The 72,089-nt window shown below is 43.6% G+C and overlaps 1 protein-coding gene and 1 long non-coding RNA gene across 6 annotated transcripts; both read left to right on the top strand.

Annotated features, from left to right (window-relative positions):
• The first annotated feature begins 26,048 nt into the window (after positions 1-26,048).
• Positions 26,049-56,315, top strand: LOC118388127 (soluble lamin-associated protein of 75 kDa-like). 5 transcript variants are annotated; one of them, XM_052525910.1, is made up of 14 exons: positions 26,049-26,441; positions 39,318-39,454; positions 39,585-39,684; positions 39,967-40,052; positions 47,332-47,503; positions 48,669-48,848; positions 50,932-51,054; positions 51,439-51,536; positions 51,753-51,795; positions 51,946-52,057; positions 52,365-52,536; positions 52,824-52,997; positions 53,234-53,428; positions 53,541-56,315. In XM_052525910.1, exons 2-14 carry the CDS (start codon positions 39,320-39,322, stop codon positions 54,237-54,239), a joined length of 2,289 nt encoding a protein of 762 aa, XP_052381870.1. In that variant the 5' UTR covers positions 26,049-26,441; positions 39,318-39,319; the 3' UTR covers positions 54,240-56,315. The 5 variants fall into 5 exon arrangements, with proteins under 5 accessions (XP_052381870.1, XP_052381868.1, XP_052381871.1 ...); XM_052525908.1 differs by having other exon boundaries at positions 26,050-26,441; positions 53,234-53,443; XM_052525911.1 differs by having other exon boundaries at positions 26,051-26,441; positions 52,845-52,997; positions 53,234-53,443.
• A 10,571-nt stretch (positions 56,316-66,886) lies between these two features.
• Positions 66,887-71,037, top strand: LOC118387845 (uncharacterized). The gene is made up of 3 exons (XR_004826460.2): positions 66,887-67,436; positions 67,552-67,639; positions 69,134-71,037. It is a non-coding gene; the product is annotated as an uncharacterized LOC118387845 (long non-coding RNA).
• The last annotated feature ends 1,052 nt before the right edge of the window (positions 71,038-72,089 follow it).

Genomic DNA, 72,089 nt, shown 5'->3' with positions numbered 1-72,089 from the left:
GATGATACTATATTTATAAGGCATATAAGTCATTTCAAGCCTCATTCATCGGGATTTATGACAGTTGAGATTTGAACCTTGGAGTGTGCAGCATTCCTTGTTACTGTGTAGGGTTAGGGTTAGGGTTAGGGTTAGCCCTAACCCTAACCCTAGACCTAACCCTAACCCTAGCCCTAACCCTCATGATAAATAATTACTTTTGGGGATCACTTGTTCGATTGCATTTAGTTTAAATGGGGGAAAAACACTCGTCTTTTTTTATAAGTTCATTAAACCAAAAAAGCTAATTTGCTGTAACAGTTTTCTTCTGGTGAAGGAGAGGCAGACCAAAATGCAGTGTGGTTATAATTCATGGTTCTTTAATAATGAAACCATACATGAATAAACTACAAAAACAAGAACCGCGAAAACCCGAAACAGTCCCGTGTGGTACAAACACTGACACAGGAGACAACCACCCACAAAACCCAACACAAACCAGGCTACCTAAATATGGTTCCCAATCAGAGACAATGACTAACACCTGCCTCTGATTGAGAACCATATCAGGCCAAACATAGAAATAGACAAACTAGGCATGTAACATAGAATGCCCACTCAGATCACACCCTGACCAAACAAAACATAGAAACATACAAAGCAAACTATGGTCAGGGTGTGACATTTGCCAACATTTCTGAAAATGGATATACTATATAGAGTTTTGGAATTTAACTGTTCATATGTCATGTATAGGCTACAATCAGAAAATACAAAAAGCAACTGTCAGAGAGTATTATCTATATCATTAGGCGGTAGGTAGCCTAGCAGTTAGAGTGTTGGGCCAGTAACTGGTAATGGCTCCAGGGTTGCTGTTGATAATGTCTGACCCTGGGCATGACCCCACTCTCTGAGGATGTCTCAGAGGGAGTTGGGATATGCAAAAAAACATTCCCATACACACACGTGTATATGTGTGAAACAGTACAAATATAAGCACCCACCAAATTACTATTATAATATCCACTGCCTCGACTCGACATGGATGAACCTACTTTTCCATACTCTTACCTGGACAAGCTACAGTACATATTCTGGGGTAGAAACAAACAGGTCTACAGTACATACTCTGTGGTAGAAACAAACAGGTCTACAGTACATACTCTGAGGTAGAAACAAACAGCTCTACAGTACATATTCTGGGGTAGAAACAAACAGGTCTACAGTACATACTCTGTGGTAGAAACAAACAGGTCTACAGTACATACTCTGTGGTAGAAACAAACAGGACGACAGTACATACTCTGTGGTAGAAACAAACAGGACGACAGTACATACTCTGTGGTAGAAACAAACAGGACGACAGTACATACTCTGAGGTAGAAACAAACAGGTCTACAGTACATACTCTGGGTAGAAACAAACAGGACGACAGTACATACTCTGAGGTAGAAACAAACAGGTCTACAGTACATACTCTGGGGTAGAAACAAACAGGTCTACAGTACATACTCTGGGGTAGAAACAAACAGGTCTACAGTACATACTCTGAGGTAGAAACAAACAGGTCTACAGTACATACTCTGGGGTAGAAACAAACAGGTCTACAGTACATACTCTGGGGTAGAAACAAACAGGTCTACAGTACATACTCTGAGGTAGAAACAAACAGGTCTACAGTACATACTCTGAGGTAGAAACAAACAGGTCTACAGTACATACTCTGAGGTAGAAACAAACAGGTCTACAGTACATACTCTGGGGTAGAAACAAACAGGTCTACAGTACATACTCTGAGGTAGAAACAAACAGGTCTACAGTACATACTCTGAGGTAGAAACAAACAGGTCTACAGTACATACTCTGGGGTAGAAACAAACAGGTCTACAGTACATACTCTGAGGTAGAAACAAACAGGTCTACAGTACATACTCTGAGGTAGAAACAAACAGGTCTACAGTACATACTCTGAGGTAGAAACAAACAGGTCTACAGTACATACTCTGGGGTAGAAACAAACAGGTCTACAGTACATACTCTGAGGTAGAAACAAACAGGTCTACAGTACATACTCTGAGGTAGAAACAAACAGGTCTACAGTACATACTCTGGGGTAGAAACAAACAGGTCTACAGTACATACTCTGAGGTAGAAACAAACAGGTCTACAGTACATACTCTGAGGTAGAAACAAACAGGTCTACAGTGCATACTCTGTGGTTGAAACAAACAGGTCTGCAGTGCATACTCTGTGGTAGAAACAAACAGGTCTACAGTACATACTCTGAGGTAGAAAGAAACAGGTCTACAGTACATAATCTGAGGTAGAAACAAACAGGTCTAAAGTACATACTCTGGGGTAGAAACAAACAGGTCTACAGTACATACTCTGAGGTAGAAACAAACAGGTCTACAGTACATACTCTGAGGTAGAAACAAACAGCTCTACAGTACATATTCTGGGGTAGAAACAAACAGGTCTACAGTACATACTCTGTGGTAGAAACAAACAGGTCTACAGTACATACTCTGTGGTAGAAACAAACAGGACGACAGTACATACTCTGGGTAGAAACAAACAGGACGACAGTACATACTCTGAGGTAGAAACAAACAGGTCTACAGTACATGCTCTGAGGTAGAAACAAACAGGTCACAGGATATAACTAGGCCATAACAAACAGGTCTACAGGATATAACTAGGCGATAACAAACAGGTCTACAGGATATAACTAGGCCATAACAAACAGGTCTACAGGATATAACTAGGCCATAACAAACAGGTCTACAGGATATAACTAGACCATAACAAACAGGTCTACAGGATATAACTAGGCCATAACAAACAGGTCTACAGGATATAATTAGACCATAACAAACAGGTCTACAGGATATAACTAGACCATAACAAACAGGTCTACAGGATATAACTAGACCATAACAAACAGGTCTACAGGATATAACTAGACCATAACAAACAGGTCTACAGGATATAACTAGGCCATAACAAACAGGTCTACAGGATATAACTAGGCCATAACAAACAGGTCTACAGGATATAACTAGACCATAACAAACAGGTCTACAGGATATAACTAGACCATAACAAACAGGTCTACAGGATATAACTAGGCCATAACAAACAGGTCTACAGGATATAACTAGGCTATAACAAACAGGTATACAGGATATGACTAGACCATAACAAACACGTCTACAGGATATAACTAGACCATAACAAACACGTCTACAGGATATAACTAGACCATAACAAACAGGTCTACGGGATATAACTAGGCCATAACAAACAGGTCTACAGGATATAACTAGGCTATAACAAACAGGTCTACAGGATATAACTAGACCATAACAAACAGGTCTACAGGATATAACTAGACCATAACAAACAGGTCTACAGGATATAACTAGACCATAACAAACAGGTCTACAGGATATAACTAGGCCATAACAAGCAGGTCTACAGGATATAACTAGGCCATAACAAACAGGTCTACAGGATATAACTAGACCATAACAAACAGGTCGACAGGATATAACTAGACCATAACAAACAGGTCTACAGGATATAACTAGACCATAACAAACAGGTCTACAGGATATAACTAGACCATAACAAACAGGTCTACAGGATATAACTAGACCATAACAAACAGGTCTACAGGATATAACTAGGCCATAACAAACAGGTCTACAGGATATAACTAGACCATAACAAACAGGTCTACAGGATATAACTAGACCATAACAAACAGGTCTACAGGATATAACTAGACAATAACAATGTGAGACAGCTAACTGTGAATGTGAGAGACAAAGACATGCTATTGCTCAATATATGTAACCTAGAGCAAGTTCAACCAATATGGCTTTGGTAAATAAAGAGGTGTGTAAATCCATAACCTGGTCCTTGAATAGCATTTGGTCTGGCAGGCTAGACAAATATGTAAATTATAGTTTTGTTCCTGTGTTCATGTTCCATTTTCATCTGATACGCTATAGATGACACCCGTTCCAGCAGAGGGAAACAGATACTATCTGACCAGGGTTCTCCTGCATTAAACTTCAACCGGGGACTTTATCTTATGACACATGTTGCATTTGTATCTTTATAGTCAGTAATTATACACACAGGCAGGCAAGCAGTCAGGCAGGCAGGCAGGCAGGCAGGCAGGCAGGCAGGCAGGCAGGCAGGCAGGCAGGCAGGCAGGCACAGACATACGCACATGCTCTCTTTCACACACACACACGCACTCACACACACACACACACACACACACACACACACACACACACACACACACACACACACACACACACACACACACACACACACACACACACACACACACACACACACACACACACACACACACACACACACATATGAGTTCCATGCCACAGGGGAAAATATGACAAATAGCATGTCCAGCAATGGTTGGATCAACTGGTGTGTGTGTGTGTGTGTGTGTGTGTGTGTGTGTGTGTGTGTGTGTGTGTGTGTGTGTGTGTGTGTGTGTGAGTGAGTGAGTGAGTGAGTGAGTGAGTGAGTGAGTGAGTGAGTGAGTGAGTGAGTGAGTGAGTGAGTGTGTGAGTGAGTGAGTGAGTGAGTGAGTGAGTGAGTGAGAGTAAATAGATAGAGAGTCAGTGTGGTTATAATATACATCTCTCAGATAGAAAACCACTTAGACACCCCAGCTAGGAAACAAGCACTCACTAAGATCAGGCATGGCCAATTAGTAGGCCAACATACATGAACACACTTGATAGAGAACAGAATATATGTTTCTAAATAACATTTTTGGAACATTCTATCTTGTGTGTTTTTTATGGATAGTTTTCTTAATGTTCTCGGAACAATTCGAGAACATGACTTGAAGTAGAACCATGATGAAATCTGTAGGAAATGTTATGCTGTAATACTGACATTCCCACAGAAGAATGTTGTTTCTTAACTTTCTCTGAACTATTAGAGAACATTCCCAATATCAAAGCAATTGCAGAACATTCCTAAAACATTACCAAAATTGAAATGAAATGTCACCATGTTTGAACGTTTAGGAAACCTTCTGTTAAAGTAATGAAATAACGTTGTTTTTTTGTCAAGTTCCGTAAATGTGCTGAGAATGTTCCAAAGCCAATGAACTCCCCTGCACCATTCCCACAAAGTTGACAGAGAAAGGTTGTATGCAAAATAACCATAGGACAACCACACTCTCACCAACCTCTAAGAAACATATGGTTCTCAGAATGTTATGTGCTACTGTAGCTGGGACATGAGGTTCTTCAACACAGTTTTTAAGAAGGTGGTTCTTTACAGACACTGTGATGGTTCAACAAGAGAGTGTTTGGTCAGAAAAACACCATGATTTTGGGGGATTTTCACAAAATGTAATCCATAGAATGGTCCTTTGGAAGAAGGATTGTCGACATACACTGTATATAATATTTGACTAAAACAATCATTTCAAACCATGCTTTGTATGCGGTCACATATATCAATCAATCAAATGTATTCATAAAGCCCTTTTCACATCAGCAGATGTCACAAAGTGCTGTACAGAAACCCAGCCTAAAACCCCAAACAGCCAGCAAGGCAGATATAGAAGCACGGTGGATGGGAAAAACTCCCTAGGAAGGCAGGAACCTATGAAGAAACCTAGAGAGGAACCAGGCTCTGAGGGGTGGCCAGTTCTCTTCTGGCTGTGCCGGGTGGAGAGGAACCAGGCTCTGAGGGGTGACCAGTCCTCTTCTGGCTGTGCCGGGTGGAGAGTACATGGCCATTAAATTGGGAAAAACACTGATCTTTTTTTATAAGTTCTTTAATAAACCAAAAAAGCTAATTTGCTGTCACACCTTGGTCTTAGTATTTTGTGTTTTCTTTAATTATTTGATCAGGCCAGGGTGTGACATGGGTTTATGTTATATTGTATGTTCGTATTGGGGTTTGTAGTATTTGGGATCGCGGCTGATTAGGGGTGTTGTATAGGCTTGGCTGCCTGAGGCGGTTCTCAGTCAGAGTCAGGTGATTCTCGTTGTCTCTGATTGGGAACCGTATTTAGGTAGCCTGGTTTCGCTTTGTATTTCGTGGGTGATTGTTCCTGTCTCTGTGTAGTTTCACCAGATAGGCTGTAATTAGGTTTCACGTTCCGTTTGTTGTTTTGTATTTTTATCGTTATTTCATGTGTCACTTTTTTTATTAAAGTCATGAGTAACCACTACGCTGCATTTCGGTCCGACTCTCTTTCCACAAACGAAGAACGCCGTTACAGAATCACCCACCACACACGGACCGAGTGGCGTGGTTACAGGCAGCGACAGCAGGAGCAGAAAAAGGAGGACGTTATGGACAGCAATGGCATGGAGTATACGACGTGGGAAGAAATAGACAGGTGGGCGGCCGACCCAGAGAGAGTGCAGGAGCCCGCCTGGGATTCGCTGGAGCAGTGCGAAGAGGGCTATAGGCGAATGGAGTTGAAAAAAAAGACACGGCGGCGCAGAGCAAAAACCGAAAGTAACCCCCAAATATTTATTGGGGGAGGGCTCAGAGGGAGAGTGGCTGAGTCAGGAGTCAGACCTGAGCCAACTCTCCCTGTTAATCGTGAAGAGCAGTTGCAATGGGAGAGGCTGCACCACTTGGAGAATTGGACATGGGAGGAGGAATTAGACGGAAATGGACCCTGGGCTCAGCCTGGAGAATATCGCCGTCCCAAGGAAGAAATAGAGGCGGCTAAAGCGGAGAGGCGCTGGTATGAGGAGGCAGCACGGCGACGCGGTTGGAAGCCCGAAAAGCAGCCCAAAAAAATTATTGGGGGGGGCTTAATGGGAGTATGGCTATGCCATGTAGGAGACCTGCGCAAACTCCCTGTGCTTACCGGTGGGCTAGAGAGACCGGGCAGACACCGTGTTATGCTATGGAGCCCACGGTGTTTCCAGTGCGTGTGCATAGCCCGGTGCGGCACATACCAGCCCTTTGTATTGGCCGGGCTAGAGTGGGCATCGAGCCAGGTAAGCTTGGGCAGGCTCGGTGCTCAAGAGCTCCAGTGCGCCTGCACGGTCCGGTCTATCCAGAGCCACCTCCACACACCAGTCCTCCGGTAGGAGCTCCCCGCACCAGGCTTCCTGTGCGTGTCCTCAATCCTGTAGCACCAGTTCCAGCACCACGCACCAGGCCTTCTGTGCGCCTCGCCTGTTCAACACAGCCAGAGCCTTCCTTCCCTCCTGCGCTGTCGGAGTCTCTCGCCTGTTCAGCACAGCCAGAGCCTTCCTTCCCTCCTGCGCTGTCGGAGTCTCTCGCCTGTTCAGCACAGCCAGAGCCTTCCTTCCCTCCTGCGCTGTCGGAGTCTTCCGCCTGTTCAGCGCTATCAGAGCCTTCCTCCTCTACAGCACTGCCGGAGCCTCCTGCCTGTTCAGAGCAGCCTGAGCAGCCAGTCTGCAGGGAGCTGTCAGTCTGCAAGGTGCTGTCAGTCTGCATGAAGCAGCCAGAGCTGTCAGTCTGCAAAGAGCTGCCAGTCTGCAGGGTGCTGTCAGCCTGCATGGAGCAGTCAGAGCTGTCAGTCTGCATGACGTAGCCAGAGCTGTCAGTCTGCAAAGAGCTGCCAGTCTGCAAGGAGCTGCCAGTCTGCAGGGAGCTGTCAGTCTGCAAGGAGCTACCAGTCTGCAGGGTGCTGTCAGCCTGCATGGAGCAGTCAGAGCTGTCAGTCTGCATAAAGCAGCCAGAGCTGTCAGCCTGCATGGAGCAGTTGATTAAGGGTGTTGTATAGGCTTGGCTGCCTGAGGCGGTTCTCAATCAGAGTCAGGTGATTCTCGTTGTCTCTGATTGGGAACCGTATTTAGGTAGCCTGGTTTCGCTTTGTATTTCGTGGGTGATTGTTCCTGTCTCTGTGTAGTTTCACCAGATAGGCTGTAATTAGGTTTCACGTTCCGTTTGTTGTTTTGTATTTTTATCGTTATTTCATGTGTCACTTTTTCTATTAAAGTCATGAGTAACCACCACGCTGCATTTTGGTCCGACTCTCTTTCCACAAACGAAGAACGCCGTTACATTTGCCAACATTTCTGAAAATGGGTATACTATATAGAGTTTTGGAATTTAACTGTTCATATGTCATGTATAGGCTCCAATCAGAAAATACAAAAAGCAACTGTCAGAGAGTATTATCTATATCATTTGGCGGTAGGTAGCCTAGCAGTTAGAGTGTTGGGCGAGTAACTGGTAATGGCTCCAGGGTTGCTGTTGATAATGTCTGACCCTGGGCATGACCCCACTCTCTGAGGATGTCTCAGAGGGAGTTGGGATATGCAAAAAAAACATTCCCATACACACACGTGTATATGTGTGAAACAGTACAAATATAAGCACCCACCAAATTACTATTATAATATCCACTGCCTCGACTCGACATGGATGAACCTACTTTTCCATACTCTTACCTGGACAAGCTACAGTACATATTCTGGGGTAGAAACAAACAGGTCTACAGTACATACTCTGGGGTAGAAACAAACAGGTCTACAGTACATACTCTGGGGTAGAAACAAACAGGTCTACAGTACATACTCTGTGGTAGAAACAAACAGGTCTACAGTACATATTCTGGGGTAGAAACAAACAGGTCTACAGTACATACTCTGGGGTAGAAACAAACAGGTCTACAGTACATACTCTGGGGTAGAAACAAACAGGTCTACAGTACATACTCTGGGGTAGAAACAAACAGGTCTACAGTACATACTCTGGGGTAGAAACAAACAGGTCTACAGTACATACTCTGGGGTAGAAACAAACAGGTCTACAGTACATACTCTGGGGTAGAAACAAACAGGTCTACAGTACATACTCTGGGGTAGAAACAAACAGGTCTACAGTACATACTCTGGGGTAGAAACAAACAGGTATACAGTACATACTCTGGGGTAGAAACAAACAGGTCTACAGTACACACTCTGGGGTAGAAACAAACAGGTCTATAGTACATACTCTGGAGTAGAAACAAACAGGTATACAGTACATACTCTGAGGTAGAAACAAACAGGTCTACAGGATATAACTAGGCCATAACAAACAGGTCTACAGGATATAACTAGGCCATAACAAACAGATCTACAGGAGATAACTAGGCCATAACAAACAGATCTACAGGATATAACTAGACCATAACAAACAGGTCTACAGGATATAACTAGACCATAACAAACAGGTCTACAGGATATAACTAGACCATAACAAACAGGTCTACAGGATATAACTAGACCATAACAAACAGGTCTACAGGATATAACTAGGCCATAACAAACAGGTCTACAGGATATAACTAGACCATAACAAACAGGTCTACAGGATATAACTAGACCATAACAAACAGGTCTACAGGATATAACTAGACCATAACAAACAGGTCTACAGGATATAACTAGACCATAACAAACAGGTCTACAGGATATAACTAGACCATAACAAACAGGTCTACAGGATATAACTAGACCATAACAAACAGGTCTACAGGATATAACTAGGCCATAACAAACAGGTCTACAGGATATAACTAGACCATAACAAACAGGTCGACAGGATATAACTAGACCATAACAAACAGGTCTACAGGATATAACTAGACCATAACAAACAGGTCTACAGGATATAACTAGGCCATAACAAGCAGGTCTACAGGATATAACTAGGCCATAACAAACAGGTCTACAGGATATAACTAGACCATAACAAACAGGTCTACAGGATATAACTAGACCATAACAAACAGGTCTACAGGATATAACTAGACCATAACAAACAGGTCTACAGGATATAACTAGACCATACCAATCAGGTCTACAGGATATAACTAGATCATAACAAACAGGTCTACAGGATATAACTAGACCATAACAAACAGGTCTACAGGATATAACTAGGCCATAACAAACAGGTCTACAGGATATAACTAGACCATAACAAACAGGTCTACAGGATATAACTAGGCCATAACAAACAGGTCTACAGGATATAACTAGACCATAACAAACAGGTCTACAGGATATAACTAGACCATAACAAACAGGTCTACAGGATATAACTAGGCCATAACAAGCAGGTCTACAGGATATAACTAGGCCATAACAAACAGGTCTACAGGATATAACTAGACCATAACAAACAGGTCGACAGGATATAACTAGACCATAACAAACAGGTCTACAGGATATAACTAGACCATACCAATCAGGTCTACAGGATATAACTAGATCATAACAAACAGGTCTACAGGCTATAACTAGACCATAACAAACAGGTCTACAGGATATAACTAGGCCATAACAAACAGGTCTACAGGATATAACTAGACCATAACAAACAGGTCTACAGGATATAACTAGGCCATAACAAACAGGTCTACAGGATATAACTAGACCATAACAAACAGGTCTACAGGATATAACTAGGCCATAACAAACAGGTCTACAGGATATAACTAGACCATAACAAACAGGTCTACAGGATATAACTAGGCCATAACAAACAGTTCTATAGGATATAACTAGACCATAACAAACAGGTCTACAGGATATAACTAGACCATAACAAACAGGTCTACAGGATATAACTAGACAATAACAATTTGAGACAGCTAACTGTTAATGTGAGAGACAAAGACATGCTATTGCTCAATATATGTAACCTAGAGCAAGTTCAACCAATATGGCTTTGGTAAATAAAGAGGTGTGTAAATCCATAACCTGGTCCTTGAATAGCATTTGGTCTGGCAGGCTAGACAAATATGCAAATTATAGTTTTGTTCCTGTGTTCATGTTCCATTTTCATCTGATACGCTATAGATGACACCCGTTCCAGCAGAGGGAAACAGATACTATCTGACCAGGGTTCTCCTGCATTAAACTTCAACCGGGGACTTTATCTTATGACACATGTTGCATTTGTATCTTTATAGTCAGTAATTATACACACAGCCAGGCAAGCAGGCAGGCAGGCGCAGACATACGCACATGCTCTCTTTCACATTACACACACGCACGCACGCACGCACGCACGCACTCACACACACACACACACACACACACACACACACACACACACACACACACACACACACACACACACACACACACACACACACACACACACACACACACACACACACACACACACACACACACACACACACACACACACACACACACACGAGTTCCATGCCACAGGGGAAAATATGACAAATAGCATGTCCAGCAATGGTTGGATCAACTGGTGTGTGTGTTTGTGTGTGTGTGTGTGTGTGTGTGTGTGTGTGTGTGTGTGTGTGTGTGTGTGTGTGTGTGTGTGTGTGTGTGTGTGTGTGTGTGTGTGTGTGTGTGTGTGTGTGTGTGTGTGTGTGTGTGTGTGTGTGAGAGAGAGAGAGAGAGAGAGATAAATAGATAGAGAGTCAGTGTGGTTATAATATGCATCTCTCAGATAGAAACCCACTTAGACACCCCAGCTAGGAAACAAGCACTCACTAAGATCAGGCATGGCCAATTAGTAGGCCAACATACATGAACACACTTGATAGAGAACAGAATATATGTTTCTAGATAACATTCTTGGAACGTTCTATTTTGTGTGTTTTTATGGATAGTTTTCTTAATTCGAGAACATGACTTGAAGTAGAACCATGATGAAATCTGCAGGAAATGTTATGCTGTAATACTGACATTTCCACAGAAGAATATTGTTTCTTAACTTTCTCTGAACTATTAGAGAACATTCCCAATATCAAAGCAATTGCAGAACATTGTCACGACTTCTGCCGAAATCGGTCCCTCTCCTTGTTCGGTCGACGTCACCGGTCTTCAAGCCATCGCCGCTCCACCTTTAATTTTCCATTTGTTTTGTCTTGTTCTCCTGGTTTATGTCTCCTCATAATTACTATGTGTATTTAGCCCTCTGTTTCCTCCATGTCTGTGTGGGGTATTGTTTATTGTTGAGGTTGGCACCCTTCCGGCTGGTTCACGCCGGGGTTTATGTTTACCCGTGTTTTGTGGCAACCGATACTTTGTACTTTGTTTGTGGTACTTTGTGCTACCTTACTTGTTTTGGGCATTTGTTTTTTTGTGATGCTGTTGCGTTCTTTTATTACAATTTGCCTCAGTAATGTGCTTCGTGTTCACTCATCTCTGCTCTCCTGCGCCTGACTTCTATGCACCAGCTACACCCACCGTTGACAAACATTCCTAGACCAAAATTTAAATTAAATGTAACCATGTTGAAACTTTTAGGACACAAATTTGTCAACATTTCTGAAAATGGATATATATATAGAGTTCAGGAATTAAACTGTTAAAATGTCATGTATAGGCTACAATCAGAAAAGACAGAAAGTAACTAACTGTCAGAGAGTATTATCTACAGTTGAAGTCGGAAGTTTTACATACACCTTAGTCAAATACATGTAATCTCTGTTTTTCACAATTCCTGTCATTTAATCCTAGTAAAAATTCCCTGTATTCGGTCAGTTAGGATCACCACTTTATTTTAAAAATGTGAAATGTTAGAATAATAGTAGAGAGAATCATTTTTTCAGCTTTAAATTCTTTCATCACATTCTCAGTGGGTCAGAAGTTTACATACACTTAATTAGTATTTGGTAGCATTGCCTTTAAATTGTTTAACTTGGGTGAAACGTTTCGGGTAGCCTTCCACAAGCTTCCCACAAAAGTTGGGTGACTTTTGGCCCATTCCGCTGACAGAGCTGGTGTAACTGAGTCAGGTTTGTAGGCCTCCTTGCTCATGCACGCTTTTTCAGGGCTTTGTGATAGCCACTCCAATACCTTGACTTTGTGGTCCTTAAGCCATTTTGCAACAACTTTGGTAGTATGCTTAGGGTCATTGTTCATTTGGAAGACTCAAGGACATCCGAAAACACACCCATTCACATCGACAGGGCGGGGTGAGCGTTTCAAGTTCCTTGGTGTCCACATCACAAACAAACTATCATGGTCCAAACACACCAAGACAGTCGTGAAGAGGGCACGACAACACCTTTTCCCCCACAGGAAACTGAAAAGATTTGTATGTGTCTCCAGATCCTCAAAAAGTTCAACAGCTGCACCATCGAGAGCATCCTCTGGTTTGGCAACTGCTCGGTATCCGACCATAAGGCACTATAGAGGGTAGTGTGTACTGCCCAGTACATCACTGCAGCCAAGCTTCCTGACATCCAGGACCTACTGTATATACTAGGCAGTGTCAGAGGAAGGCCCCAAAAATTGTCAACAGATAGACTGTTCTCTCTGCTACTGCTTGGCAAGCTGTACCAGAGCGCCAAGTCTCGGTCCAAAAGGCTCCTACCCCCAAGCCATAAGACTGCCGAACAATTAATAAAATGGCCAACGAGACTATTTATAGTGGGGCAAAAAAGTATTTAGTCAGCCATCAATTGTGCAAGTTCTCCCACTTAAAAGGATGAGAGAGGCCTGCAATTTTCATCATAGGTACACTTCAACTATGAGAGACAAAATGAGAAAAAAAAATCCAGAAAATCACACTGTAGGATTTTTAATTAATTAATTTGCAAATTATGGTGGAAAATAAGTATTTGGTCACCTACAAACAAGCAAGATTTCTGGCTCTCACAGACCTGTAACTTCTTCTTTAAGAGGCTCCTCTGTCCTCCACTCGTTACCTGTGTTAATGGCACCTGTTTGAACTTGATGCTCGACTATGCATATAATTGGCAGCTTTGGAAAAAAACACTCTGACGTTTTCAAAACTGCAAAGATATTATCTGTGAGTGCCACAGAACTCATGCTACAGGCGAAACCAAGATGAAACCTCAAACAGGAAATGAGCAGAATTTTTGAGGCTCTGTTTTTCTATCGTCTCCTTATATGGCTGTGAATGTGCCATGAAAGAGCTTATGCTCTCTGCCGTTCGTCCAAGATGTCTGCAGCATTGTGACGTATTTGTAGGCATATCATTGGAAGATTGGCCATAAGAGACTACATTTGCCAGGGGTCCGCCCGGTGTCCTTTGTCTAAATTGGTGCGGAATTCTCAGCTGCATGCATTTTCACATGGGATATAGAGGTGAAAGCACACTTCCACGAACGATATATCTTTGAAGAGATATGTAGAAAAACACCTTGAGGATTGATTCTAAACAACGTTTGCCATGTTTCAGTCGATATTATAGAGTTATTTTGGAAAAAGTTTGGCGTTTTTATAACTGAATTTTCAGGGTTTTTTGGTAGCCAAACATGACGCAGAAAACGGACCGATTTCTCCTGCACAAATAATCTTTCAGGAAAAACTGAACATTTGCTATCTAACTGAGAGTATCCTCATTGAAAACATCCGAAGTTCTTCAAAGGTAAATTATTTATTTGAATGTTTTTCTGGTTTTTGTGAAAATGTTGCCTGCTGATGCTAACGCTAAATGCTAATGCTAAATGCTAACGCTAAATGCTAAATGCTAGTTTTGCTATGGTTGAGAAGCATATTTTTGAAAATCTGAGATGACAGTGTTGTTAACAAAAGGCTAAGCTTGAGAGCTAGCATATTTATTTAATTTCATTTGCGATTTTCATGAATAGTTAACGTTACGTTATGGTAATGAGCTTGAGGCTGTATTCACGATCCCGGATCCGGGATGGCTCGACGCATTTATTATTTTCTTAAAACTGCATTGCTGGTTAAGGGCTTGTAAGCAAGCATTTCAATACAACCTGTTGTATTCGGCGCATGTGACAAATAAAAATTGATTTGAAAGGACCTAAGAAACAAACTTTCAAAAGAAAGGGAACTTATTGGCAAGGAAAAAACAGATTTGAATAAATGTGGGCTTTGACACTCTTTAGGTGTCATAACCAGCCATAAAATAACGCAATACATGTCACAACAGGTGTACATTTATGGGTCATGGCAGTGTTATCACCATATTATGCCATGGTTATGACCATGTCCGTGTCAAGTAAAGTGTCACCATTAAGTCAACATGCAAGGACATACTTTTTCCACACGTCACAAATGGCTTTCTCGTACTGGATATCTGTGCACTAATAATTACTGAGAACTAAACCCACAACAAACCTCTGACCCAGTGTATTTAGGATGGGTCACACTGCATCTGTGTTACTTAACTTGGCTTTTTACATCTTCTCCGGAATTCACGGTCATGGTACAGGCAACATGATGCTTTACATCTTTGACTACTTTGTGGATTGTTACATTTTTATCAACAGTGGACGACACATATTAGATAAACAAATGAACAAAGTCTGAAATACACAAATGAGGTATTTGACACTTTATAAACCACAGGTGGGTCATTCCACCAATTGAGTGCCTTCTGGATAGTGTAATTTGGTTCAAAGAAACTTAGAATTTAGCTAACTTCACATAGTCCCTGTGCCCAAGAACACCAAGGTAACCTGTCAAAATGACTATCGCCACATAAGCACTCACATCTGCAACCACTCTACCTCCACGTCAGCAAGACAAAGGAATTGATCGTAGATTACAGGAAACGGAGGGCCGGGACACGCCCCATTCACATCGATGGGGCTGTAGTGGAGCAGGTCGAGGGCTTCAAGTTCTTCTGTGTCAACATCACTAAGGATCTATCATGTTCCAAACACACCAACACAGTCGTGAAGAGGGCACGACAATTCCTCTTCCCCGCCAGGAGGCTGAAAAGATTTGGCATAGGCCCTCAGATCCTCAAACCGTTCTATAGTAGCGCCATTGAAGGCATCTTGACTGGCAGTATCACCGCTTGGTATGGCAACTGCGTGTCATCTGACCGAAAGGCGCTGTGGAGGGTAGTGCTTACGGCCCATGACATCACTGGGGCCGAGCTCCCTGCCATCCAGGACCTCTATACTAGACAGTGTCAGAGGAAGGCCCACAAAATGGTCAACTACTCCATCCACCCAAATCATAGACTGTTCTCCATGCTACTGCATGGCAAGCATTACCAATGCACGAATTCTGGAACCAACAAGACCCTGAACACCTTCTACCCCAAAAGCCATAAGACTGCTAAATAGTTATTAAATAGTTATTAAATAGTTATTCAAATAGCTACCTGGACTTTTTGCACAAACTTTATTGACTCATCACATATACTGCTACCGTTTACTATTTGTCACTTTATTCCTAGTTGTATGTACATATTTACCTCAATTACCTTGTACCTCTACACATCCACTCGGTACTGGTATATAGCCAAGTTATCATTACTCATTTGTGTATCCATTATTACTTTTCTGTTATTTATCTATTTTCTTTCTACCTGTATTGTTGGGAAGGGTTTGTAAGCAAGCATTTCATTGTTAGTCCACGCCTGTTTTTTATGTTATTTGACAAAATATTTTCATTCTGTCATAAAGGGCACATCATTTTCAACTCCATTAAAAAAAACATGTTTTCTCATCTCAAGAGGTTAAATGACAAAAAAGGAATATATTAAGTGGCAATTAAGTGGCAATTAAAGTAACATGGTTGAAGATTATCTTAAATCAGCCATAACTCTTAACCAATTGTGTTATGTTGTGATTTTTTTTTTACATTGTTTGTAACTTCTTTTGTACTTGGCCTCCGCGACCGGGAGACCCAGGAGACGGCGCAAAATTGGCGCAGCGTTGTCCGGGTTTGGGGAAGGTTTGGCTGGTTGGGATGTCCTTGTCCCATTGTGCTCTAGCGACTCCTTGTGGCAGCCGGGCGCATGGACGCTGACTTCAGTCACCAGTTGTATGGTGTTTTCTCTGACTCAACGGTGCGGCTGGTTAAATGAGCAGTGTTTCAAGAAGCAGTGTAGCTTGGTGGGGTTGTGTTTCGGAGGACGCATGGCTCTCCGCCTCTACCGAGTCCACACAAGAGTTGCAGCGATGGGACAAGACTGTAACTACCAATTGGATATCATGAAAAAGTGGTAAAAAAAACATATTTTGTACATAATGTTGATGCTGCCGTCTCTTAAATAGCTTCTGGATATCAGAACAGCGCTTACTCACCTCGAACTGGACAAAGTTTTTTCTTTAATGAGTCTGACCTGAAAGACACAATGTTGCTCCCAGACAAGGCCCAAATCCCTGTCTTTTGCATGATGAAAATAAGGAAATACAGTGGGCGGAGATCAGGGTGCCTTGTGAGAATTTGTCAGCCTTGTGAGAATCGCACATCTACAATCCGTTCTATTGACCAATGTGCAATCATTGGAAAATAAACTGGATGAGCTCCGTTCATGACTATCCTACCAACGGGACACTAAAAACTGTAACATCTTATGTTTCACCGAGTTGTGGCTGAACGACGACATGGATAATATATAGTTGGCTGGGTTTTCTGTGCATCGTCAGGATAGAACAGATACATCCGGTAAGAAGAGGTGTGTGTGTGTGTGTCTATTTGTCAATAACAGCTGGTGTGCACGGTCTAATATTAAAGTAGTCCTGAGGTATTGCTCACCTGAGGTAGAGTACCTCATGATAAGCTGTAGACCACACTATCGACCAAGAGAGTTTTCCTCTATATTTATCGTAGCCATCTATTTACCACCACAAACTGACGCTGGCACGAAGACCACACTCAATGAGCTGTATAAGGCCATAAGCAAACAAGAAAATGCTCATCCATAAGCGATGCTCCTAGTGGCCGGGGACTTTAATGCGGGCTCTGGGTCTTCCTTTCCTGTTGCGATCCTCATGAGAGCCAGTTTCATCATGGTTTTTGCGACTGCACTTGAAGAAACTTTGAAAGTTCATGAAATATTCCGAATTGACTGAACTTCGTGTCTCAAAGTAATGATGGACTGTCATTCCTCTTTGCATATTTGAGCTGTTCTTGCCATAATATGGACTTGGTCTTTTATCAAATAGGGTCTTCTGTATTCTGTATACTTCTGTATACTACCATACCTTGTCAAAACACAATGGATAGGCTCAAACGCATTAAGAAGGTAAGAAATTCCACATATTAAATGAACAGGGAACACATACACGTACGTGCTTAGCAGATGTTGTTGCGGGTGTAGCGAAATGCTTATGATGTAGAATGTAGAATGTAAAAAATAGTAAAAATAAAGAAAAACCATTGAATGCATGTTCAAACTTTTGACTGGTACTGTATATAAAAAAGGTCAACCTTATTTACATAAGTATTCAGACCCTTTGTATGAGACTCGAAATTGAGCTCAGGTGCATCCTGTTTCCATTGATCACTCTTGAGATGTTTTTACAACTTGATTGGAGTCCACCTGTGGTAAATTCCATTGATTGGAGATGATTTGGAAAGACACACGCCTGTCTATATAAAGTCCAACAGTTGACAGTGCATGTCAGAACAAAAACCAAGCCATGAGGTCAAAGGAAGTGTCCTTAGAGCTTCGAGACAGGATTATCTCGAGGCACAGATCGGAGGACGGGAACCCCAAAACAATTGGACAGCATTGAAGGTTTGAGTTTGACTTTGAGTCGATTTTTACAGGGACAGTGCACATTAATCAACATTTCTGTAAAAGTGTCGGCTCATTTTCAACTGCAGTCCCTGGGCAGGTTATTAAAAACAATTACAATATAGACAATCATTGAGCAGTGAGCACACGCAGAGCAACGTGGGACAAGCAAGACGTAGCATACAGACAGAGCAACATAGGACAAGCAAGACGTAGCATACAGACAGAGCAACATAGAACAAAAAGCAGCAAGACTCTTTGTAGTTTTTAAGAAAGGTAGAGTCCAGCAAACACATCTTTGGCTTTAGAGTTCTTTAGTGAGCTAATCACCATGTTCACCTTTGACTCAGAAACCTCCCTTATGATGAAGACAGGTTGAGCGTCATTCACTAGCACTGAGCCCAAGAAACCAGTGGAGGGGTTCTGTGTCAGTACCCTGACAGAGTCAATAAAGTAGGAATTGAAGGCTATTGCTATTTCGACTGCATCCTGTGTTAGATTGTTATTCACCATGATTTCTAGTCTTTTTGCAGTGTTACTATGGTCTTTCCCTGTTAACTTTTTTAGATTCTCCCAAATCAATTTAGAATTTCCCTTTGCTTTACCAATTAAAAAAAGTTTGCCTTGGCCTGTCTGATTTCTTTCATCACCTTATTTCTCAACATGTTAAACCTACGTCTGTCATGCTTCAATTTGGATCTTAGGGCTATTTTTAGAGCATCATCTGGTTCTTTCATCAATTTCCAGATTTCTCCATTTAGCCAAGGAAGAGTGAGTGCTCTTTTGGCCAGGTTTGGATTTGATTTTCTTTCGGAAACCATTTATTGTAGTCTGGATTGTGGATAGAAAAACCTGACTATCAGCTTCCACGTCTGTATAGGACAAGATATCATTCCAGTTAATTCCCTTAATTGCGTTTTCAAAATTGTTTAATTCTCAAAGAACACAGTAGCCACCATCATTCTTAAATGGAAGAAGTTTGGAACCACCAACATTCTTCCTAGAGCTGGCTGCCCAGCCAAACTGAGAAAGCGGGGGAGAAGGGCCTTGGTTAGGGAGGTGACCAAGAACCCAATGGGTGTTGGTCACCTCCCTGAGTTTGCCAAAAGGCACCTAAAGGACTCTCAGACCATGAGAAACAAGAGTCTCTGGTCTGACGAAACCAAGGTTGAACTCTTTGGCCTGAATGCCAAGCGTCACATCTGTAGGAATCCTGCCACCATCCCTATAGTGAAGCATGGTGGTGGCAGCATTTTTCTGCAGGGATGTTTTTCAGCTGCAGGGACTGGGAGACTAGTCAGGATCGAGGGAAAGATGAAGAGAGATCATTGATGAAACCCTGCTCCAGAGCGCCCAGGACACCAGACTGGGGCAAAGGTTCGCCTTCCAACAGGACAACGACCATAAGCACACAGCCAAGACAATGCAGGACTGGCATTGGGACAATGTCCTTGAGTGGCCCAACCAGAGCCCAGACTTGAACCCGATCGAACATCTCTGGAGAGACCTGAAAATAGCTGTGCAGTGATGCTCCCCATCCAACCTGACAGAGTTTGAGAGGATCTGTAGAGAAGAATGGAATAATCTCCCCAAATACAGGTGTGCTAAGCTTTTAGCGTCATACCCAAGAAGACTCGAGACTGTAATCGTTGCCAAAGGTGCTTCAACTGAGTAAAGGGTCTGAATACTTATGTAAATGTGATATTGTTATTTTCTATTTTTTATACATTTGCGAAATAATTAAACAAATATTTTTTGCTTTGTAATTATGGGTTATTGTGTTAAGATTGATGAGAGTAAAAAATATTTAATCTATTTTAGAATAAGGCTGTAACGTAAAACAAATGTGGAAAAAGTCAAGGGTTCTGAATACTTTCCCGAAAGCCCTGTGCATGTTGATATTGGACTCCCTTAGGTTTCTCCTTGCTCTTATCACTTAATTAAATTCCTTCCAGTAAATGCAGTGAAGGTGGAGTGTCTCCTCTGGAATCTGCAGAGTAATTCAGATAGATTTACCCTGGCTGAGAGTTAGGAGGCCCCAGCCCGAAAAACACTACGATAATACCATTGTACACTAGACATGCCGGCCACCTTGCAACAGAACCCTGTCAGTCCACCTCTCTGTCCTGTCTTTGGCCTACACACTAGGGTGTTTGTGAGCACCTCCGTATCATATCAGCACTGTTATTATTAAGTCCTGGCCTCTGTCGCTGCTCCTCACTCCTGGAAGAGATTTAAGTAATTAAGGAAGACCGAACACAACACTCTTGATTGTCTGGCTGGCTGGGTAATGTGACGATGTGGTGGAGTGTGGGGTTAGGGTAGCAGTTCATTCTTTATTTTGTGGTTGGGAGAAGGTATAGGTTGGGGTGTGTGTATTTGGGGGGGAGGGGGGGTGTGTGTGTGTGTGTCTTTCAGAACCACTTTTATTGGGCTTTTACAGTTGCATGTACCAGTGGCCTCATTTATAAACGTTGTGTAAGTACAAAATATCTGCTAAAACATGCGTGCGCCAGTATTCACAAAGTTGGCATTAATAAAAACTGAACTTGACATGAGAATGTGCTTAGCTTTTCACAAACTTTAGACCTTGTGATTTCTAGTTTCGAGTGGTTAAAGTTCTGCATTTCAATTAGGGAAGTAGCCTAGTATTGTGTTTGTGCAAATGGGGGATATGATGACACACTTATTCATAAAAAAAGATTCAACATAAATATAATAACCAGATATAATCATTTTACTTGGTTTCAGGTATCAACCAGATGCAGACAGTGTCGAAGAAACAAATGTTTATTTCTAATACAAGGGCAGACAAACAACAGGTCAAAGGCAGGCAAGGGTCAGGAATCCAAAGAGGATGCAAAGGGTCCAAAACGGCAGGCAGGCTCAGGGTCAGGGCAGGCAGGGGTCAATAATCCAGTGAGGTGGGGCAAGGTTTAGAACGGCAGGCAGGCTCAGGATCAGGGCAGGCAGGGGTCAATAATCCAGTGAGGTGGGGCAAGGTTTAGAACGGCAGGCAGGCTCAGGATCAGGGCAGGCAGGGGTCAATAATCCAGTGAGGTGGGGCAAGGTTTAGAACGGCAGGCAGGCTCAGGATCAGGGCAGGCAGGGGTCAATAATCCAGTGAGGTGGGGCAAGGTTTAGAACGGCAGGCAGGCTCAGGATCAGGGCAGGCAGGGGTCAATAATCGAGTGAGGTGGGGCAAGGTTTAGAACGGCAGGCAGGCTCAGGATCAGGGCAGGCAGGGGTCAATAATCCAGTGAGGTGGGGCAAGGTTTAGAACGGCAGGCAGGCTCAGGGTCAGGGCAGGCAGGGGTCAATAATCCAGTGAGGTGGGGCAAGGTATAGAACGGCAGGCAGGCTCAGGATCAGGGCAGGCAGGGGTCAATAATCCAGTGAGGTGGGGCAAGGTTTAGAACGGCAGGCAGGCTCAGGGTCAGGGCAGGCAGGGGTCAATAATCCAGTGAGGTGGGGCAAGGTTTAGAACGGCAGGCAGGCTCAGGATCAGGGCAGGCAGGGGTCAATAATCCAGTGAGGTGGGGCAAGGTTTAGAACGGCAGGCTCAGGATCAGGGAAGGCAGGGGTCAATAATCCAGTGAGGTGGGGCAAGGTTTAGAACGGCAGGCTCAGGATCAGGGCAGGCAGGGGTCAATAATCCAGTGAGGTGGGGCAAGGTTTAGAACGGCAGGCAGGCTCAGGATCAGGGCAGGCAGGGGTCAATAATCCAGTGAGGTGGGGCAAGGTTTAGAACGGCAGGCAGGCTCAGGATCAGGGCAGGCAGGGGTCAATAATCCAGTGAGGTGGGGCAAGGTTTAGAACGGCAGGCAGGCTCAGGATCAGGGCAGGCAGGGGTCAATAATCCAGTGAGGTGGGGCAAGGTTTAGAACGGCAGGCAGGCTCAGGGTCAGGGCAGGCAGGGGTCAATAATCCAGTGAGGTGGGGCAAGGTATAGAACGGCAGGCAGGCTCAGGATCAGGGCAGGCAGGGGTCAATAATCCAGTGAGGTGGGGCAAGGTTTAGAACGGCAGGCAGGCTCAGGATCAGGGCAGGCAGGGGTCAATAATCCAGTGAGGTGGGGCAAGGTTTAGAACGGCAGGCAGGCTCAGGGTCAGGGCAGGCAGGGGTCAATAATCCAGTGAGGTGGGGCAAGGTTTAGAACGGCAGGCAGGCTCAGGGATGGCAGGCAGAATGGTCAAAACTGGAAAGGACTAGAAAACAGGAGCAAGAACAGACAGGAACAGGGGAACAAACACTGGTAGGTTTCACAAAACAAAACAAACTGTCAACAGACAAACAGAGAACACAGGTATAAATACACAGGGGATAATGGGGAAGATGGGTGACGTCTGGAGGGGGGTGGAGAGGAGCCCAAAGACAGTTGAAAAGATCAAGGTGTGACACATTTGCTGTTGGTGAGAAGAGTGAGGTTAAAAAAGTTTTGCATCTTTGCATTTGAAATAGTTAGAACAGGGATGGGCAACTTTGATGGGGGTGGGGGCAACATAAAAACTGAATCTCAAGTGGTGCCTGTAGTGGCTCATGAGCAAAATATTTTAGCGGCACCCCTTGTGTCAGCAAAGTTTAAAAGTTTCCTGCAATTCTGCACATTGTGCCATTGGGCGTAGAGAGAATGTTGCAGTTTTTAAGTAAGTTTGCTGCAATTCTTAACATTTTGCCATGGGGCGGAGAGAGGATTTTGCCATTTCATAACACATTTCATGCAATTCTACTCATTTTGCCATGGGGCGTAGAGAAAAATGGTGCAGTTTTACCACAAATGTTCTGCAATTATACTCATTCTGCCATAGCGTTTTATTGAACTCCAAGCACAGATAGTACACATGGAAATGCATTTCCTTAGGCATTAATCATGCAAACATATTGATTTATTTATTGCGACAGCATCAGTGACATTCAACCCTATAATCGTCTGTTCTCTATCCACGGAATTAGTCCACCGTGCCACCATGTTCTTGGATTCATTTGAGAACATTGATATAAATAGAACCATGAGGACACCTGTAAGAATTGTTACACTGAAGTACTGAAATGCTGTAAGGGGTGCGAACTGGCGGCAGAGAAGTCAGACGCAGGAGAGAAATAACTGTGTTTCCAACGGCGCAGTTTATTTAACAAAACCCACCAGAAAACAGAATGACAAAACAAATGGGTATATAACCCACCGCACACTAGGACAGCCGAGCACAAGCATTTACAATATACAATCACCGACAAGGACATGAGAGGAAACAGAGGGTTAAATACACAACATATCATGATGGGATTGGAACCAGGTGTGATGGAAGAAGAGCCAAAACCAAAGGAAAATGAAAAGAGGATCAGCGATGGCGAGAAAGTCGGTGACTTCGCCCGCCGAACGCCGCCCGAACAAAGAGAGGGACCAACTTCGGCAGAAGTCGCGACAAAATTCCCACAGAAGAATGTTGTTTCTTAGCGTTCTCTGAACTATTTGAGAACATTCCCAATGTCAAATCAGTTGGAGAATGTTCCTAGAAAATGACCAACATTGAAATGAAATGTAACCATGTTTGAACTCTTACGAAACATTCTGCTAAAGTAATTAAATATATTTTAATACTAATATATATATTTTTTTTGTCAAGTTCCTTAAATGTGCTGAGAATGTTCCAAAGCCAAGCATCTATCCTGCACCATTCCCAGAATGTTGTGGGAAGGTTGTATGCAAAACAACCATGGGACAATCATGCTCTCACAAAACTCACGGTCCTTAGAATGTTATGCGCTAGTTGGGCTATTTCCTAATTCATTTCCATTATAATTTCAGAATAAATTCCTCACCTTGTCTGACTGTGATGGTTTCATGCTCACAAAGTAGCCTATAGGCCTACAACATCCCATCTCTCATTTATTTGGACCCACTTTACAACAGTAAATAGATAAACTATTTAAAGTATTTTGCTCTGTGGGTCAGATCCATTTACGTTTTTTTGTTGCTATTGTGTATATATGCGCCTGAATAGCTTCCTGTAATTGTAATTGTCGCACGTAAACAATATATAGTATAAATATATATCGTTTCTGGTCATGATGGGCTCATATTCCCGAAGAATATTTAGCCTTCAACAAATTACAATTTCTCATTAAATTGTGCCTATTAGAATGGCTATTATTTGAAATATTTAGCTCTATGCATAAGGAAAGCGAGTGAGGTTTATAACATACAGTATAATTTAACAGATGAAGAGGCAGTTTATATTTTGCTTTGAAGTTTTTAGGCAAGCAACCACTGTAGTTTATAATGTTTTAATAGACATACTATATACGTTTTCAAAATTCGTGGGCAATGCAGCATATTTAGGTTCGGGGAAAAAGTTAATAAAAAACGCTTTTGAATTCAAACTATCTGTTTACAGTTCTACAACAATTTGCAATATTTTGTTTCTCCAGAAATGGTCAGATAAGATACAGCAAATGTCACTTTAAAAGTTAAAAACATTCTGCCAACACCTCCAGAGACATTTGATCAAGTTCGCAATGGCTATTTCCTTTAGAAACCGTCTTGCCCTAATTTCAATACTTCCAAAGTATACAGCAAATATGGGCTTTATTGTCAAAATGCTGAACAAAAATGCAAACGCAACATGCAACAATTTTAAAGATTGTACTGAGTTGCATTTCATAGAAGGAAATCAGTCAATTGAAATAAATTCATTGGGCCCTAATCTATAGATTTCACATGACAGGGCAGGGGCGCAGCCATGGGTGGGCCTGGGAGGGCTAGGCCCACCCACTGGGGTGGATTCTCTGGCAACAGCTCTGTTGGACATCCCTGCTGTCAGCATGCCAATTGCACATTCCCTCAGAACTTGAGACATCAGTGACATTGAGTTGTGTGACAAAATGGCACATATTAGTGTCCTTTTATTTTCACCAGCACAAGGTGCACCTGTGTAATGCTGTTTAATCAGCTTCTTGATATGCCACACTTGTCAGGTGGATGGATTGTCTTGGAAAGGAGAAATGCTCACTAACAGGGTTGTAAACAAATTTGTGCACAGAATATGAGAGAGAAAAACGTATTTCTGTGATCTTTTATTTCAGTTCATGAAAAATGGGACCAACATTTTAAATGTTGCGTTTATATTTTTGTTCAGTATAAAGGGTGAATAATGGGCGTTTTTCAGGCACAGTTTCAGGATGGGTCTGATTTATAACAGAAAACATGCTTATGTGTGGTGTGCCCCAAGTAGATAAATCTCAATATTTTAGAATTTGCACAGTTTTATTCAGAAATGGCACACACAGATATTTAGTGTGGTTATAAAAGAGGCCCCTGGTTTACACAGGCAGCCAATTCGGATATTTTGTCACTAATTGGTCTTTCGACCAATCAGATCAGCTCTGAAAAAGAGTTTTGACGTGACAAGGTCTGATGTGATCTGTCTGGCTGTGTAAATGCAGCCTACTATTCCCATGCTTGTTGCTGGGCTGAAAAGAGAATCATCTCTCAATGATTTGACTCCATCTACTGTTCAAAGGCTGCGTCTACACAGGCAGCCCAATTCTGATCTTTTTTGTTCCACTAATTGGTATTTCGACCACCTCGATCACCTCAGATCTTTTCACATCATCTCTGTGTAATTGTAAAGCACCAGTATCACACACGTTGTGAATATATTGATATGTCGCCTAGTCTAGGATTACTTCAAATAAATGCTTTTATGATAGAGAAACAGTGAAAATCAAGTTCTAACTTGGAAAGAATTTAGAGGATATAGGCCACTATAAAAAACAATCTTGCACTTTGCTCTTATAATGTTTTAAATACATATTTGAGACATCAGTCCCAGCAGCCAAAGAACGGAACGCGCGCATCATGGGGAGCGTACGCACTGTGGCGCAGGCTACAAGCTATTAGCACCCGAGGCGTTCGAGGGTTTAAAAAACATTCAAGGAATAAACCGTGTAGTTGGTGCAATAGAAGTAAAAGAAACTGCATACGTGTCATCAGCAGGATAAAGGTGGGTTTCCGATTATTTCACGAACAACACAATGTATTTTAAATTGGAGACATTTGTAGATTGTTGCGGGAGTGTTTGGAGTCCTGAAACGCGCTGGGATGAGATGGTTGGTGTGGCCGCTGTTTCGGCCCTGCTGATGAGGGGAAGCATCACTTTAGACAGTATTACAGAATGGCTCACTGAGAACAGCTACCGTTTTCGAATTTTAAATGTACGTGTGGGGTGATTTTGAATTTAGGACTGTGCTGGATGGATACGTTTGGATAGGGCCGGTGTTTTCTCAAGTGGCGGCATCCAAGAACAATGTAAGGAATTTGGAAATGGAATCTGAAGTATCAGGTGACGTGCTGTGGGAAATCAGGATTCGCAGAAGATTAGGTCCGAAGTTATTGTTCGTTCACCTGGGTTACTCGATCTAATTGCATTTCGCATAGTGTTTGATGAACTTCGATAGGTCTACATAGTGGCTCGTTTTTGCTGAATCGGCCCTAACACAGCCAGGCCTCTCCTATAACCTACGAGAGATCGTAAAGTTGATGTGCGTGTGTGTATTGTACTCTTCTCGTTCACCAAGGCTAAATTATAGTATAGGAGAGAGGTCCCTCTTCTGACGTTTCACATTATTGCCACCAGATAGGGCTAGGCTACTTAGAAACGTGAACACAGAGTGAAGGTCTGGTTAAGGAATGTTATGTAACTTCAGAGAGGTGTGTTTTTATATATCAATCTCCCAGAGAGAGGGGATGTGTGAGGGTATGTAAGGAAAGCAATCCATTATGTTACTGCGAGCAAAACAATGTTTCTATAACGTGTGTGTGTGTGTTAAAAAAAGCAAAACTGCTCAAGATCTTCCACTTCGACATTGGTATTTGTCTGAGTGCACACACTATTAACTTTGTGGTGGCTACATCTGCTGTGTGACATCCTATATGTACCTATGAGCAAGCTCTGAAGCCCCGACTGGGTGTCTGTTTCCTGCTCTGCCCCTATAGACCAGTGTTATGTAACATATGCTACACACAAGTGCACAGCAGGGCATGTGCAGTCGAGAGTTGACAACATCAGGTATTTACTGTATGTGCAGTGGGTAGGTGTAGGTTGTGCTTTTGTTTCTATTTGGTTGTTTGATGGTCAGTTTGGATTAGATGTTTTTAGTGCAATTAGTGTGGAGCTCTTTTTGGCCTTTGTCAAATAAAATAGTATTTGTAACATGCTCCGAATACAATAGGTGTAGACCTTACAGTGAACTGCTTACTTACAAGCCCTTAATGAAATAATGCAGTTAAGACAAATACGTGATAAGAAATAAAAGTAACAATTAAATAGCAGCAGTAAAATAACAATAGCGAGGCTATATACAGGGGGTACAGAGTCACAGGTTAGTCGAGGTAAAATACTCATGTAGATAAAGTGACTGTGCATAAATAAACAGATTAGCATAAGGGAGGGAGGGGTAGGCAGGCAATGTAAATAGTCTGGGGAGTCATTTGATTAGATGTTCAGGAGTCTTATGGCTTGGGGGTAGAAACTGTAGAGAACTGCCTTTTGGACCTAGACTTGGTGCTCCAGTACCGTTGGTCGTGCAGTAGAGAACAGTCTGACTAGGGTGGCTGGAGTCTTGGACAATTGTTTTGGGCATTTCTCTGACACCACCTGGTATAGAGGTCCAGGATGGCAGGAAGCTTGGCCCCATAGATGTACTGGGTCGTACACACTAACCTCTGTAGTGCCTTGCGGTCGGAGGCTGAGCAGTTGTCATACCGGGCAGTGATGCAACCAGTCAGGATGTTTTTTTATGGTGCAGCTGTTGAACCTTTTGAGGATCTGGGGACCCATGCCAAATCTGTTCAGTCTCCTGAAGGGGAAAAGGTTTTGTTGTGCCCTCTTCACGACTGTCTTGGTGTGCTTGGACCATGATAGTTTGTTGGTGATGTGGACACCCAATGAACTTGAAGCTCTCAACCTGCTCCACTACAGCCCCATCGATGAGAATGGGGGCGTGCTCGGTCCTCCTTTTCCTGTAGTCCACAATCGTCTCCTTTGTCTTGCTCACATTGAGGGAGAGGTTGTTGTCCTGGCACCACACTGCCAGGTCTCTGACCTCCTCCCTATAGGCTGCCTCATTGTTTTTGGTGATCAGGCCTACCACTGTTGTCATCAATGAACTTAATGATGGTGTTGGATATGTGCCTGGCCATGCAGTCATGAGTGATCAGGGAGTACAGGAAGATACTGAGCACGCACCCCTGAGGGGCACCTGTGTTGAGGATCAGCATGGCGGATGTGTTACCCTTTTTTTATATTCAGAGGTGGAAACTTTCTGTGGGAATATATGGGAATTAATATTAACACCATTTAAATGTAATGTTGTTTTTTTTGCATTGAATATATTCACCATATCATATGGAGACAGAAACCAACCTTTTACATTATCATAATTAGACATAATAGCAAATGATGAAATCCTTCCAAAATAAGTAATAAAAAAACGATTTTAGTTACAGATTGAACTTTAATTAAATGAGTTGACTCTTCACATGGAATGATTTCACTGAACAACAAAAGGGAAAATTGAATGATCCCCCAATGATCTGTCACATCTCCCCAAATGTTTTCAACATGCATCTGTAAAATGACAATCTAGAAACTAAAGCTTTGGTTGTCTTCCTCAGGCTTCCATGTCTTCTCCCTGGACCTCCTCAATGTCCACCTCTTGACCATCAGACTCTGAGGCCTCATCTTTACTGTCACTTTCCAACCTTGTTGAGGATGGCTTGTTGTCAGGCTCAAAAAGCCTCAAATTTGCCCGGATGGCAATTTTTCAACCCTTGTATTGGTCAGCCTGTTGCGTGCTTTGGTGTGTGTGTGTGTGTGTTCCTAAACAAGGACCAGTTGCGCTCTGAGGTGGCTGATGTTGGTGGGATTTGGAGGATGATGGAGGCCACAGGGGAAAGAGCCTCAGATCCACAAAGTACCTTCCACCAGGTGGTTGATGAGATATGTTGGCACGACTGCCATATTGCATCTCCATCCCAAAGCCCTTGCTTGGAAGTGGACTTCACCAGACTGCCAAGAACCTTGCCCTCATCCAGGCCAACGTGGCGAGACACGGTAGTGATGACACCATAGGCCTTGTTGATTTTTTATTATTTAAAAAAAAAAAAAAAAAAATTCAACCACTCCACAAATGTCTTGTTAGTTTTGGAAAGTCGATTAGGACATCTACTTTGTGCAAAGCACAAGTCATTTTTACAATAATTGTTTACAGACAGATTATTTCACTTAAAATTCACTATCACAATTCCAGTGGGTCAGAAGTTTACACACACTAAGATGACTGTGACTTTAAATAGCTTGGAAAATTCCAGAAAATTATTTCATGGCTTTAGAAGCTTCTGATAGGCTAATTGACATCATTTGAGTCAATTTTATTTATTTCAAGGCCTACCTTCAAACTCAGTGCCTCTGCTTAACATCATGGGAAAATCAAAAGAAATCAGCCAAGACCTCATGGAAAACAATGTAGCCCTCCACAAGTCTGGTTCATCCTTGGGAGCAATTTCCAAACTCCTGAAGATACCACGTTCATCTGTACAAACAATAGTACGCAAGTATAATCACCATGGGACCACGCAGCCGTGAAACCGCTCAGGAAGGAGACGTGTTTTGTCTCCTAGAGATGAACGTACTTTGGTAAGAAAAGTGCAAATCAATCCCAGAACAACAGCAAAGGACCTTGTGAAGATGCTGGAGGAAACGGGTACAAAAGTATTTTTATATCCACAGTAAAATGAGTCCTATATGGACATAACCTGAAAGGCCGGTCCGCAAGGAAGAAGCCACTGCTCCAAAATCGCCATTACAAAAGCCAGACTACGGTTTGCAACTGCACTTGGGGACAATGATTGTACTTTTTGGAGAAATGTCCTCTGGTCTGATGAAACAAAAACAGAACTGTTTGGCCATAATAACCATCGTTACATTTGGTGGAAAAAGGGGGAGGCTTGCAAGCCGAATAACACCATCCCATCTGTGAAGCTAGGGGGTGGCAGCATCATGTTGTGGGGGTGCTTTGCTGCAGGAGGGACTGGTGCACTTCACAAAATAGATGGCAACATGAGGCAGGAAAATTATGTGGACATATTGAAGCAACATCTCAAGACATCAGTCAGGAAGTTAAAGCTTGGTTGCAAATGGGTCTTCCAAATGGACAATGACCCCAAGCATACTTCCAAAGTTGTGGCAAAATGGCATGAGGACAACCAAGTCAAGGTATTGGAGTCGCCATCACAACGCCCTGACCTCAAGCCTATAGAACATTTGTGGGCAGAACTGGAAAAGCGTGTGGGAGCAAGGAGGCCTACAAACCTGACTCCGTTACACCAGCTCTGTCAAGAGGAAAGGGTCAAAATTCACCCTACTTATTGTGGGAAGCTTGTGGAAGGCAACCTGAAACATGTGACCCAAGTTAAACAATGTAAGGGCAATGCTACCAAATACTAATTACATATACTCAAACTTCTGACCTACTGGGAATGTGATGAAAGAAAATAAAGGTGAAATCTCATTCTCTCTACAATTATTCTGACATTTCACATTAAAATAAAGTGGTGATCCTACCTGACCTAAGACCGGGAATTTTTACTAGGATTAAAATGTCAAGAATTGTGAAACTGAGTTTAAATGTATTTGGCTAAGGTGTATGTAGGCTTTCGACTTCAACTGTAGCTTCTGTGGTCCATGGTCATTGACTGCCTTCAGCTCATCTGCAATGTGTGTCTGTTTTCCCTCGTCTGTGCTCTTGTAGAATACTGGTTGAGGGGTGGAGATGTAGTTAATTATTCCTTGCCCACGAACATTCGACCACCCATCAGAGATGATTGCAATAGTCTGCTTTCTCTATGATTTGCTTGACTTTCACATGAACTCTGTTGAACTCTGCATCCAGCAAATTAGTAGATAAAGCATGTCTGGTTGAAGGGGTATATGCTGGGCAAAGAACGCTCAGAAATCTTTTCCAATACTCATTGCCTGTGGGCATCAGAGGTGAACCAGTTGCATTCACAGCTCGAGCAAGACATTCATCAGCATTTCTGACTACGTTCCTCCATTGAGTAAAAAACGTATGATTCCAGGAGGACCATGAGCTGTTGCTATCGATAAGGTGTCTGCTTCATCAGTTTCACCTCGAATAGAAGTAGAGGGACTTTTGTCAGAGGTTGCTTGTGAGCGCTTAGGGAACTTTATGCACTTGGCCAGATGATACTGCATCTTTGTTGCATTCTTCACACATGATTTGGCATAGTATTTGCAAATGGATTTTCCTTCTACATTAGCTGTAGTTAAATGTCTCCACACATCAGATAGTGCCTGTGGCATTTTCCTGTAAAGATTAGAAGAGTAAAAACAAATACAGTTCCATGTACAGAAATAGTTAAGCAGTTAGATTAAACAACTTTTGTAAGAAATGTTTTTAAATGAAACGTGTATGGAAACAGGTGAATTAACACTGCTCAGTTAGCAGGCTCAAGCAAGCTAAAAACTCACATGGTAGGAAAAACTAGCATAAATTGTTAGAAATTATTTTAAACAGACTTTGCTGTAGGCTACTATTTACTAGTTAACAAGAAATCATGTCATATAAAACATATTCACCCCACCCAATATTGTAATCAAAACTTACCAGAAAGCATGTATCCTTGGCTCAGACAGTGTGGACTCCATAGTATCTCATTAGTGTGCAAGATCTTGAGATTCAGCTGCACATGTCATGGAAGAATGCACTGTGCATGCAGAGGGTTGCAAATCCATTGAATTGGGGATAGTTTAACCAAAATACCCCACAAGACCTAGAATTGCTTTGTCTCACAAAAAAAGGTGTACGCTAACCTTTTTTTTAATGAATTTAAGCAAAATTCCCGGTCTTAACTTCCCATGGAAAATTTCTGGGAAAATTCAGTCAGTTGTTACCTACCACATGGGGGTGGCCCGTCAGGATGTCCAGGATCCAGTTGCAGAGAGAGGTTTAGTGGAGATGAAAGTTTAACGTGAATTCACATCTCCACTGCACATACACACTACATAAGATCACTTACACAAAGACTTCTCCATTTCCAAGCAATAACAGCAGTAGGTTTTCCTCAAACTATTCAGAAATTAATAACCTACTATAGTTACGCTGATATTATATCCCCCTGCTTATTAACTCTCATTTCCCCAGTGTGACAGTAGTGTGTAACATGTGAGCAACCATATATTGTTCACAGGAGCAGCACAAAATGTCAGCAGGGAACAGGGTAGAATTTTTAACACCACACCCCCACCCTGGCCTAATGGAGCACACAGCAAAGCTCTGGAATGCCATGGTAAAGTTATGCGGGTGGGGGGCTATTCAGAGAGTGTGGGTTTCTGATGTTGGGGAGAGGGTTGATGTGTGTGTCTGTGCGAAAGACCTACCCGAAACCTGGATCATATTTTTATTTTACCTTTTATTTAACTAGGCAAGTCGGTTAAGAACAAATTCTTAGTTACAATGATGGGCTACCAGGGGAACAGTGGGTTAACGGGCTTGTTTAGGGGCAGAACGACAGATTTGTACCTTGTCAGCTCGGGGATTTGATCCAGCAAACTTTCGGTTCCTGGCCCAGTGCTCTAACCACTAGGCTACCTGCTGCCCCATGTTGGCGGGGCGCTGAGCCCCTGAGGTTATAGGTGTAGTGACCCAAGTCAGTGCAACCCCAACATGTTCGGCTGAAACCAGTTGGAACCAAATCATTCTGGTCAAGAAAAGGGCTAACATGCTGACCAGACTGCACGCAAGTTGATTTTGTCCACCCAAGTTGATTTTGTCCACCCACATCAGGACACGCAAGTTGATTTTGTCCACCCACATCAGGACACGCAAGTTGATTTTGTCCACCCACATCAGGACACGCAAGTTGATTTTTGTCCACCCACATCAGGACACGCAGGTTGAAGTATCAAAACAAACTCTGAACCAATTGTATTAATTTGGTGACAGGTTGAAAAGCATTAAACATATATGGCTATTTAGCCAGCTAGCTTGCTGTTGCTAGCTCACTTGTCCTATTTAGCTAGCTTACTGTTACTAGCTCACTTGTCCTATTTAGCTAGCTTACTGTTACTAGCTCACTTGTCCTATTTAGCTAGCTTACTGTTACTAGCTCACTTGTCCTATTTAGCTAGCTTACTGTTACTAGCTCACTTGTCCTGGGATATAAACATTGGGTTGTTATTTTACCTGAAATGCACAAGGTCCGGAAATGCACAATTAACATTAAACCAAATTTGTTTCTAGTCGTCTCTCCTCTGTCCTTCAGGCCTCTTATTTTGGACTTTTATATGGCGGTTGGCAACCAACTTTAGGTACCACAACCGACTGGAGTGTGGACCTCAGTTTCTTTCAATCACACACGTGGGTATATGCTCCTAACAACCAATGAGGAGATTGGAGAGGCTGGACTTGCAGGGCGTGGAACGTCACAAATGGAACCAAGTTCTATTTTAGCGCCTGTCCACACCGACGTTGGCTGCACAATGATTAAATAACATGTATTTTGCAACGCGAGTGTTGTGGTCAGCATGTGAAGGGGAGCACAGTTGTAACGCTAGCTGCAAGAAAGGCAGTAGGGGGCTGTTGAGAGATGCCTGTAGGGAAACTCACTCACCCAAAGTAACGAACAATGTCATAAGGGCTGTAAATTACATGAGGACCCCAAGGTCTGGACCTCTGTCCTTTTTTTTCCAAATTTGAGAAGAAAAGGATAAATGTGGACACACAATCAATTACAGGTCAACATCTAAAAATATTACACCCAGAGTGGATCAAAACTCAGAAAGCTTATATTCTTGATCGGACTGAGTTTTTTTTATTTTTTTAAATCGTGTCTGCCTCTTTGCTTAATGAGTAGAATCATGAACAGGGGTTTGCTCACCTGCTCACCAAACTAGCTGTTTGGGAGAATGGTGAATGTGCTGCTAACTCTGCTCTCTCGTGGCACAGGCCTAGTGCCTGAGACATGAAACGAACTAACCCAGCTCGGGATGGCTCAATTGGGCCAGCTGACAGTCTGTTGGCGAGATGCCAGACAAAAGGCCATTTTAAAACCGTCCCACGACTCCTGCAGTGTCTACAGCAGTGGGATGCATGCCAGCAAAGCCACAACACTAAACAATACATTAATTGCACTATAACGGTGACGAGCGGTGCCCACAAACTGCCTACATAAAGCTGTCCCAACATATTAACACTGCTACACCTGGCTATCAGCAGAGCCTTGTCTGGCAGCGAAACGGTTCATTCAGCCTCATTTACTAACTTAATTTTTTTTGATAGTAAACAGCTGATATGGATGACTTGCTTAAACAAATGTGGTTTCTAATGGCAATTGAGATGTACAAACTATTGCATAAGGGGACAGCAAGCAGATAAGAGGCAATCTGTAATTTTGATTAAGACATGAATGAGCGAACTAGGATGGACATAGGTGACTATTTTAGACCTTTTGAAATGTACACCAAAATAATTCAGGACATGGGCCGTTCTTACTGTGTTCTCCCTGTACCCCAAGGATGAATAAAGTGTGGCCTATAAGCAGACAATGAAAGCTCATGGATTACTTTTCCCTAAAACAGGGTATAGGCTACATGTTATAGGCACATAGGCTGAGTATTACTTTCTTAGCTTCAGTATACATATCTCCCTGGGATTCTCTGCCTCTAACCCTATTACAGGGGCTGAGTCACTGGCTTACTGGGGCTCTTTCATACCATCCCTAGGAGGGGTGCGTCACTTGAGTGGGTTGAGTCACTGATGTGATCTTCCTGTCTGGGTTGGTGCCCCCCTTGGTTTGTGCCGTGGCGGAGATCTTTGTGGGCTATTCTCGGCCTTGTCTCAGGATGGTAAGTTGGTGGTTGAAGACATCCCTCTTGTGGTGTGGGGGCTGTGCTTTGGCAAAGTGGGTGGGGTTATATCTATTTTCTGCTGGCTGGCCCAAACCACCACAAAAAGCACTGAGCCAGGCTGAAACACCTGCATTTTAGAGCTGCCTCACCCACAAAATACAAATTTGACGAGTCGCGGCCGGTCTACAGATATCCCCCAAACAAAAAGTCTCTGAGAATGAGTGCACAACTGGTAAATAGTCACTCATACAGGGCCTTCAGAAAGTGTTCACACCCCTTGACTTTTTCCACATTTTGTTACAAAGTGGAATTAAAAGCGATTTAATATTCACTTTTGTCAACAGACTAAAACATTTTTAACACTTTATTTGATACGTTTTCAACCCCCTGAGTCAATCAATACATGTTAGTACCAACTTTTGGCAGAATTTACAGCTGTGAGGTTTTTAGAATTTTGCAAACTTCAAGCCCTGTCAAGTTGTTGATCATTGCTAGACAACCATTTTCAAGACTTGCCATAGATTTTCAAGTAGATTTAAGTAAACACGAACTAGACCACTCAGCAACGTTCAATGTCGTCTTGGTAAGTCACGCCAGTGTATATATTTGTCTCCCAGTGTCTGTTGGAAACCAGACTGAACCAGGTTTTCCTTTAGGACTTTCTTTTTAACTCTAGTCCTTGCTGATGACAAGCATACCCATAACATGATGTAGTCACCATCATGCTTAAAAATATGGGGCGTGGTATTCGGTGACGTGTTGGATTTGCCCCATAATGCTTTGTATTCATGACAAAAAGTTACTGCAAAAAAAGGTTTGCATATTTTGGAATATTTGTGTTCTGTTCAGGCTTCCTTCTTTTCACCCTGTCCGTTAGGTTAGTATTTGTGGAGTAACTACAATGTTGATCCATCCTCAGTTTTCTTCTATCACAGCCATTTAACTCTAACTGGTTTCAAATCACCGTTTGCCTCTCAGTGAAATCCCTGTGCGTTTTCCTTCCTCTACATCAACTGCGTTAGGAAGGACACCTGTATCTTTGTAGTGACTGGTTGTATTGATACACCATCCAAAGTGTAATGAATAAATTCACCATGCTCAAAGGGATATTCAATGTCTGCTTTTATTTATTTTTTACCCATTTTTCAATTTTACCCATTTTTTTTTTCTCTCCCTAATTTCATGGTATCCAATTGGTAGTAGTTACAGTCTTGTCTCATCGCTGCAACTCCTATACGGACTCGGGAGAGGCGAAGGTCGAGAGCCATGTGTCCTCCGAGTCACAACCCAACCAAGCCGCACTGCTTCTTGACACAATGCACATCCGACCCGGAAGCCAGCCGCACCAATGTGTCCATTCAGATCTACTATAGTTTAGCTTATGGCCTGGAGGAAACACTGTACACATGGCGACCTGGTCAGCGTGCACTGCGCCCGGCCCGCCACAGGAGTCGCTAGCGCGCGATGAGACAAAGATATCCCCGCTGGCCAAACCCTCCCTCACCCGGACGATACTGGGCCAATTGTGCACCGCCCCATGGGCCTCCCGGTTGCGGCCGGCTGCGACAGAGCCTGGGCTCAACTGGTGGCACAGCTAGCACTGTGATGCAGTACCTTACACCACTGCGCCACCCGGGAGGCCATTTCTACCCATCTTCTAATAGGTCCCCTTCTTTGCTAGGCATTGGAAAACCTACCTTGTCTTTATTGTTGAATCTGTGCTTGAAATTCATTGCTCGACTGAGAGAAATTACTGTGTTATGCAGAGACGGGGTAGTCATTCAAAAATCATGATAAACACCATTATTGTACACAGTTAGTCTCTGCTATTTCTGACTTGTTAAGCAAATTTTTTACTCATGAAATTATTTAGGCATGACATAACAAAGGGGTTGAATAGTTGACTCAAAACATTTGAGCTTTTTATTAAGTTGTAAAAAGTCAAGGGATGTGAATACTTTCTGAAAGCACTCAGGTCAATCAGGTGTCTAGCAGCAGTGATATTTGTTGAGTAAAACTGGGGGAAACAAAAACATGGAAAAACTAAATGGAATTTGTGGGGGGGGGACCCGACTCAGGCAACAAGTGTGTCTGAATGGGGGTTATAGTAGCCGGTTGGTTGTGACCCCTCCTTTTAGTTCTCAGTCTTCTGTCCTCTTTTTCTGTTGGTGTGAGGCTGACGCAGATCGGGGGTGACAGACAGTCATAGAACATCTCAGGATGGCTGGGACTACTGCCAACTCTCTGGGACAGGCGGAACCTGTGTGTGTGTGTGTGTGTAGACTCGTGTACGTGCATCCGAGAGTGGTGTGGGCGCGCCTGTGTCTCAGGTGTGCGCGCGCCTGTGTCTCAGGTGTGCGCGCGCCTGTGTCTCAGGTGTGCGCGCGCCTGTGTCTCAGGTGTGCGCGCGCCTGTGTCTCAGGTGTGCGCGTGCCTGTGTCTCAGGTGTGCGCGTGCCTGTGTCTCAGGTGTGCGCGTGCCTGTGTCTCAGGTGTGCGCGTGCCTGTGTCTCAGGTGTGCGCGTGCCTGTGTCTCAGGTGTGCGCGTGCCTGTGTCTCAGGTGTGCGCGTGCCTGTGTCTCTGGTGTGCGCGTGCCTGTGTCTCTGGTGTGCGCGCGCCTGTGTCTCTGGTGTGCGCGTGCCTGTGTCTCAGGTGTGCGCGCGCCTGTGTCTCTGGTGTGTGCGTGCCTGTGTCTCAGGTGTGCGCGTGCCTGTGTCTCAGGTGTGCGCGTGCCTGTGTCTCAGGTGTGCGCGTGCCTGTGTCTCAGGTGTGCGCGTGCCTGTGTCTCAGGTGTGCGCGTGCCTGTGTCTCTGGTGTGCGCGCGCCTGTGTCTCTGGTGTGCGCGCGCCTGTGTCTCTGGTGTGCGCGCGCCTGTGTCTCTGGTGTGCGCGCGCCTGTGTGTCTGAGTTGTGACAGTGTGTAAACTGGCAACAGGCCAGCGTCACAGAAGACATGACCTGGTTTTCATTAGTGCTGATGTGTGTGTGTGTGTGTGTCTGTTTCGGCTCACGGAACAGGCCCTGAGTCCCACTGTAAAGTCTCCTCCGGGGACGTGGTCCTTCCAGTGTCTAATAAGAAACCGGTGAACCAGCATCGGTAGAAAACACACACCCTCTCTCTTTTGCTTGTAAAACATACTGTGCAGTAATATCTAACTTATCCTGAAGGGAAAGTATTGCCTCATAACATTTTAGCACAATGGTCCCTTTTGTTTTCAATTTCCATATCTGATTGTTTGAATGTTCTTTTGTTTGTCCCTTTAATTCAATAGCTGACTATTCATCTATAACATAGTTTTGATCTCCTTCATATTAATAATTATCATGTGAGGGACCTTTCTGCAATGAGACCGTGGTGACTGTAATTTCTAAATATTATAAACAGTACGATTAATTTGCTGACAAAATGTCAGCGTTTTTCCTCCCATCCTCTTCAGTGTGCATGTGGTTGGTTGTGTAGTGGCCAGATGGAAGTAGCCTGTTCTCTATGGTTGTGCATGTTGAGGGCTCTGTACATAGGTGTTTTATAGGTGGGGATGTTTTGTCCTTCAAGGGAGGGCGGCATTGGAAGTGTGTCACTGAAGTAAGCATTTCACTGTTAGTCTACACCCATTTCCGATGCATGTGACGAATAAAACGACAATTGTTGATTGGTAACATCAGATTAGCATGGCTTTTATTGTGCAGGCCTTGTCTGATGACTGAGCCACAGAGTTAGTATTTCAGCACTTTATACATTGTGCGACTCCATTTTCATTGATTTGGGTTTATTTTGGATATGAAGAGAAGGTGGTTTTACGTTGGGCCTAGGGGAAGACACAATACAGGTGTAAAGTTAGGCTTGTTTTAAAATAATCCGTTCCCACTGTGTTCATCAACGGGACCAGACATTATACATTTTATTTGGCATGAGTGACCCTCTGACCTGTGACTGCTGACCTTTGCCCTGTAGGGATGGAGTTCCCTGTGGACGTGTTGGATTCAGTGAGGCAAGAGGAGGTGGAGCAGGCAGCAGAGGGCTACATGACCCAGCTACGATATGTCAGCCCCGACAAGACCGAGAGCTTTACCCTGCCCAACCACAGAACGGTACACACACACACACACACACACACACACACACACACACACACACACACACACACACACACACACACACACACACACACTGTTAGTTTAGTCAACTCTAACACCATGTCACACTTTCTCTCCCTCTCAGATCAGTATCGGTCTGTGTAACGTTGGTTTTGTTCCCATCTATGGAGGAGACCTGAAGCACAAGGTTATGGCCCTGTTCTCCCCAGATGATCAGCTCACAGGTACACACAACACTTTTACACACAACCTCAGCACAGTCTGAAAACCCATCCTGAGCCCCCCTGTCTCTATCCTTTGACACAGTCAGTGTAAGCTGATAGTTTCCACCACATAGACACTGTAGGTGTAAGCTATTTTGTTTGAAACGACCAGCATACACACAGCCGATCCATTCAGATCTACTATAGTTTAGGTTATGGCCTGGGGGTTTATATTTCCTACAGCGTAAGTTTGGATTCTAACCATATGCCATACTCATCGAACTCTATTCTCAATGTCTCCAGCGGTAGCTCTGTACCTGGCAGGACAGTGGTGGTCAGTAGAGGACATCCTCAGAACCTCAGACCCCTCCAGAACTGGCCTGGTCAAGGTACACACACACACACACACACTACAACACAAGATTAATGTAAAGCTAGCACATTGAAACACACAAACACACTCTGTTGAGGTAGGATCTCGGTTATGTCTGGTGTAAGGAAAAGCTCTGAATCTGACACAATACGAGGGGACACACAGGATTAGGGCTGCCCCCCCCAAAAAAACCTTGGTCGACCGACAATCAATTGGTCTAAATAACAAAACTCTGTTTCCTTTGCCAGACACAGCTGTAGGCTATTTGCGCAAGGGATAAGAAATCATCAGGTAGGTTTTTTTAATGATGTTTCCACTGAATCGGAGCATGACATTGTTCCCTTTCACGCTGGGTGGTTATGGAAACGGAGAGAACTGGAAAGATTTCTCAAACGCATTGAGGAACTATTGTTATTCTCAATGGATGTAAAACACACTTAGTTTGCTTGCTGTTTGATGGGAAGAAAAGATTACTTTGAAGCTCCACAGCTCATTAGTGGTGGTGCGTTAAACCAATTCAAAATACTATCAGATCCCCAATAAGCACATTTTATATGCAGGCCAGGTAGCCTATAGGCCTAATTCTATCCATAATTATGCGTGCGTCGTTAATTAATTGACAGGAGCGCTCCAAACAAAAGACGATGACTAAATTGACATAGGTCGTACAGTGCATTCGGAAGGTATTCAGGCCCCTTGACCTTACGTTAGTCTTATTCTAAAATGGATAACATTGTTTTTTTTCCCTCATCCATGTACACACGATATCCCATAATGACAAGCCAAAAACAGGTTTTTGTGTTTGCCCCCAAAAATATCAAATTTAATGAAGTATTCAGACCCTTTACTCAGTAATTTTGTAGATGCACCTTTTTCCAGAGATTACAGCCTTGAGTCTTCTTGGGTATGACACTACAAGCTAGGAACACCTGTATTTGGGGAGTTTCTCACATTCTTCTCTGCAGATCCTCTCAAGCTCTGTCAGGTTGGATGGGGAGTGTTGCTGCACAGCTATTTTCAGGTCTCTTCAGAGAGGTTTGATTGGGTTCAGGTCCGGGCTCTGGCTGGGCCACTCAATGACATTTGGAGATTTGCACCGAAGCCACTCCTGCATTGTCTTTGCTGTGTGCGTATGGTCGTTGTCCTGTTGGAAGGTGGACCTTTGCCCCAGTCTGATGTCCTGAGTGCTCTGGTGCAGGTATTCATCAAGGATCTCTTTGTACTTTGCTCATTTCATCTTTCCCTCGATCCTGACTAGTCTCCCAGTCCCTGCCGCTGAAAACATCCCCACAGCATGATGCTGGTTTCCTCCAGATGTGAAACTGGCCATTCAGGCCAAAGAGTTCAATATTGGTTTCATCAGACCACATAATCTTGTTTCTTATGGTCTGAGTCCTTTAGGTGTCTTTTGGCAAACTCCAAGCGGGCTGTCATGTCTTTTTACTGAGGAGTGGCTTTTGTCTGGCCTCTACCATAAAGGCCTGATTGGTGGAGTGCTGCAGATGGGAGAACCTTCCAGAAGGACAACCATCTCCACAGAGTAACTCTGGAGCTCTGTCAGAGTGATCATCGGGGTCTTGGTCACCTCCCTGACCAAGACCCTTCTCCCCCAATTTCTTAGTTTATCCGGACGGCCAGCTCCGAGAAGAGTCTTGGAGGTTTCAAAAATCTTCCATTTAAGAATGATGGGGGCCACTGTTTATGTGGACCTTCAATGCTGCAGAAATGTTTTTGTACCCTTATCCAGATTTATGCCTCAACAATCTCCTCTCGGAGCTCTACGGACTATTCCTTTGACCTCATGGCTTGGTTTTTGCTCTGACGTGCACTGTCAACTGTAGGACCTAATATAGACAGATGTCTTTCCAAATCATGTCCAATCAATTGAATTTACTACAGGTGGACTCCGAGCAAGTTGAAGAAACATCTCAAGCGTGATCAATGGAAACCAGATGCATCTGATCTCAATTTTGAGTCTGAGCGGTTGGAACCAAAAATCTCCAATTTGGACTCATCAGACCAAAGGACAGATTTCCACCGGTCTAATTTTCATTGCTCGTTTCTTGGCTCAAGCAAGTCTCTTATTATTGGTTCCTTTTTAGTCAAGGTTTCTTTGCAGAAATTCAACCATGAAGGCTTGATTCACGTCTCCTCTGAACAGTTTGTTGAAATGTGTCTGTTACTTGAACTCTGATGCATTTATTTGGGAAGCAATCTGAGGTGCAGTGAACGTTTTAACAAGGCACAGTTTTATTTTAAATGCATTCCAGGTGACTCCCTCATGAGGCTGGTTGAGAGAATGCAAATAGTGTGTAAAGCTGTCCAGACAAAGGGTGGCTACTTTGAAGAATCTAAAATACATATTTTTAATTTGTTTAACCCTTTTCTTGGTTACTACGTGAATCCATATGTGTTCATATTTTTGATGTCTTCACTATTATTCTACAATGTAGAAAATAGTAAAAATAAAGAAAAACCCTTGAATGAGTAGGTGTCCAAACTTTTGACTGGTAGTGTGTGTACAGTTGAAGTCGGAAGTTTACATACACCTAGGAGTCATTAAAACTCGTTTTTCAACCACTCCACACATTTCTTGTTAACAAACTATAGTTTTGGCAAGTCTGTTAGGACATCTACTTTGTGCATGACACAAGTAATTTTTCCAACAATTGTTTACAGACAGATTATTTCACTTAATAATTCACTATTACATTTCAAGTAGGTCAGAAGTGTACATACACTAAGTTGACTGTGCCTTTAAACAGCTTGGAAAATTCCAGAAAATTATGTCATGGCTTTAGTAGCTTCTGATAGACTAATTGACATCATTTGAGTCAATTGGAGGTGTACCTGTGGATGTATTTCAAGGCCAACCTTCAAACTTTGCTTAACATCATGGGAAAAATCTGAAGAAATCAGCCAAGACCTCAGAAAATAAAATGTAGAATTGTAGCCCTCCACAAGTCTGATTCATCCCTGGGAGCGATTTCCAAATGCCTGAAAGTACCACGTTCATTTGCACAAAAAATAATACGCAAGTATAAACACCATGGGACCACGCAGCAGTCATACCGCTTAGGAGGGAGACGTGTTCTGTCTCCTAGAGATGAACGTAGTTTTTGGTGCGAAAAGTGCAAATCAATCCCAGAACAACAGCAAAGGACCTTGAAGATGCTGGAGGAAACTGGTACAAAAGTATCTATATCCACAGTAAAACGAGTCCTATATGGACATAACCCGAAAGGCCGCTCAGCAAGGAAGAAGCCACTGCGCCAAAACCACCATAACAATAAAAAAAAACCCAGACTATGGTTTGCAACTGCACATGGGGACAAAGATTGTACTTTTTGGAGAAATGTCCTCTGGTCTGATGAAACAAAAACAGAACTGTTTGGCCATAATGAACATCGTTATGTTTGGAGTAAAAAGGTGGAGGCTTGCAAGCCGAACAACACCATCCCAACTGTGAAGCACGGTAGTGGCAGCATCATGTTGTGGGGGTGCTTTGCTGCAGGAGGGACTGGTGCACTTCACAAAATAGATGGCATTATGAGGGAGGAAAATTGTGTGTGGATATATTGAAGCAACATCTCAAGACATCAGTCAGGTAGTTAAAGCTTGGTCGCAAATGGGTCTTCCAAATGGACAATGACCCCAAGCCCTGACCTCAATCCTATAGAACATTTGTGGGTAGAACTGAAAAGGCTTGTGCGAGCAAGGAGGCCTACAAACCTGATTCCATTACACCAGCTCAATCAGTAGGAACGGGCCAAAATTCACCCAACTTATTGTGGGAAGCTTGTGGAAGGCTACCTGAAACATTTGACCCAAGTTAAACAATTTAAAGGCAATGCTACCAAATACTAATTGAGTGTATGTAAACTTCTGACCCACTGGGAATGTGATTAAAGAAATAAAAGCTGAAATGAAATCATTCTCTACTATTATTCTGACATTTCACATTCTTAAAATAATGTGGTGATCCTAGCTAACATAAAGACAAGGAATTTGTACTAGGATTAAATGTCAGGAATTGTGAAACTTAGTTGAAATGTATTTGGCTAAGGTGTATGTAAACTTCTGACTTCAACTGTATATGTGTGTGTGTGTGTGTGTGTGTGTGTGTGTGTGTGTGTGTGCAGTTGAAGTCAGAGGTTTACATACACCTTAGCCAAATGCATTTCAACTAAGTTTCACAATTCCTGGCATATATATATGCTACTGCTCAAAAATAATCAGTTGACCTACAACCTATCAATCAAACAATCGACCAGTCAAATACAGTCGTGGCCAAAAGTTTTGAATTACACACACATTAATTTCCACAAAGTTTGCTGCTTCGGTGTCTTTAGATATTTTTGTCAGATATTACTATGGAATACTGAAGTATAATTACAAACATTTCATAAGTGTCAAAGGCTTTTACTGACAATTACATGAAGTTGATGCAGAGTCAATATTTGCAGTGTTGACCCTTCTTTTTCATGACCTCTGCAATCTGCTCTGGCATGCTGTCAATTAACTTCTGGGCCACATCCTGACTGATGGCAGCCCATTCTTGCATTATCAATGCTTGGAGTTTGTCAGAATTTGTGGGTTTATATTTGTCCACCCACCTCTTGAGGATTGACCACGTTCTCAATAAGATTAAGGTCTGGGGAGTTTCCTAGCCATGGACCCAAAATATCGATGTTTTGTTCCCCAAGCCAATTAGTTATCACTTTTGCCTTAAGACAAGGTGCTCCATCATGCTGGAAAAGGCATTGTTCGTCACCAAACTGTTCCTGGATGGTTGTGAGAAGTTGCTCTCGGAGGATGTGTTTGTACAATTCTATGTTCATGGCTGTGTTCTTACGCAAAATTGTGAGTGAGCCCACTCCCTTGGCTGAGAAGCAACCCCACACATGAATGGTCTCAGGATGTTTTACTGTTGGCATGACACAGGACTGATGGTAGCACTCACCTTGTCTTCTCTGGACAAGCTATTTTCCGGATGCCGCAAACAATCGGAAAGGGGATTAATCAGAGAGAATTACTTTTCCCCAGTCCTCAGCAGTCCAATCCCTGTACCTTTTGCAGAATATCAGCCTGTCCCTGATGTTTTTCCTGGAGAGAAGTGGCTTTTTTGCTGCCCTTCTTGACACCAGGCCATCCTCCAAAAGTCTTCGACTCACTGTGCGTGCAGATGGACTCACACCTGCCTGCTGCCATTTCTGAGCAAGCCCTGTACTGGTGGTGCCCCAATCCTGAATCAACTTTAGGAGACTGTCCTGGTGCTTGCTGGACTTTTGTCGCCCCGAAGCCTTCTTCACAAGAATTGAACCACTGTCCTTGAAGTTCTTGATTATCTGATAAATGGTTGACTAAGGTGCAATCTTACTGGCATCAATATCCTTGCCTGTGAAGCCCTTTTTCTGCAAAGCTATGATGACTTCACATGTTTCCTTGCAGGTAACCACGGTTGACAGAGGAACAACAATGATTCCAAGCACCGCTCTCCTTTTGAAGCTTCCAGTCTGTTATTCGAACTCAATCAGCATGACCGTGATCTCCAGCCATGTTCTCGTCAACACACACACCTGTGTTAACGACATGTCAGCTGGTCCTTTTGTGGCAGGGCAGAAATGCAGTGGAAATGTTTTTGGGGGATTCAGTTCATTTGCATGGCAAAGAGGGACTTTGCAATTAATTGCAATTTATCTCATCACTCTTCATAACATTCTGGAGTATATGCAAATTGCCATCATACAAACTGAGGCAGCAGACTTTGTGAAAATTAATATTTGTGTCATTCTCAAAACCTTTGGCCACGACTGTACTTGGGTTCAGCCCTACACAGGATACTACAACAACATGATGGATAACACACACACGTTACCCTTGGCATGTTTATCTACCCCATCAGATGCATAATAACGTTGTTTTGGACAGAATGCCAAGCACTGCATTTCTGGTGTGTTTGTGTAGAGGACCGAGCACAAAGACACCAGTCAGAACAAACTCATGGCTCGCTGCCTGGCTTTACCCTGCAACTTGTTATGATTAGCATGGAACAATGGAGAAAGTGTGTGTGTGTGTGTGTGTGCGCACACACTAGGGTTGGGCAAAATCAACTGTTCTAGCGTGATTCTATACTTATAAAATTACCCCTTAGACAATGTGGCCAGACCAATTATTTTTTTTAAACTAAAAACATTTGACAAATTCTTGTAATATATGGGAAATACTCATAACTATCTCGTCTCTTATGATATTTCAGTAGGATTAGTCTGCTTTTGGCCGTTTTGGTGTCGTAACTGCACAGAGGATTTTCTTGTCTCGTAAAAGCCTAAGCTTTGCTCAACTGTAAGGTTTGTTCGAACTACTAGTTTTTTCTTCTTCTATCTTGCTCGTTATTACCTCGGGCCTACCATGTTAAAGGTCATTCAAAAACCACCAAACTTTTAGACTATTTTAAATTCTGTTAGATTAACGTAATTGTTTAATCAGGAAATAGATTGGAGAAATCCAGGGTGCATAACCTGAAAGAAGCTTGATATGTCAAGTCATCCTCCTATCAAATGGAGAGAATAGAGGAAGGTAGGCTTCAATAACAATTAGACCGTGTGTGTGTCTGCTATAAAAAAAATTACATAATGTCTTTGGCTTTTAGGCCCAGAAACTCCGATTAGTCAAGGGAGAAAAAAATTAAGAAACCTGACTTGACATTTTACTCCGCATTGGTTAATCTCTCTGTCTACATTGTTCGTGTGCATTCTGTAAATGGTTTATTATATATATTTAAATGTTATGCATGCTATTGCAAAGGAATAGGCCTCTCAACATGGCCCTGCTGTGCACTGCCCAACTCTGCTATTTACTTAGTTGCCCGTCATGTTCAAATAGGCTAGGCTATCTATATCTAATCACGATGTCGACAATGCCTGTCAATCATCCTCGATAGACGATGCTGTCTTAACCCTAAGAGAGAGAGAGACACACACATTTGAAACTAGGAGCAGTACACTGTTCAGGGCCATGACTTAAACCCTACAGTTAAAAGTTATTTCTATGTTTACAAGAGGTTAGCAGAGCTACGGAGCAGTAAATGCTGTCACAACCATTTTAGTGGGGAGTTGAAAGACGATAATGCGACGTACTGAACCAAGTCCCTTCTGAATCTTGTCCTACTACAGTGTATGTAGATTGAGTAGTGAGGATTGTGCAATTGTTGCTGTTAACTCCTGGTGAGAGGTGTTTGTGTGTGTGCTACCTTGTTTGTTAAGTGTCATTCTGTCTCTCTGTCCCCACCCCAGGTGAGGAGTCTTGGTGAGCGGCTCATCCTGTACATTCTGAACCGTATCGTGTACCGCGTGGGTGAGATGGACGAACCTGAGGTGCCCTTCCTGTGCCACGGCCAGCACGACTTCGCCAAGCTCCTCTGGAAGGACGGAAACGCTGTCGGGTTCTACTCAGTCAAACCCAAAGGTGAGCGGTCTCTGTCTGGTCAAACTGTCAAGTTTTTGTTTAAACCAAAACCGCTCTTATTTGATCGGTGACGTTAGCTAGTTAGTGGAGACTCGACAGTATCCCCAACTTACACAAGGCTATTCGTTAGCTTCAACCTCCTGAAGATGATTTCTGTAATGGCCAAGATATAGACTTTATACTACACCAGAAATATAGTTGCACAAAGTTGAAATTGTTCTGTTTTTTTATTTTTTTTATAAGTCAAAACCCATCACAATGTTCAGTATTATTGGTACAAAGTATCGTTCCCTGTGTTTTTAAACTGTATTTAGTGTTGCTCAATGAAGACACAGGACCACTGCAGAGCAGGACATCGTAGTACAACCGATGAGCTGGAATGAATTTGTCCAACGTTTTCATTAGATCCACATTGAGACGGGGCAGACCGCCAGAAGATGTTTTTCCACTTTTGTTTGACTTTAATGTTCTCTAATCGGAGAAGTGTTTTCCCAGCAATGTATTAAGAATCCAGACTTCACTTTACTGACTTTATTGTCCCCATGGGGACATTTTGTTGCAGTGTCATATACACGTTTTAAATACAAAACAAATTTGTTAACACAAACTTCCATAACAGTTACATACCAATAAAAAGAGACTAGCCTGCTGGCCTTCCTGGGTCGATAGGAACATTTAGCCCAAGCTATTTAGGAGGGATATCACACCTGGCACAAATTATTTAGTTCTGTTTTTCCTGCCAAGGGGAGGAGTTCAAAGTTCGGGTACATGGGGTGGCTTGGGTCTAAAATGATTTTGTGAGCCTTGCGGAGGGCCCTGACCTTAAAAATCTCATCCAGGCCTGTCTGTTTGACTCCAAGTACCTTGCGTGCTGTGGTGACAATCCTTCTCAACATATTTCTCTGGCTGACAGTGGCATTGCCAAACCAACAAACAATACAAAAAGTTAAAATACTCTCAATAAAAGATTTGTAAAACCGTGTCAGTACATTAGTCAACATTAAAAGATCCCAGCTTTTTGAGCAAGTACAGACTTCAGTTTTGATCTCTTGCAATGTCTCGTTTGATTATCCTGTGTTTTATATGACAGTCAATGTATCAATCAATTATAGCATACCTTACAGACATGAACTAACAGTAAATCGCTCTACCTCTCACTCTCCAGACAGCTTGTGTAATAACTTTGTGACCCAGCGCTACCAGCTTCCTGTCATGGACTCCATATTTGTCAGGAAGTGTCACCGTGGAAAGGGCCATGGCCTGCAGATGCTGGAGGACTTTGTGGACTCTTTTAAAGACAACCAGCTTGGCCTGAAGTACCCTCTCTCTCTAACCATGTATAAAGGTTGGTAGTAGTAGTACTCTCTTTCTCTAACCATGTATAAAGGTTGGTAGTAGTAGTCTCTTTCTCTAACCAGGTATAAAGGGTGGTAGTAGTAGTCTCTTTCTCTAACCAGGTATAAAGGGTGGTAGTAGTAGTCTCTTTCTCTAACCATGTATAAAGGTTGGTAGTAGTAGTCTCTTTCTCTAACCATGTATAAAGGTTGGTAGTAGTAGTCTCTTTCTCTAACCAGGTATAAAGGGTGGTAGTAGTAGTCTCTCTCTAAACAGGTATAAAGGGTGGTAGTAGTAGTCTCTCTCTAAACAGGTATAAAGGGTGGTAGTAGTAGTCTCTAAACAGGTACACAGGGTGGTAGTAGTAGTCTCTCTCTAACCAGGTATAAAGGGTGGTAGTAGTAGTCGCTCTCTAACCAGGTATAAAGGGTGGTAGTAGTAGTAGTAGTAGTCTCTCTCTAACCAGGTATAAAGGGTGGTAGTAGTAGTAGTAGTAGTAGTAGTCTCTCTCTAAACAGGTATAAAGGGTGGTGGTAGTAGTCTCTCTCTAAACAGGTATAAAGGGTGGTAGTAGTAGTCTCTCTCTAACCAGGTATAAAGGGTGGTAGTAGTAGTCTCTCTCTAAACAGGTATAAAGGGTGGTAGTAGTAGTCTCTCTCTAACCAGGTATAAAGGGTGGTAGTAGTAGTCTCTCTCTAAACAGGTATAAAGGGTGGTAGTAGTAGTCTCTAAACAGGTACACAGGGTGGTAGTAGTAGTCTCTCTCTAACCAGGTATAAAGGGTGGTAGTAGTAGTCGCTCTCTAACCAGGTATAAAGGGTGGTAGTAGTGGTAGTAGTCTCTCTAACCAGGTATAAAGGGTGGTAGTAGTAGTCTCTCTAGTATAAAGGGGGTAGTAGTAGTCTCTCTCTAAACAGGTATAAAGGGTGGTGGTAGTAGTCTCTCTAAACAGGTATAAAAGGTGGTAGTAGTAGTCTCTCTCTAACCAGGTATAAAGGGTGGTAGTAGTAGTCTCTCTCTAAACAGGTATAAAGGGTGGTAGTAGTAGTCTCTAAACAGGTACACAGGGTGGTAGTAGTAGTCTCTCTCTAACCAGGTATAAAGGGTGGTAGTAGTAGTCGCTCTCTAACCAGGTATAAAGGGTGGTAGTAGTAGTAGTAGTAGTCTCTCTCTAACCAGGTATAAAGGGTGGTAGTAGTAGTAGTCTAGTCTCTCTAAACAGGTATAAAGGGTGGTGGTAGTAGTCTCTCTCTAACCAGGTATAAAGTCTAGTCTCTCTAACCAGGTATAAAGGGTGGTAGTAGTAGTCTCTCTCTAAACAGGTATAAAGGGTGGTAGTAGTAGTCTCTCTCTAACCAGGTATAAAGGGTGGTAGTAGTAGTCTCTCTCTAAACAGGTATAAAGGGTGGTAGTAGTAGTCTCTAAACAGGTACACAGGGTGGTAGTAGTAGTCTCTCTCTAACCAGGTATAAAGGGTGGTAGTAGTAGTCGCTCTCTAACCAGGTATAAAGGGTGGTAGTAGTGGTAGTAGTCTCTCTAACCAGGTATAAAGGGTGGTAGTAGTAGTCTCTCTAAACAAGTATAAAGGGGGTAGTAGTAGTCTCTCTCTAAACAGGTATAAAGGGTGGTGGTAGTAGTCTCTCTAAACAGGTATAAAAGGTGGTAGTAGTAGTCTCTCTCTAACCAGGTATAAAGGGTGGTAGTAGTAGTCTCTCTCTAAACAGGTATAAAGGGTGGTAGTAGTAGTCTCTAAACAGGTACACAGGGTGGTAGTAGTAGTCTCTCTCTAACCAGGTATAAAGGGTGGTAGTAGTAGTCGCTCTCTAACCAGGTATAAAGGGTGGTAGTAGTAGTAGTAGTAGTCTCTCTAAACAGGTTTAAAGGGTGGTGGTGGTAGTAGTAGTCTCTCTAAACAGGTACACAGGGTGGTGGTGGTAGTAGTCTCTCTAAACAGGTACACAGGGTGGTGGTAGTAGTCTCTCTAAACAGGTATACAGGGTGGTAGTATTTCTCCACTACACTCTAGAGCTGTACAACTTTCCGTCCCCAAAATAAACCGGTCAATCAGTGTGTCATCTCTCCCTGACCTGCAGTGTGTGGCCGGTACCTGTGTCGGTACCCAGCTGACCAGGATCTGCTGTGGGTGGTAGAGGGAGTGGGAGGACCTTACCAGAGAGAGAATGTGGCCAGCAAGATGAAAGCCCTAGCACTGAAAGGTACTGGCACAGTGGCAGGAGTTATACAGGGATGCACTTTCAACACCATGCTCTAACACCAACGGCCTGTTTAGGAAGATGTGAAGTTACAGTACCTTCAGATAGAAATTTGTAATGTAGAACCGATATGATCGTCATATAGAGTAGCGAATCGCGACGTCAGCTCTATTCATTCACATTTCTATCCAGCTACATTTCTATCTGCGACCTCACTGAATTACAACCCAGTTGATCCATCAGGACCATAGCAGGATGATGGCAGGAGACCCAGATTAGCTCCGCTGTGATGTGGGCTGGGGACTTGGTGACATCAGACAGACAGTGGTCAGACTCACATGACGGGCAGCTAATTGACTTATGATTGTTGTGCCGATTCCCATAAAGCGGTGCTCCACGCGGTGACTTCTAACGGAGACCGACGAGCAGCCTCCCTGGACCACACAGACGTCAGCATGGAGGAGGACAACTTTCTAGACATCACCGTACGTCTCCGGCTCTCCATCTCTTATCTATCCAACTTGGTCTCTTGTTTCTTGCTATGCTTTCTCTCCTTTGGGTCTCCTCTTCAGTCTCAGGTCTCCTCTTTGAATGTATTAGTTTATAATTTAAGAATATCTTCCAACCTCAGTTCTGTAGTGTAGGGACATTATTATCAAGTAATGAGGAGTTGATTTTGGTCTTTGTTTCTTGTTTTATAGGAGGATGTTTTGGTGGTAAATACTCCCCTGAAGTTAATAGAAGGTAAGTAGCTCAGAAGTCTTTAGGATCTCCATGGAGTCCTGAAATAAATGACCAATAAGAACCATTTTGAGATTTTCTGAATACAGAGAATAATTTTTTTTTTTTTTTTTTTTTGTGACTTTGGAATGAAAATGGCTACTCTTTCTCTAGCGCTGGATGGCTCACCCGTGTCAACGCGTAGCAGGAGTGGCGGACATAAAAAGCGTGGCAGAGAAGAGACGGAAGACTCCACGGAGGAGAGCCATCCTCTGAAGATGAACAGGTTAGACAAGGAGTCTCAGTGAAATCGAAACCTACATTAAAGTATCAATGAAATGTGTAGAATTCAATGTATACAGTCTTTTTTTTCTCCCCAGGGCAGAAGTGCTCCTTAATTCTCATAAATTCAGTGACTATTTTACTCATCAGGCTGTCAATCAGTCAATCAAGACTCATACCCATAGTACTTTCAACACTGAAATGTGACCTTTTCTTTCAGGTTGTAACCCAACCTATATATGGTTTTCAAGTATGATAGCTTCCTTTTGGCTCTAAATTATAATAATACCACTGGTCTATTGTGGGTTTAGAATGGAGGATGCAAAGTCGGAGCCCACCAACACGGTTGTAGAGGACGGAGGACAGGAGGAGGCGGAAGGAAGAGAGGGGGAGGAGTCTGGAGAGGCAGAGGCTGCTGTGGCCCAGGAGGAGGAGGAGGAGGAGGAGGAGGAGGAGGTGACGAAGGCGACGACCAAAGTTCAGGTGAGAAGATATGGGGGAGGGGGTCAATATATGAATACAGCATTAGAAAACAAAGGTTAATTTGGCAGTTCTGTTTTGATTGTCATCATTGTGTTGTGTTACTATGGTTACTGTTAGAGAATAACCAGTCACTCATAGATTGTCACACTTGTTGTGTCAAATGGCACCCCCTATTCCCTATGGCCCCTGGCCAAAAGTAGGGCACTATATAGTGAATAGGGTCCCATTTCAGACCGCATTGATTTGGCTTTAATTAAATTATCCCATAAAAACACATTGAATAACAGATTCAGACATGGGAAAAACAGATAGTCAAGATGAACAGAGAACTGACTGATGGCCAGAGGGAGGAGGTAAAGGATGGAGTGGAGGTGGAGGGAGAGGCTGTGCTGGAGAATAGAACGACAGAGGAAGATGTGGAGGAGGCGGCAGCAAAGGAGGAAGAGTCCATCGAGGCCGAAGTATGTGGTTCAATTCCTCAGGAGGATTAACCTTGTATGACAGTTGGAATGTGTGGGATGAGGCCATTATTGGAGCAAGGGGTTCACAGATGAGACGATGGGAGACTTTCATTGTTGGACAGTTTTTAATTTTTGCACCGTGGACATGTTTCTTTCTATGGTATGTGTTAGAAAGGGAATTGGGTAGTTTTTAACAAATGCACCTTTTTTTTCTGTCTTTTTTTTGTCCCCTGCAGGACATCTTAGAAGCAGCTCCTGTGGCGCCAGAGGGGTTGGATGAAGCTGTGGAGGAGCAGGATCCTCTCCCGTTAGTAGACGGTCCAGCGTCTGTTTCAGAGGAGGCCCCCTCGCCTGCAGAACCATCCCCAGCAGAGCCCTCACTGTCTGGGGATGTGCGTGAGGAGGCTACACCCATGGAAGAAGGAGAGGAGGTAGAGGGAGGAAAGGTGGGGAAAGCAGTGGATTTGTACTGCGTACAAAGGGAATTTGGGAATACGTTTTTAACAAATGCAAATTGTTCTCTTTTTGTCCTCTACGGCGCAGGACACTGTAGTAGCAACTCCTGTGGCGTCGGAGGGGTTGGCTGTGGTGGAGGAGGAGGCTCCTCTCCCGTTAGTAAAAGAGCCGGCCTCCGCTCCAGAGGAGGCCCCCTCGCCCATGGAAGGAGAGGAGGTAAAGAGAGAAGAGGTGGAGGAGAGCGCAATGGAGGAACCAGAGGCGAGGAAGAAATTGGTGGAGGTCATTGCGGTGGACAGCAGTAGCCAGGAAACGGTCCAAGTGCTGGGAGGAGACGTGTCCTACAAGCCTCTGGAGGAAGGAGAGGAGGTGAAGGAAGAGGTCCTGGTCGCGAATGAGGAAAATAAAGGGGTAGAGGAGATGGAGAATGCTACAACTACAGAGGAGTTCGAGGAGGGAAGTGAGAGCTCCGACGAGGGAGGCAAGGGTCAGGCCCTTTGGAGGAGAGTTGGGGGCAGTGGCCCGGCGGCGCCTGAACGTAAATCTAAGAGACTGAACAGAGTGGTCATCGAGCAGGACAGGGAGCAGCCAGAGGTCACAGTGGAAGAGGAGGAGAAAGCTACAACTACAGAGGAGGAAGAAGAGGCTGTAGAGAAGAGTTGGGCTGAGGAAGAGGTGGAGGAAGAGGAGCAGCCACAAGTGATTGACCAGAGGGCATTGAGAAGGAAGAGCCAACCGGTCCAGACTCCAAATAAAGCCAGAGGGAAACGACACGGCAAGATCTAAACACACCAGGCATTGCACCACACACACACACGCACACGCACACGCACACACACACACACACACGGTGATGTTTTCTGTCTGGTTTTAGGGTTTGTAAGGGGTCTAAAGTTTACTTGTATTATCTCAGTATGATGTTTAGATGCATTTACTTTAGGTAGTTCATTTATCTTTACAGAAAACGACCAAAAAAAGTGTTTGTACAGGAAAACGCAGCACTCGCTGATGTAATTCGTCAATGTGAAGTCTTTTAACTTTGTTCATATGTCATTGTGATCTTGTTTTTACTGCCTTGTTCTATAGGAACTGACTGATATCGAGTTGAACAGGTCTGTTGTGGTTTGAATGTGATCGTCACTCAAAAGACTTTCACTATCAAACCCAGTTCCATGTTCTCCTATAGCCTGGTCCCATACTCGTCTTGAGGTGCCACTGCTATATTTATAGTCGTTACAATATTTAAATAGTTTTGGTCGAAAGGCACCTCTTTAGTTTAGTTCTTGCAGGAGTAATTTTCTAAAAAAGAAAGTAATTTGAAGTTCTGTTCCAATGAAAGCCAGCAGACCCATTAGCTTCCGAAGACCAGTTTTGCTATAATCAACCTTATTTTTTATGACTATATGGAACTCTTAAGGAAGGAAACTTTGAAATAATTCCTTCTGTTTGATGTGAACTGTAGACATGCATATAATTAGTCATTGACTTGAAATAGGGTCTCCCCATTCTAGTAATTATGTTTCTATAATGTAAACCTTGATGTCAGAATGTCGGTCTTTCACAGGTGGTGTTTTGGGCGACATGAGTGTTTGGTTTCTCCCTACTACAACAACAAAAAATGACCAACGCTGCCTCTATTGTTAATCTAATTGCCTTCATAACATCTCCTGTAAAAGGCAGAAATATATCCATTTTTGTATGACTGATGCGTGTTCGCTGTGTCCAGGATATGTCACATACAAGGGAGCTACAGCTCCTGATGGAGCGGCTTCCTCTCCCTAATCTGCACTGGTCTGAGAACTAGGGGTAAGTGAAGGCAATGTGGCAGAAACCTACCAGGGGATTTTGCTTTCACCTCTCCACTTCCAGATCAGTGCAGGGAAAGGAAAGGAGGCGAGGAGAGGATGCCACTCTGTACGCTTGAAATGCTCACCATGTGCTTGTTGCTGAAATACCCGTTCTTTCAACCACTGCTATACTTGTGGATGGGTTCCATTAGGTCTTGTTGCTACTCTAGTCTGGTCCCCCCCCCCAAGTGTTTTAAAGGCTTATTGTGACGCCATGAAGCTGGTGTACAGAATATTACACAGCCATGTTAGTTCTGTTCGTTTTCTGTTGGAATGTATTCTGGATATGCTGCAACAGCAGAGGGAGCCAGAGTAGGTGTCGTTGAGCTGCAGCGTCGAATATAGTGTATAGCCTGTCTTGACCCTGTTGTGGCGTTTTCAGATTTGGGTTGAAAATGGAAGTCCACCACTTGGTGGCACTCACATTCTGCCACATTCAGCTGCTGTGGTTCCCTCTGTGTCTGGTGGTTTTATACATGCATGCTTCGTAGATATGTCTGACTGGGTTTGTGCTGGTGCTCTCCAAGAATGAAGGCTGGCTTGTCCCAGCGGTCGTGTTCAGTAGGGTGCAATGTCAGAAATGGTTTGTTGGCCGGGTACAAGACGCTCCTTATTTGCAACGTTCAGAACATTGCACCTTCCTGAATGTACCTCGTACTACTCTAAATCAGGCATCCTTATTGGCCTCATTCACAACCAATAGACTTTAGACTCTCCTGAATGGTAAATGATGCCCTATATAGTGCACGCTTTTGACCAAAGCCCTATTGGCACTGATCAAAAGGAGTACAGAGGGCCCTTTAGAGTAGTGTTCTGTTGATTTAGTTTGCACTGTAACGTGTACGGTTTGTGGTTGGAGAGGTTAACCGTTTCACCGCTGACACCTATGTTTAGTCACAGGCACTATCAGGGTCTCAATTCAGGAGATGAATCCACCATTTAAATGAATTGGAAAATGTCTATTTCAAAAGAGAGAAATGTGTGCCTTTTGATTGGTCCCTGCCTGTGTAAGGGACCCCCCAATGAGTTTTGCATGTGATATTGTTTTAACTAATAAGTATGATTTCAAATCACCTGAATTCACTGAGTTATAATAGATTACAACTCATTCCTGCATCTTGTCACTTCCACATAATCTGCCTCTTGTGATGTGACTGGACCAATCCTGTTGGTTTCTCAGCTGTATTATCACAGGCTACTCTATATCTTATATCTTGCAGAACATATTTCAATTTATGATTTCCTTCTTCTTAATAAAAAATAATAAAAAAACGTTTTTCTGAAATCACACTTTGGATTTGTTCGGTGTGTATCTAGTAGCCAGAGTGGCTTGACTGTGAAATCTCAGACTGGCAAACACTGACCTTTTCCCCCTTTCAGTTTTTTTTTATCGTATGCATGCATCATTTGATTGTATCTGTATATCAAGTAAACCTTGTAGAGTGGCCTGTGTTTAAAAAAAAAAAAAAAAAAAAAAAAAAAGTGTGTACCAGAGTGATGTCTCCAGATCTGCCTTGTCCCTGTAATGTTGGACCCACATCTCTCTGAGTGATCTCAACTCTGCTTCCTCTCCCCGCAGCCTCTCCTATTCCCCACTGGAGCACAGCCCTGTGTGTGTTTGCCATCAGATAAGCCCAGCAGAGCCTTATCGTCAGCTGTCTAGAGTGCAGCAGCGAGAAGGATGTCCGTGTCTACCACAGGAGGTTGGTGGCACCTTAATTGGGGAGGACTGGCTCATTGGTACTGGCTGGAGCGGAATAGGTGGAATGGTATCAAACACGCGTGTTTTTGATGCCATTCCATTCGCTTCGTTCCAGACATTATGAGCCCATCCTCCCCTCAGCAGCCTCCACTGGTGTGTACGGGATGTGTGCGAGCCAAGCTGCAGGTCTTCTTATGTGGCTGTTTTCTCCTGTTTATGTGTTCCTGCCTCTCTCACCGACTCCTCTTCCCCCTCTCCCAGCCTCTCTCTCTTCATTGCTGGTCTGGTGTGTGTAATTGATAGCACCATATTGCTGTGGTGTAGCTGGTTTAATGGGGCTTGACACAGCAAGGGAAAGCTGCATGCAGCCTGGGACCGGACTTAACCCTTTAAACTACCACTCTATATACACACACATACATGCGCACATGCAGTATACAAATTCACACTTCTTTCATTCTCCTTTATTTTTTGTCTTTCTCTCACGTAGTAACATCAATATGTTGTTTTCTTCTACTGTTATCAGTAGACAGAAAAATAGCATATTAGGTGTGTGTGATTGAGACACCGACGCCCCTCTCGCTCGCTCTCTCTGACTCGAAGGGAACACCGATAGTTCTTCCAGGCAGCAGTAGCTATTGTCCACTGTTTTGCTCGACTGAGTCTAAGTGTGTCTGACGGAGGTAAATGACTAGGAGTGTTTCCCAACCCTCTGTGGGTGTCTCAGCTGTAGTTCCTGCTCCAACCAGAAGGGGCCAGTGTGGTTCCAAAGTCCCAGTACACAACACAACCCAGTGGGTAGTTAGCTTGGCTTCCCTCAGGCATCCACCCTGGCATTCAATATGTGTTTATTTTATGTGTGGATTTCTCTGGCATACTGTATGAGACTATCAATAGATAGGGAGTGTTATCCCACCCTTCCGCACGCACACAAACACACACACACATACACACACACGTGCACGCACCATTAATCAGTTGAGGCAATAAAATGATGCTATTGTGTAAGGCAAAGCAGACTTGATTATTAAAGAATGAACAAGTCAACTATATGATCATAAATGTCTGCTGTGCCCAGGTGACGAGACCAAGGAGAGGCCCTATTTTAAGATCCGATCTCACACCGTTCCTGTTTTACCTATCACCTATTTTATTTTCCCTCTCTCTCTCTGTGTGTGTGTGTGTGGGGGGGGGGGGTTGTTGGAAAGATTATTTGCCTTTTCATTCTCTCTCTTTCTCTGCTATTCTTCCACTGTGCTGTTCATTCTTTGTCCACATCTTCTCTGTAGATTTATTGCCCATCTCTCTCTCTTGCTGTCTGCTCTCCCTCTCTCTATCGCCCTCCTTGCCAGGCACGCAGTAGATTGGCTGTTTGCTGCACGCGCCCAGTGGAGCTCTTATCGGAGAGTGAGTGCTGATTGTTGCGTTGTCTGTCATTGTGACTGGCAGTTCAGGCTCGCACACTGAAATGGCTGATTTGGTCAATGTTTGTCTGCAGGACCTTATCTCCAAACCTTATATTAACTGTCTTGACAGTGTGTGCAGGCAGTCTCTCTCCATCTCTTTACCACCCCCCCCTCCCTCTCCTCCTCCCCCTCTATCTTCATTTTCACTCTCTTTTTCGCTCTCTCTCTCTCTCTCTCTCCTCCCCTCTCTGGCCCCACTCTCATCCAAACCCACCACCCATCCCTCATCCTCCTCTCTCTGTCGTTTGTCTCGACCTTCGGAACCTGCTCGAGACTAACACACACACACACACACACTGTTATTGCCACAGTTGTTTCTCTCTCTATCTAGAATTTCTAGTTGTATCTAAACCGTGAGGCATACATTATCTTGAAATAATGCTCTGTAGAGAAACTCTTAGATATTTAGACTTATTGATAACTATCAGTGATTGATTTTCGACTTCACTCACAGCAATATGGTTAATATGATAGGGAAGAATAAGCAAATGCTAATCTGACAATCTTGTTGCTAATGTGTTCTATTCACTGCTAGGGAGTGACCAGTATAGCCAATGTATAAATAAGCAAGAGGGTTTGGTGAACAATGTTTTGGTGTTGAGTAACTTCACCTTAGATTTGTGTTGGCACTACCAGAGCTAATGCCTGGGAATCAGTTCAGTGGGCTAAGGTACTACTGAGTCTCGAATGACCCTTGTGTGGTTTTGGGGTTTACACACCTCTACCCATACTCTCCTCATCAGTGACATTGGAGCTCATTTGCAGCTTCCGATCGGAAAGCATCGATAAACATGGACTGACGGGGTAAACACGCCGTTTTAAGCAGTATTTATTTATTCTCTTTATTAGCAGGAAGCTGATGGTTCCGTCTGCTGTCTGCAGCTGTGGTGTACAGAGAGTTCACACTCACTGAGACCCCTGCCGTGTGGCGGGCTGTCAGGTTGCACACATACACACAAGCATGTGCTTTTCCATTAATGTGGCACCTAGCTGCCTGCCTCGTTTGGATTTAGAATTTGCTTGAATGTCACGTAAAGATGTCTGTTTGTCACCGTCTGACTTTATCCACCTTTATATACTGTTTTCCGTGGATTACTGTTTGTGGTAGGTAGGATAGCGAGTAGAATTTGACTTTCCAATTGAAATGCATTTCAAAGGGTGTGAGTGCATACGACTGTGCATGTTCAATTACCTGAGTGATATTTTATCAATTCACCTTTTTTGTGGGATTTAATTACATTGTGTGTGTGTGTGTAACAAACTTTCAGTTGTGGTGCAGTAGAGGGTAAACTTATGAGCTTGTGAAGCCTTTAAATTCCTTTCGTTTCATAGTTCATTTCAATAATCCACTTCTTTATGGCGAACAAATGAACCAGCACTAAAGGAAAATATTGATTTTTAAAGACAACGTGTACTATTTATATGCGAATGCTGTGTGTGCGTAGATGACGCAAGACAGCGGTCTGTCAGGATCGTATCCTCTTGAGAAATGCAGTGCATGTCCCTGTTCTGAGCTCCTGTGTCTGTGTGTTACAGTACATACAGAGGGTTATGTTTTGTAAGCATGCTCAATGTGTGTTGGCTCTGTGCACAAACATGGGGAAGCTCTGCTCACCCATTGTCTGGACTCATGTCCCTACACACACACACTGCTTGCTGGAGATATGCCAACAGAGCTCCACATTGTGCCCACTCAATAGAACAGACACACACAGGCCTGTCTACCTGACGGTCCAACCACGCTGATCTACCAGAGAGATGCATGCAGAAACCCACTAGTTAGAATTGCTGCTTTGGAAATCAATATACAGTACATGGGTCATTTGATTATTTTATAAAAGGTACAGGGCCTTTGGAAAGTATTCAGAAAGATATAGGCGTCCTTCGTAACTCAGTTGCCGGAGAGGAAGGAAACTGCTCAGAGATTTCACCATGAGGCCAATAGTGATTTTAAACCAGTTAGAGTTAAATGGCTGTGAAAGAAATCTGAGGATAGATCAACAACATTGTAAGTTACTCCACGACACTAACCTAAATGAAGGAAGCCTGTACAGAATGCAAATATTCCAGAACATGCCTCCTGTTTGCAATAAGGCACTAAAGTAATACTGCAAAAAATGTGGCAAATAAATGAACTCTGTGTCCTGAATACAAAACTTTGTGTTTGAGGAAAATCCAACACAACATCACTGAGTACCACTCTTAATAAAATGTTCAAGTTTGGTGGTGGCTGTAATATGGGTATGCTTGTCATCAGCAAGGTTTCCCAGAGGAAACCCTGTTTCAGTCTGGTTTCCAAACACTGGGAGACAAATCCACCTTTTAGCAGGACAATAACCTAAAACACAAGGCCAAATATACAGTGGAGTTACTTACCAAGAAGACATGTATGTTCCCAAGTGGCCTAGTTACAGTTTTGACTTGAATCAGTTTGAAAATATGGAAATACTAGAAAATGGCTTTCTAGCAATGGTCAACAACCAACTTGACAGAGCTTGAAGAATTTCAAAAATAATGGGCAAATATTGTACAATCCAGGTTTGCAAAGTTCGGAAATACTCACAGCTGTAATTGCTGCCAAAAGTGGTTCTAACATGTGTTGACTCAGGGGATTGAATACTACAATTTGAATCTCACTTTGTAACACAGAATGTGGGAAAAATCAAGGTGGGCGATTACTTCTTGAAGACACTGTGGGTAAGAACAAGACAGTGTTTTTAGCTTTTCACCTAACAATTAAATACTTGAAGACACTGTGGGTAAGAACGAGACAGTGTTTTTAGCTTTTCACCTAACAATTAAATACTTGAAGACACTGTGGGTAAGAACAAGACAGTGTTTTAACTTTTCACCTAACAATTAAATACTTGAAGACAAACAGAAGATCAGGTTTCCTCAAAAACAAAGAAAAATCAACTGGTAGAGATCCGGGTAGAGGTCCAACCCTCGGGGCCCCCTACAGTATCAGGCCTCCTCCCATGGTACATCACTCTGGGGCAAAATCCTAACTTCCAGTTTTGCTTAGTCATGCATTTATCAAGAGGTGGTACTGTAGTATTTGAATGTCTGTGTCTGAAATGGCACACTATTCCCTATTCTGGGCCATTCTACAGAATTGCTGTAAAATTGGGGTTTGGAATAAAATTCACATTTTGTATCCTGTTTTTTCCCCCCAATCTTTCAGCACACGTCTTCCTACGTATGTCATGATACATAAAGTGCTTTTGTTTCTAAGCAGTAAAACAGATGGCTATAACAAAATATCTTGTAAATAAAGTGTCATTCTGTACTGTTGCCTCGTGAATTAAAAAAAAATCTTAAATCCAAAATGCTGGAGTATAGAGCCAAATTAACAAATGTTTCCCTGTTCATATACAATGGGAGTATAGTGCACTACTTTGGATCAGATCCTATGGGCTTCTGGACAAAGGTAGTGTACTATATACTGCAGGTGTGCCATTTCAGATGCAGTCCCAGGCCTCAAGCATCTGATACAGGTTCTACACTCTGTGTGGATACTGAACAGCCAACAGACTAAAATACTGCACATTCCTGCTGACTGACTTATTGTCACATCTAATTGTTATTGAAAACTGTGGACCCATTACTCTATCCACGTTTCCAATTGGTAGGCTTATTCCATGCCAATGGGGATCTGGGAGGAGGTTGATAGGTAAACAGCCTGACGGGATGGGATCTCTACCAGGAACTGTTTCTGTTTATTTTCTCCTGTGTTAGAGGAGAAGACTCACCTGATCAACTGTTTTATCTTTTTTAAATCTTTTCTTGTATTTAGAAATGTTGAGCACAGTGCCGTTTTGAAGATGAGGGAGGACGATTGTTTTTTCTTGTTGTGGTCATTGGCCTCATTTCTATTACAGCATATTAGATGGTTGTCATTCATATTCTGTTCATCCAGCTCAATGTAACATCGATAGGTTTAGGCTACTACATGATACTAACATTTTCCCTATACCCATCATAAAGTTGCTACAACCTATAGCCTATGAATGGACGTTTACAACGTAGGTGCACAAGGCAACTAGCTGATCTAGGCTGTAATCATTTAGTCCAACAATTGCAAACAAAAGTTTCTATAGGACAAACTCCGGTATGTTTTTCACTGTTCCGTTTGCCTCTTTTTATGACACGTTTTTCAACAGAATCGGCAGAATGAACACACCCATGATCACACGCAAACACAGTTCACTTTCATAGCAGCCACATATAAGCATTGTGATCACTTTGCTCATTAATTCCTTCTAGCATCTATGCGCTCTCCTCTCACCATTTCCTTTCGCTTGTGGACTTCAGTGCACAACACATCAGCTGTCTGACCAGGCGAGAACCTTTCCAAGCCAAACCTTCGTATCATAACCCCTAACCGCTACACACAGCCTACATCGTTGTCACCATATTAGCTGATTTCATGGTTAACATAGCAACTAGAAATAATGTGTTACTAAACCCTCTACAATCATACAGTGTACAGCAAGCAGTTTAGCAGTTACACCGGCGGGCCCTGATGGCAATAAATGAATAAAACCAAAGGTTACCTTGACTTAGAAAAGTTCCAGGGCTGGATAGCCATAGGCAGCTAGCTAACATGGCATCCCTGTGTTTGAGCCGGGTGTTTGAGTAGGCTAAACTAGCTAGCTGCATTCACTAGCTAAGTGAAAGTTAGATCTTTCTCTCCCTCGCTTCTCCTTAATTTCTTAAACTGTTCAACTATTATCTATCTTTGAGTCTACTCGCCACATTTTTATGCACTGCAGTGCTAGCTAACTGTAGCTTATGCTTTCAGTACCAGATGTATTTACTTTGAATGGGTGGTCAACATGTCAGTTTATAATGCAAGAGCATTATAGAGACTGGTCCTCCGGAAGTTGTTAGAATTACTGTGTAAGTCTATGTAAGGGGTGATTAACCACGAGCCTCCTAGGTTTTGTATGGAAGTCAATGTACCAAGAGGAGGACGGAAGTTAGCTGTCCTCTGGCTACAACATGGTGCTACCCTACAGAGTGCTGTTTGTTTTTAATGTTTCGCAATATTTTTAGGAAATTCTCTGAGGATGGTCCTCCCCTTCGTCTGAGCAGTCTCCACTGGTTGAGCAAGTTGAACCAAAACCTGATCTTGTGATTTCTTTCACATTATTGACATTTTGCTCTTTTCATAAGATATTTTGGCCTACATTTGAAAAAAATGTCATAACATTATAATTGACATGACTGTCAATCTTTGGTTGTCATATGGTTTCATTTAGGGTTCATGTTAGAGAAAGGTCCAATGCAGCTGTTTTTATCTCAATATCAAATTATTTCTGGGTAACAATTAAGTACCTTACTGTGATTTGATTTCAATTAAAATTGTCAATAATAAACAAAAATAGCTTATTAGAAAAGAGCAATTTCTCGAAAGAAATTTGCTAGGACTGTCTGGGTCCGGGAGGGGAAAACCGAAAACTAGCTGTTATTGGCAGATGTTTTACATTTACATTTACATTTAAGTCATTTAGCAGACGCTCTTATCCAGAGCGACTTACAAATTGGTGCATTCACCTTATGACATCCAGTGGAACAGCCACTTTACAATAGTGCATCTAAATCTTTTAAGGGGGGTGAGAAGGATTACTTTATCCTATCCTAGGTATTCCTTAAAGAGGTGGGGTTTCAGGTGTCTCCGGAAGGTGGTGATTGACTCCGCTGTCCTGGCGTCGTGGGGAGTTTGTTCCACCATTGGGGGCCAGAGCAGCGAACAGTTTTGACTGGGCTGAGCGGGAACTGTACTTCCTCAGTGGTAGGGAGGCGAGCAGGCCAGAGGTGGATGAACGCAGTGCCCTTGTTTGGGTGTAGGGCCTGATCAGAGCCTGGAGGTACTGAGGTGCCGTTCCCCTCACAGCTCCGTAGGCAAGCACCATGGTCTTGTAGCGGATGCGAGCTTCAACTGGAAGCCAGTGGAGAGAGCGGAGGAGCGGGGTGACGTGAGAGAACTTGGGAAGGTTGAACACCAGACGGGCTGCGGCGTTCTGGATGAGTTGTAGGGGTTTAATGGCACAGGCAGGGAGCTCAGCCAACAGCGAGTTGCAGTAATCCAGACGGGAGATGACAAGTGCCTGGATTAGGACCTGCGCCGCTTCCTGTGTGAGGCAGGGTCGTACTCTGCGGATGTTGTAGAGCATGAACCTACAGGAACGGGCCACCGCCTTGATGTTAGTTGAGAACGACAGGGTGTTGTCCAGGATCACGCCAAGGTTCTTAGCGCTCTGGGAGGAGGACACAATGGAGTTGTCAACCGTGATGGCGAGATCATGGAACGGGCAGTCCTTCCCCGGGAGGAAGAGCAGCTCCGTCTTGCCGAGGTTCAGCTTGAGGTGGTGATCCGTCATCCACACTGATATGTCTGCCAGACATGCAGAGATGCGATTCGCCACCTGGTCATCAGAAGGGGGAAAGGAGAAGATTAATTGTGTGTCGTCTGCATAGCAATGATAGGAGAGACCATGTAAGGTTATGACAGAGCCAAGTGACTTGGTGTATAGCGAGAATAGGAGAGGGCCTAGAACCGAGCCCTGGGGACACCAGTGGTGAGAGCGCGTGGTGAGGAGACAGATTCTCGCCACGCCACCTGGTAGGAGCGACCTGTCAGGTAGGACGCAATCAAGCGTGGGCCGCGCCGGAGATGCCCAACTCGGAGAGGGTGGAGAGGAGGATCTGATGGTTCACAGTATCGAAGGCAGCCGATAGGTCTAGAAGGATGATAGCAGAGGAGAGAGAGTTAGCTTTAGCGGTGCGGAGCGCCTCCGTGATACAGAGAAGAGCAGTCTCAGTTGAATGACTAGTCTTGAAACCTGACTGATTTGGATCAAGAAGGTCATTCTGAGAGAGATAGCGGGAGAGCTGGCCAAGGACGGCACGTTCAAGAGTTTTGGAGAGAAAAGAAAGAAGGGATACTGGTCTGTAGTTGATGACATCGGAGGGATCGAGTGTAGGTTTTTTCAGAAGGGGTGCAACTCTCGCTCTCTTGAAGACGGAAGGGACGTAGCCAGCGGTCAGGGATGAGTTGATGAGCGAGGTGAGGTAAGGGAGAAGGTCTCCGGAAATGGTCTGGAGAAGAGAGGAGGGGATAGGGTCAAGCGGGCAGGTTGTTGGGCGGCCGGCCGTCACAAGACGCGAGATTTCATCTGGAGAGAGAGGGAGAAAGAGGTCAGAGCACAGGGTAGGGCAGTGTGAGCAGAACCAGCGGTGTCGTTTGACTTAGCAAACGAGGATCGGATGTCGTCGACCTTCTTTTCAAAATGGTTGACGAAGTCATCTGCAGAGAGGGAGGAGGGGGGAGGGGAGGAGGATTCAGGAGGGAGGAGAAGGTGGCAAAGAGCTTCCTAGGGTTAGAGGCAGATGCTTGGAATTTAGAGTGGTAGAAAGTGGCTTTAGCAGCAGAGAACAGAGGAGGAAAATGTAGAGGGAGGGAGTGAAAGGATGCCAGGTCCGCAGGGAGGCGAGTTTTCCTCCATTTCCGCTCGGCTGCCCGGAGCCCTGTTCTGTGAGCTCGCAATGAGTCGTCGAGCCACGGAGCGGGAGGGGAGGACCGAGCCGGCCTGGAGGATAGGGGACATAGAGAGTCAAAGGATGCAGAAAGGGAGGAGAGGAGGGTTGAGGAGGCAGAATCAGGAGATAGGTTTGAGCAGAGGGAAGAGATGATAGGATGGAAGAGGAGAGAGTAGCGGGGGAGAGAGAGCGAAGGTTGGGACGGCGCGATACCATCCGAGTAGGGGCAGTGTGGGAAGTGTTGGATGAGAGCGAGAGGGAAAAGGATACAAGGTAGTGGTCGGAGACTTGGAGGGGAGTTGCAATGAGGTTAGTGGAAGAACAGCACCTAGTAAAGATGAGGTCGAGCGTATTGCCTGCCTTGTGAGTAGGGGGAAGGTGAGAGGGTGAGGTCAAAAGGAGAGGAGTGGAAAGAAGGAGGCAGAGAGGAATGAGTCAAAGGTAGACGTGGGGAGGTTAAAGTCGCCCATAACTGTGAGAGGTGAGCCATCCTCAGGAAAGGAGCTTATCAAGGCATCAAGCTCATTGATGAACTCTCCGAGGGGACCTGGAGGGCGATAAATGATAAGGATGTTAAGCTTGAAAGGGCTGGTAACTGTGACAGCATGAAATTCAAAGGAGGCGATAGACAGATGGGTAAGGGGAGAAAGAGAGAATGACCACTTGGGAGAGATGAGGATCCCGGTGCCACCACCCCGCTGACCAGAAGCTCTCGGGGTGTGCGAGAACACGTGGGCGGACGAAGAGAGAGCAGTAGGAGTAGCAGTGTTATCTGTGGTGATCCATGTTTCCGTCAGTGCCAAGAAGTCGAGGGACTGGAGGGAGGCATAGGCTGAGATTGTGTTTTGGAACTTTTGGAACTATTAACTAACTGGGGATGTCACCGGGCAGGCCAAAACTCCATCCCGCTGAAATTTCATGTCTTTTCAAACAGCTCGTACATTAAAATTTCATTATCATAATTTTCATAATTTCACAGTCTTATTCCAACCTCATAGTATGGAAATATATAAAACACGGGCAAATCAAGAATAACAAGTCATGTTATTTAGTTTGGGTCATATGTGGGCCTAAAGGGCTGGTTCAGAGTTGACATTAGCGTGCACAACTCTTGACTTTCATGTTAATCATTCATAAATGTCAATGGGAGACGTGATAAATATATGGTAGTGTTCTGTTTTTCCCTTCAACTGTAGTAAAAATAACAAGATGCATGCAACATGATGAGCCTGAGTACATATTTGTATAGGTAAGTACACACAGCGAGTGTGAGGTGTGTGTGTGTGTGTGTAAAGGGTGTGGCAGATAGGAGGATGAAACCCCACTATATAAAGTAGAAGACATGCAACTTGGTCTCCGGAAAGGTTCAGAAACTCCATCCTAGTCAGCTATCAACCGAAACCTCCATCCTCAAACTCTTGAGGTAAGTTTGCCTTTTTAATTGAACTGTACTCTACTCCACCTGATATGAATCTGAAATCTGAATATTCACTGTCTTATTGATAATGAATGAAAATTGTGTTTTCTATGTGCTGTAGTAAAGAATGACGACCTTGAGTGTGTTACTGCTGTTCGCCCTGCTGGGTTTCCTGTTAGCAAGTCCGTTCATTGACTACCTGCAGCAAAGTATGTCTAGTGTGTGTGTTTCTGCTACTTCTATCTATTTATCTACAGTGCTTTCGGAAAGTATTCAGACCCTTTGTCGTTTTCCACATTTTGGTGCATGACAGCCTTATTCTAAAATTGATGAAATAGTTGTTTTCCCTCAAATCTCCTCATAAATCTTTCAGCCTCAAGTCTTCTTGGGTTTGAAGCTACAAGCTTGGCACACCTGTATTTGGGGAGTTTCTCCCGTTCTCTGCAGGTTCTCTGCAGATCCTCTCAAGCTCTGTCAGGTTGGATGGGGAGCGTCGCTGCGTAGCTATTTTCAGGTCTCTCCTGAGATGTTCGATCGGTTTCAGGACCGGGCTCTGGCTGGGCCACTTGAGGACAATCAGAGATTTGTCCCGAAGCCATTCCTGCGTTGTCTTGGCTGTGTGCTTAGGGTTGTTGTCCTGTTAGGTCAACTTTCACCCCAGTCTGACGTCCTAAACCTGTTCCAGAGCGCTTTCATCAAAGATCATCTGTACTTTGCTCCGTTCGTCTTTCCCTCGATCCTCACTAGTCTCCCAGTTCCTGCCGCTGAAAAACATCCTCGCAGCATGATACTGCCATCACCATGCTTCACCGTTGGGATGATGCCAGGTTTGATCCAGACGTGACACTTAGCATTCAGGCCAAAGATTCTGGAAGGTTCTCCCATTATTTTAAAATGTTTTTTTTAAACCTTTGTTTTACTAGGCAAGTCAGTTAAGAACAGATTATTATTTACAATGACAGCCTACCCCGGCCAAACCCTAAACCGGACGACCTTCCCAATTATAGCCGGTTGTGATACAGCCTGGAATTGAGCAAGGGTCTGTAGTGACGCCTCGAGCACTGAGATGCAGTTCCTTAGACCGCTGCGCCACCTGGGAACACTGGAGCTCTGTCAGAGTGACCAATAGGTTCTTGGTCACCTCCCTCACCAAAGCCCTTCTCCCCCAATTTACTCAGTTTGGTCTGACGGCCAGCTCTAGGAAGAGTCGTGGTGGTTCCAAACTGTGTTCTTGGGGACTTTCAATGCTGCACACATTTTTTTGGTACCCTTACTTCCAGATCTGTGCCTCGATACAATCCTGTCTTGGAGCTCTATGGACAATTCTGACCTCATGGCTTGGTTTTTGCTCTGACATGCACTGTCAATTGTGGGACCATATATAGACAGGTGTGCCTTTCCAAATCATGTCCAATCAATTGAATTAACCACCGGTGGACTCTATTGAAGTTGTAGAAACATCTTAAGGATGATCGATGGAAACAGGATGCACTTGAGCTCAATTTCGAGTCTCAAAGCAAAGGGTCTGAATATTTATGTAAATAAGGTATTACTCTTCATTATTTGTCATTTGCATTGTGTGTAGATTGATAAGGATAAAAACGAGGCTGTAACGTAAACAAAATGTGGAAAAAGTGAAGGGGTCTGAATAATTTCCGAATGCACTGCATCTGTCTTAAATATATCTCTTTATGTGTTGCCAGATGCTAAACAACAGGAGGCTGAAGAGAGGACCAGGGACCAGCCTCTTCAAATGATGTATAGAATGTTTTGTGGCTGGAGTTGTTTGCCTCATTATCAAAAAGTAACAAGAAACGGCCATTGCTATTGTGAAAAGAAAACGCATCATGTAAAGGAAGGTGTCTTGTCATAAGGGAGGAGCTATTCCAAGTCCTGTTTTACTTCTGGTTTGAGCTGTGCATGAGTGCTTGCGTGGTGTGTACAAAACAATCATGGACTAATACATTTACAAGGCCAACAATGTAAAAACATAATGAATATACAAGGCCAACAATAAACCCAGATAATGAGAAAACAATTGGGGGAAAGGAAAAAGAAGAATGTTGCTCGTTTTGTGAGACTCAATCTAAACATGGGCTGAAATATGTCCTTAATTTATACACCGGGTGGGTCTAATGCTGATTGGTGTGTCTTCCACAAGTTACCACCGGCTAAATCTATGATGTTAAAATGCCTATTTACTCTGTTCCATCTGACTGCGCAATCCAGTGTCTCATCAGCCCAGCCAGGTAGTTTATAAACGTGATCTCCACTATAAAAAGCATCTCGACGTTCTCACATTTCTTTGAGACTAACATTTAGTTTTCAACAGCGGAGGTTTGTATAAACCTTACGGTCTGACTCGCAGACTTTTACAACATTGTTTCAATATTCAAATTCGTCTCCAGCTGTCCCATAGTAGTGAACGTATCGGGGGAGGAGACAGGCAGCATTTCTCAGCCAATCGAAATCATGAATCAGCTAGAATTTTTATGGATACACACACACACACACACATGCCAATTAAAAAAAAAAAAAGTTTGCAGCCTTTCCAGCTTCAGTTTGAAGTAATTGTGTTCGCTGCGTTGTTGGCGAGCTCCTCTGAACTACAGTGTCCTGACGAATGAGCACATGTTCTATGCCAGGCGGAATCTCGCCTCATTATCCCATTGTTATGGATGTATCATGTATGTCACTAGAAAACCGCTTAAAGGCAAATGCAGCTACTTTGCTGTTAATCATGCTGCACTTTTTGACGTGGCTGTAAGGTAGCCGTAGTTGGGTAGCTTGCAAGCAAGGGATAAGAACGTTGCCAGCCTGTACGGCAATGGAACATTTCATGAAAATATGTCAATCATTATTTGAATGTGTTGGTAACCCGTTGTATAAAAGTGATAATGCCCTCGAAACCGGTGTTTGAAGGATATATTCGATATATTCGTGGTGCCGCCCCACGACTTCATCTCAGGCCTAACGACACCCATGCTAATATATCCGCCAAACACTGGTTTCGAGGGCATTATCACTTAAATATATCCTTCATTTTATTATTATATCCTCACTGTGTGTGTGTGTGTGTGTGGGTAGACTTTGAAGATGCAGACATTGAGGATCCTCTCCCATCACCTGATGGAATGGAGCACACTTCACCTTTCATCATCACATACGTGACCATAACGCTATCCACATGTATTTAGACCTATAAAGTAGATAATTGTAGCAGCAATAGGTGTGGTGTGTATTTATCAGTTATTATTATTTTTTTCAATCAGATTTTACTGCTTGCATCAGTTATGTGGAAAAGAGTCCCATGTTGTCGTGGCTCTATGTAGTACTGTATGTAGTGGTGGTGGTGGTAGTAGTAGTAGCATCATTTCTTTGTCCGGCTGTATGCGTGATCATTTTCCTTATGTAATTTACTTGAACTTGCTATAGTGATGTCATGTTTATCATTGTTATTCTCTTATATTTTGGGCGTCCCTGGGTATCTTGAAAGCGAATTCTAACTTTGGAACAATGGTGATTACGACAATGATGATTATTACGATGTAATGCTGCATGGCTTTGTGTGTTGTCTTGTGATCCTACAGTAAACAAGCAGAATACATTACAAGGCCTGATTCTTGACTAGTACAGAGTCTTCAGCTCTGTTTCCTTATGATTTCACCACATATCTATGTTCTGTCTTCTCGTTTTGTCTCTCGGCCTTAAACTTTACTCTACATCCATGCCCCTCTTTCTCTCTCCTCTCTCACTCCTTTTTTTGACGCCCTACTACCCCACACCTTCCCCCTCTTTGCCTCTTTAACCCCTGCTCTCTTCCCTCCCCCTCACTTTCTCTTCCCTTTCTGTCCCACTCGCGTTCTTTCTCTGGCTCCCTCTTCCCCTCCCTCCCTCTCCCTCTCTTTTCCCGCGGTAGTCTGGTGATTGACACTTACAGATTGCCCTGCGGTGGAAGCTGTGTGTGTGTGTGTGTATGACCCCCTCTCTCTCATCTCCAGCCGACACCGTTTTGTCATCTAATTACTGTGAATCCCTGGCCTGCTCCCCAGCGCTGCATTTATAATGGGTCTGCCAGCCTGCCTGGCTCCCCCAGCACGCATCCGCGCGCGCACACACACACACACAGACTCACACACGGTCCATGCCTATGTGCTGCCCTTGTGAACCCCATGCTGTACTGTGTGTCCAGAGCTCCCAGTGGAGGGAGGATGGACGACTAGGATGGGACAGGCTGCACACGTACTGTAGGAACTGAACATGATCAGAGGGAAACGGTAACACCACAAACCCCTCAAATGTTTACTCTCTCTCTCCCCTTACTCTTAATCTGTCTGTCTGTGTGCAGACTCCACGGCTCAGCTGCCCCCAGGCAGACTCCCCTGCAGCTCAACATCTCACAGCTAGAACTCAGCAGAGCAGAGCAGACCATGACGGGGGGAGGGAGAAATAAAGAAATAAAAATAGGAGGGTGGAAGGAAGAAATAAACTAAAAAATACATAGGTGGGAGAGAGGAGTTGGGAAGGAGAGAACAGAGCATGACAGACTAGAGCTTTGGCCCAATGTACGATTGGGAACATATTGCCTGTTAAAGCAGGTTTTTCAGTGATCAATGATAGCACACCATGATTACGGTTAGTTGAGTGGGTGACATATGT

The sequence above is a fragment of the Oncorhynchus keta genome, chromosome 9 (assembly GCF_023373465.1).
Source record: "Oncorhynchus keta strain PuntledgeMale-10-30-2019 chromosome 9, Oket_V2, whole genome shotgun sequence".
Classification (NCBI taxonomy): domain Eukaryota; kingdom Metazoa; phylum Chordata; class Actinopteri; order Salmoniformes; family Salmonidae; genus Oncorhynchus; species Oncorhynchus keta.
The sequence above is the reverse complement of the archived record's forward strand: the minus strand, read 5'-3'. Positions and strand labels throughout refer to the sequence as shown.

What these genes read in the sequence shown, in the direction of transcription:
- LOC118388127 (XM_052525908.1), top strand. Translation starts at nt 39,320, where the DNA reads ATGGAGTTCCCTGTGGACGTGTTGGATTCAGTGAGGCAAGAGGAGGTG. An exon ending in AGGCGACGACCAAAGTTCAG is followed by an intron (nt 52,537 to 52,823) that starts GTGAGAAGATAT and finishes ATTGAATAACAG; the next exon opens with ATTCAGACATGGGAAAAACA. An exon ending in AAGAGTCCATCGAGGCCGAA is followed by an intron (nt 52,998 to 53,233) that starts GTATGTGGTTCA and finishes TGTCCCCTGCAG; the next exon opens with GACATCTTAGAAGCAGCTCC.